This window comes from Pempheris klunzingeri, chromosome 12 (assembly GCF_042242105.1).
Source record: "Pempheris klunzingeri isolate RE-2024b chromosome 12, fPemKlu1.hap1, whole genome shotgun sequence".
Classification (NCBI taxonomy): Eukaryota; Metazoa; Chordata; class Actinopteri; order Acropomatiformes; family Pempheridae; genus Pempheris; species Pempheris klunzingeri.
This window is the reverse complement of record NC_092023.1, coordinates 12,552,297-12,618,256: the sequence shown is the minus strand read 5'-3', so window position 1 is coordinate 12,618,256 and position 65,960 is coordinate 12,552,297. Positions and strand designations below refer to the sequence as shown.

Genomic DNA, 65,960 nt, shown 5'->3' with positions numbered 1-65,960 from the left:
GCACATAGCAGGAACATACAGTATAGTCCTAAGAGACTTTGGCTGTCATTGTGTGTAATTACAGAGTCACTGACTGTAATTAGTTAGGGTGTCGTCACTAAGCTCACCAACCACTGTAATTGGCTGTGGATAGACAACCTGACTCAAAGGGGCATTTTAATAGCAGCCTGTAATAAGGCTGTTATCTGTTTTCCAGTGGTTGCATTACGAGGTGTACTGTGGCCTTATTTGAAATGTTAGCTGCACGACAGTGTACAGAAGATGATCAACAGTTAACATACACCAAAGAAAATTGCTTGGGGATTTTCACAGTTGTAACTGTACCCACATGAGCCCAAGGACACACATGTACACTTGAAACAAATACTCAGGGGCATTGCTTGTAGGATATATGTTGTCTTCTGTAGAGCTTCTCTTGACGTGCATGTCTTTCAGGTCAGATGACTCCTGGAAACACAATTACACTCAACTTCTGAGCATCCTGCTTGAAGAGTTTCCTGATTTAATTGCTAATAGTGGGTTTAATGGAGGGGGAGATGAAAAGGCAGGAGTGCACATGGAGGACCACTCTGGTGGGAATTTGGGTGCCTGTTGGAAACTCACTGGCAGCCATGTGTGATCTCTTCAAGCTTTGTTATAATAACACATGCACACAAAGAAATGTATGTAGTTTGCATCATGTGCACCACAGCTCTGTACAGCTATTCAAGGATTCTCTCTCTCTCTCACACACACACACACACCCACACACACACACACACACACACACTAACTACAACTGCTATTGAGGTAATATAACACTGATGAAACTTGTATAGATTCTTATTCTTTTAACATCTCCCATGAAAATACATAGATCAACAATGAATAGGTCCTACTAACATATCCCTGAGCCATACAGTAGACATCACTGTAGTTTATTTTTTGTGTCCTGCTGCTGTCAATACTTCCAAGAGAGTCAAATGTGCATTAATCCCACTTAGAAAATAGTCCTCAACAAATGCACTATTTACTCCTATTCGAGTAACATGTAAGAAGTTGCAAGTTATTCTTGCTTGAATTGACTTAAAATGTCCTGTAAATGTTTTTGTTTGTATTACAAGACTCGTCAATTTATATTTCACCTCAAACCTTTTACTTTTAGTAAAATCAAGTTTTGCTCCAGTTAGATATCACTTGATTTCAAAACTATTCTTTGGTGAAATATTTTTTGATTGACTCTAATTCAAGGACACAATTTTCCAACCATGCAAATGCATACTACACACACATCCAAGAGCAGAACCAAATATGCACACAAATAAATTCACTTATAGCAGTCACGCAAACACATTTAAATACATTTCAGTAATACACATACAGTAAGTGCTCAGTTTGTAAGCACACAGCCTGGAAAACATGAGCACACACAGAGACTCATGAACAACAGAACACATGAAAATAAGCCATAAAACACATGCATACCAACACACACACCCACACACTCATTCAGGTGAGGATCTAGATTTTCTACTGAAGGCATTGGGGGTCATCATTATCACCATGGTAACAAGCAACACAGTGATGCAAGCGAGCATGATGTCATTGAATAAATCTGTCATCCGAGGCCTGCGGGTGTTTTTGTAACCACGGGAATTGTGGGTTTTTTTTGTACTTTTAGCATTGAGCAAAATCTGGCACCACTCTGAAACACAGAACGAGACAAAAGGTGGATTTCTCAACGACGTTTATTGTGTCAAAATACACGAATAGAACTTCATCGAAGCATGTCTGCTATCACAGTGCATACATGTCACAACACAGGAGTGGAAATGCTTTACATGCCCTTTAGGGAGAGACAGAGGAGGTAGTCGACTGCAGTTTGGAAACCTTCATAACATTATTACACGTTTTTACATGAGCTGCAATGTCCCAATATTAACCGGATAGAGTCCAAAATCTGAAAGAGAAAAGGCTACAGAAGGAATATTAAGTATTCCAGCTGCTTAATCAATAGACATTTTAGACTTGTTTTCACATTAAAGCTCCAAATGTTTGGAAATAAGAGCTTAACACTATATTTCAGATAATCAGCTTGATCAGACTTTGATTTGTGGCTGTGGGTTCATCTGATTTGACTGACGGTGGCCTGGCAACATGAGCAAACATCCCCACAAGTGGCATCAGATTTCCATTCAAATATTGCTAAAAGTCAGATTCGTTTGCAGAAATATGTGACATCTCCTTTTTCCAAGAGTCCCACCCACTTTAGACTAAAACAACAAGGACATAAATCACACAGGTACGTCATGAGACTCTGCTCGTTGGCATTACAGGAGCAATACAGGAGTGGAAGAGTTAAGTAAGAAACAAATCAGCTTATTCTAAATCACGTCTTTAGTGGTATAACTGCAGTTCATGTAAATCTTTACACATGAGGAGTTTTGCTCCAAGGTTTTTGCTTTTGCGTGATGTTTAGTTGATAGTGAACGTAAGCGTATTCCAAAAAAATAGATACTGATCACGTTAGAACAAAAATCACCATATGACAAGCTTACACAGATTAAACAGTTTTTTTTTAGCAATTATATTCCAATTGTACAGACACACAAAAGTACACACAGTATTACAAAAATAATGTCCATACTTTCACGTAGCCTGTACCAACTCTACTAGAGATTCTCTACCATTTTAGACTTATTTTATAAAAGTATATTACTGTGTGATGGGCATCGAGTGAGGCACAGAGGTAATCTCATCTTCATCATTCTGTCAAGGTAAAAATATAATAATATGGATATTCTTACTGTTTGGCAAGATACAGTTGAGTCCATTTGTTGATTTAATCTGAACATGATAGAAAGCTGTTTGTATAAGAGCAAGAGGCTCCACTATTTCTATCAAATAAAAGCACAATGTCCCTTAAAATGTGCAACAGGAACACAGATGAATGTACAGCAGAGCAACAAGCGCAAGATTTACAGTGCGGGGAGCTCTCTCATAACATCTACCATCACACACAGCACACGGTACATACGACTTTACCATTAGACCATGACGTAATCCAGATCCTCCAGTCAGAGGGATTTACAGTCATTTAGGTTCATTATTTATCCGGCTAATGGACACATAAATTCTTCCTTGCATTACTTTAACTGGCAGCAGCTGGTAGCATCATGGCTACGAGACAGAAGGAACATTCACAACACATCTAAACACAACACATGCTGGTATATGTGTTTAGTCCTACGGCTGAACTGGGTAAAACAACTGCTATTAAAAATATTCTGATTCACTAGGCATGCGTCCAGATGAATGTAAACATTTATAAATAAATGAGATTGGCACAGCATGAGATACTGGACTGAGTCAAAGGTTCTTAATTTTAAAGAAATAGTTCGACATTTTGGAAATGTGCTATACCATTAATTGATACCTCCTCTTAGTCTACATGGCATATGTCTATTTTGTCTATATCTCTATATGTCTATTAGCTTAGCTTAGCATAAAGTGTGGAAACAGTGGGAAACAGCTAGCCTATCATCACCTGGCTGACTGATTATTACACTATATACACTATTTCTTTAATTCGTACAACAACTAAAAATTTAAATTGACAAGTTGTGGTTTTACAGGAGGGTTATGTGCTGGACTAGTTTTTTGGCCGGGACTAGTGACTTCCTGGTTGCCTGGCAACTTTGCAGTGGTGACATGACTTAAGGAAGTCACTGCACGTGACAAGAAACAGCGAGCTTTAGAGCAGCTGGGAAACTATCTGGAATACTTCCAGACAGAGCCAGGCTAGCTGTTTCCACGTTTCCAGTCTTTATGCTAAGCTGAGCTAACTGGCCGCTGGCTGTAGCCTCATATTCATGGACAGACATCAGAGTGGTGTTGATCTTCTCATCTAACTCTTGGCAAAAATGTCAGTAAGTGTATTTCTAAAATGTGGAACTTTTCCTTTAAAGGCAAAATGCAGAGAGCTTATTGATTTGATGTGTCCTGTAAGTAAAATAAATGGCCCAGATAGTCATTAATAATGAATAGCTATCTTTTTTTTTTTTACTATTTTGGTTACTTTTTAGCCTTTCTAATCCTAGCATCCATACATTAATATGTTGTTTCATGTGTGTTTATATGAATTGAAAGTGAGAAAAGGAGAAAAAAACTCACTTAATACTGGAGACATACCCCACAATCTAAGTAGGTAATGTTCCTGAGTTGTATTATTTTAAGTATCTAATAATACAAAGAGCCTAAAGAGTTATTTTGCTAAGATATTTTGACTGATTATTCCTACACAAAAATAGGGAAAATCAAGCTTCTTGACTCAAACTCAGTCCATCACTTCCCATTGGTTCTACACTGACAGAAACTCTAATCCCACAATACAATAAAACTATACAGTGCTCTAGATCTCACAATTATACCAAATTTTTTCTTCCCTTTTCCCACAGTGCAGACATCACAACACCCCAAAGGCACATCTCCGTGAATCCAAAACAGCATTATTCCTGTGTGCTTTTATTCTGTGTAATTGTTGCAGAGAGATTTATAAACAAAGTAAAAAGTATGAGCAGTTTGAAACTGTTGTGTAAAAAATAGAACATGTTTTGCGTGGATGCAGACAGCTTGAGGAGCATGACACACCTGACCTGTGAGAAGAGTCTGTCCAACAGCCTCCACTCTGTCCAGCAAAGTGGAGAGTTATCAGAAAAATGATACAGTACCAATACTTTCCCGTCACCAACATCAAACCCAACGTTTTTCCTCACACAGGACATGCAGGCACAAAACGCAAGTTATGGAGGACACCATCAACCTGAACTGAATGCGAGGACGATGCACCTCTAGACAACGGTTTGCAGCTGAGCACCTGGTAACGCACCAAGGTGAGACACGGTTACCGCTTCCTGTCACACACCAGACAGGTGCAAATCTGAACAACGACACAACAAGCGAGAAACTAGAAAAGACACTGTTGCTGTGGGAAGCCTGAATGGGTGAGATAATATGAAGCGATCAGGATTTTAAAACCTATTCTGGGTTCCCACGACACGACGCAACAACAATCCTCTGCTCAGTTCTTCTGCTTGTAAACCAGTAAAAAATAAACCTTTTTTTTTTGTGCCGACAATTTTTTCCATTTTAAATCTCTCTATTAGCATTAAGACTATGGGCAAACAGAAACAAAAAAGTGACCCTGAGTTGGCACATGGCCCGTTCTGGAAGTGAAAAGTTTCAACAAGCTGCACACAGAAGTAACACAAACTATAAGACGACACACTATCCTCAATTAACATTATCTTTTACATTGTGCACATTCTGTCTGGTGAATTTCTACGTGCAGCATTTTGAAATTTCACTTGCGCTCGAACAGACCAGAGCAACTGTTGCAGGATCAGGCAGCTGACTGGTGTGTAAGTGTGTGTGTGTGTGTGTGTGTGTTTGTGTGTGTGTGTAGTGTGTGCGTGTGTGTGTGTACTGTGTGTGAGACAGATAGTGTGGAGGAGGGAGACTGATGCATCGACTTTATCAGTCTGTTAAACCTCCTGCTCTCTGCTGCCCCAGTCCATCCATAGACAGGAGGCCCAGGTGAGTCGTTGGCTCCTGGGCCTCACCTGACGGCTCTGTCCCAACTCTGAAGGAGCTTCTCTGGGGCGAGGCTGTCACGTCCTCAGCTTTAAGATGACCGTGGCCAGGATGAGGAAGAAGGTGTTCCAGCCCAGGGTTACTACGAAGCCTCGCCACACCATCATCCGAGACAGACCCCAACCTGTTGGAAAGGCTTACGTTTATATTCACTATTTAAATACAGGAGGCCGGAGGGGTCAGCCAAGCATGTGAACAGTTAACTAACACAAATGTTAAATTTTGTTTTAAAATCAACACAACACAAGAAATTTGGCTAAATAAAAAAACTGGCTATGTCCAAAATATTAACAGGGATCTACCTGCACCTCTAAAAACCAACAATGTCCCAGCTGACATAGCATGTTTTTATTGAATGTGGTGAATGCATTCATGCAGCAAAACACGTGTCTTGGGACACTATGGTTCAACCGAATACAATCTGTGAATGTGGCAGGATGTGGCTGCAAAGAAAAAAAAGTTTCAGTTCATCCCCTAAATTGAATTCTGACACTGCCAAGCCATGTCTCGTCTTCCACTGCACCTCTACGATAAGGTTTTCAAACAGGAAAAGCCTCCTCTGACTTCCTGTGCTTGGCGTGTATCGTGTAACATGGACGGAGCTCGGGCTGTCGTCGGGTCTTATTGTTCAGAGACGGCGAGGTCACGAGAAGGAGAAAGATTGGGAGACAGACACGAAACCACTATACCTTACGTTCCAGGAAGCCGAGTTACACAGGATCCAGAGCTGATTAATGATTCAGACCACTGGCTGCCACACTGGCTACGTTTGTGTGTAGCAATCTGAGCCGCGTGCATGCAAATGATCCTAAAACACACTAACTACACACCAGAAACCAAAACATTATGAAACCGATGAGGGTTGTGCAACATGTGCACGTACATTACCTCTGTACATGATACAGCGAAGGGCTTCTGAGGCGTAGGTCTGAGGAAGAGCCAAGCTGATGTAGCGGAGGGGATAGGGGATGCACTCCACAGGCCAGATGATTCCTAAAGAACAGGACAGAGAGGATACTACGTCAGACGCCATTTACAACTGCTGTTTAAATACAGTGTGTTTCTGGACGTCATTGAGCCATAAAGCATTTAAACAATCTCTGGTTTCTCCAGTTTTCACCCTGTTGTGATGTTCCACTTGTAGCATCCAAAGCAGGGAAGGAAGTGGCAACGAAAAATAACATGTTATGAGGTTCAAAGTTTAATCTTGAAATGTGAAAACACTTGGAAAAAACTGCCTGTAAACAACACTTGGGAAAATAATTTTACCACAAGCTCCAGTTGGTAGCTGTTGTTCAGTCATGATCTTCATTTTGGCAGATGGAGTTTGTCTGTTTGCCAAGGAATTGCAGCTGCTCAAATTTCCATTTTTTACCCCCAAGCACTTAAAGCATGTTTGACATAAAGGCTGCGGTCCAAAGACAAAGATTAAATGATACGATTGAAAGTGGACAAAAGTCTTTAAAGTGCTCATAAAAATGGAAATTTGATTCCACAACAACAGCACAAACTCCATCTGCTGATGAAAATGACTTGATACCATCGACATCTCCAGAACAGCCACTAAATGAAGCTTGTGTCAGAGGAACTGATGGAGTATTTTGTGCTGAAGTCTCCCACTGACGAAGAATGTCTCTCGAGTTCATTGCTGATGCTTTTACCCACAGTGGTGACATTTTCACCACCATCGGTAGTGTTTCTATCAGCAGCCGAACAACATTTCTACCAGCAGCGATGACATTTCTACCTGCCGTTGTTGCATTGCTACTTGAGCAGATGTCACTTCTATGTCCTGAGCTGAAGTGGGAAGAAACCAATAGAGGCCATCGGTGCCATTAAAATGGTAGGTGGCGGGCATGATTACAGATGATCCCGACACAGAGGATTATTTTTCTAGTCCAGTGGTTAAATGCGTTGCCTCTCAATCTGAGGATCAACAGGGCTCAATTCCATCTAAGAGCCAAATAACTATTGTCTAAATTCTTTGTAAGATCCCAAATTTGTTCCCTAGTACCTACATACAGTGCTGTGAAAAATTATTTGCCCCCTTACAGATTTCTTCTGTTTTTGCTTTATTGTCACACTTACATGTTTCAGATCATCAAACCAATTTTAATATCAGACATAGATGACCTGAGTAAACACAAAAAGCAGTTTTTGAATGATGATTTCATTTATTAAGGGAAAAAAGCTATCCAAACCAACCTGGCCCTATGTGAAAAAGTAATTGCCCCCTCCTTGTTAAATCATGAACTAACTGTGATTAACCACATTTTTGAAAGCTGAGTTCAATTTCACTAGCCACACCCAGGCCTGATTACTGCCAGAGCTGTAGAATCAAGAAATCACTTAAATAGACAACATGAAGTAGGCTGAAAGATCTCAAAATGCAACACATCATGCCCCGATCTAAAGCAATTCAAGAACAGACAAGAAACAAAGTCATTGACATCTATCAGTCTGGAAAGGGTTACAAAGTCATTTCTAAGGCTTTGGGACTCCAGCGAACAACAGTGAGAGCCATTATCCCCGAATGGAGAAAACATGGAGCAGTGGTGAACCTTCCCAGGACTACCGGCCTACCAAAATGACTCCAAGAGCGCATCGACGACTCATCCAGGAGGTCACAAAAGAACCCCGAACAACATCTAAAGCACTGCAGGCCTCACTTGCCTCAGTTAAGGTCAGTGTCCATGATTCAACAATAAGAAAGACACTGGGCAAAAATGGCCTCCATGGGAGAGTTCCAAGGCGAAAACCACTGCTGACCAAAAAGAACACAAAGGCACATCTCACACTTGCTAAAAAACATCTTGATGATCCCCCACACTTTTGGGAAAATATTCTGTGGACTGACGAGACAAAAGTGGAACTTTTTGGAAGGTGTGCGTCCCGTTACATCTGGCGTAAAACTAACACAGTATTTCAGAGAAAGAACATCATACCGACAGTCAAACATGGTGGTGGTAGTGGGATGGTCTGGGGCTGCTTTACTGCTTCAGGACCTGGACAACTTGCCGTAATTGATGGAACCATGAATTCTGCTCTCTACCAGAAAATCCTGAAGGAGAATGTCCGGCCATCAGTTCGTGACCTTAAGCTCAAGCGCACTTGGGTTATGCAGCAGGACAATGATCCGAAGCACACCAGCAAGTCCACCTCCGAATAGCTCAAAAAAAACAAAATGAAGGTTTTGGAGTGACCTAGTCCAAGTCCGGACTTAAATCCAATTGAGATGCTGTGGCATGACCTTAAACAGGCCACTCATGCTCGAAAACCCTCCAATGTGGCTGAATTAAGACAATTCTGCAAAGAAGAGTGGGACAAAATTCCCCCACAGCGACGTGAAAGACTCATTGCCAGTTATTGCAAACGCTTGATTGCAGTTGTTGCCGCCAAGGGTGGCACAACCAGTTATTAGGTTTAGGGGGCAATTACTTTTTCACATAGGGCCAGGTTGGTTTGGATAGCTTTTGTCCCTTAATAAATGAAATCATCATTTAAAAACTGCTTTTTGTGTTTACTCAGGTTATCTTTGTCTGATATTTAAATTGGTTTGATGATCTGAAACATGTAAGTGTGACAAAAAAGCAAAAACAGAAGAAATCTGTAAGGGGGCAAATACTTTTTCACACCACTGTATATGTAGAGTTTATTATCAGTTTTCCTAATTAAATAATAAAACCCAACGAGACCCACCGCTGATGATGAGGTTGGGGTAGAAGATGCCCAGGGCGGCCTGGTTGGCACTCTGCTCGTCGTCAATTGCAGCTGAGATGACGAGACCAAACGAGATGCCGGTGATGCCCTGCAGCACGATCAGAACTATGACCAGCACCAAAGAGCCTTCATTAGGCATCTGCCAAGAGAGAGAGAGAGAGAGAGAGAGAGAGAGAGAGAGAGAGAGGGTGAAGAATGAGAAATGGGAAATGGCTAGTCAGGTTTAGGCTATTTTCATCCACAAAGTCAAACACAAAATGGCATATACAGTATTTTAGACCATAAATACAAAGCATACAATCTTACAACCAATGGTTTGGAATATTTTTTGTCAATTAGCCTTAATCTAATCATGGGTGGAAAGGTCGAATCTACATTTTTCAATACAAAGCAGCAAATTCGGTTCTCCAGCATTTATGGATGGCTCTCATCTCAAAGTCAGCTTGATTTGAGCACATTCACTTTAAATACATTTTCTTGAAATGTTCTGTATCCACTAGGAATAGATGCTCTATTTTTTCATTAAAAAAAATCCAAAAAGATAGTGGTAATGTTGTTTTAGCAGTCTTAGTATCTATAGTATCAATGAGCTGCACAGTATATGTATAAGGAGACTAGAAACAACATAAGATACCACTCTGCACCCCACTGTGTGCGCTCAGTTGGAAATGAATGTAGAGTGCAAAACGCTCTCATGTAAATCATGTAAAGTGAAACTCTGCTGATTATATATACATCAAAGTGTGTTTACAGGTGTTGGGGAGTGCTGCTGCATGTGAAAAAGTTGTGTAAAGCCTATTGTGGCTCGAGATGAACCTGCATAAAGTCTGATAAATTGTGAAAGATGATATATATCCGGTTTCGCTGCGTCGAATATGATCCTTTTTTTTAAACTGTCTGTTATGAGTCCGAGAGTGTTGTAGGAGTGCAACACTTAATCAGTGGGGTACTCTTTTAAGGAACATGAGAATAGATGAGAGGATAAGATCAAGAGAAATGGAGAGAGAGATAAAGGGAACGGAGGAGAAACCTACAGAGACAGAAAAACTCTCTGATGTTCTGCACTGATCTTCAGCCAAAAATACCACAAGAAATGAACAGAAATGAAGTGCTGTTTAAATTTAGTTGCAAATCACACAGACAGAGGGGAGAGTAAACAGAGCAGAGGCGCTGCACGAAACGTCAGACTCTTCAAAAATCAAGTTAAAACAGAGAGAAAAGTTCAAGGTGATAACTCTCTTCACTTGAGTAGAATCTGAAGGCATTTATAAGACTGGGTCTCCTGGTGTGTGTGTGTGTGTGTGTGTGTGTGTGTGTGTGTGTGTGTGTGTGTGAGTGAGTGTGTGTGTGTCTGCACTTGTCCTCAGTGTGTTAAGACACTATCCGTCTCCCCTGACAACATGCAAAAATAGACCTGCAGCGAGAGGCCACATGACTACTCGGTTGCCACAGCAATCAAGGGCTGTTGTCGTGGCGATCCCGCAGTGATCCCTGGATACGACCAACGCAGGAAATGATTTATGCAGTGGTGGTCTCTTTGGACTTCAGCACCTTAATTACCACACACATGACCGCTCACACACACACACACACTCTGACAGACAGAGACAAGAGCTCATATGCATGGAAGCATGTGCCTGCATGAAGTCAACACACACACACACACACACACACACACACACACACACACACACACACATCTATGCTGTCTTGTCTTAGTGCCTTCTCCCTGTATTGATTACAAACACATGTCTATTGGAAATCAATGATGAACAGAATCCCGTGTTCCCATTGTCTCATTGATCTCAGAGTAAACCTGACCCCGCTGACCCTCAGAGTCTGCTGCACTCACACTAGAAGTTTTACCCCATGTTTCCCCTCCTGTGCTCTGTCATGTGAACATTTTACAGAAAAATATTGAATGATCTTGAAGAATAAAGATCTGTTTGCTGGTTGATGAGACTTATTGTTGACATGATTATGGCTCTAATGTACTGTGGGTAAAATCAGGGTTTTGATGATGTAGTAAAAATGCAGATGTGCAGGGTAATAGGTCGGCTAGGTTTGTGACACAATAACCTTCAACATGTCAGAACTGGCTCATCTGTGTTCAATTCTCCACAAACCAAATCACATTAGAAAACAGTGACCTTTAATGAGCCATCCAGACTCAGAGAACTGTCTTTACTTTGGTAGTTAAATAGTACAGGAAATATAATGTGTGTCTACAGGAAGACCTCTGCCTCACTGTAACAGTAATTGACAGTGTTGTGTAATGAGGGGAAAAACAACACAGATCCATGATCTGCTTTTCCAAACAAGTATTGGCATTACAATTAAAAGCAAACGATTAGAGAAACATAGAGCGAGGTCAATGTGTACCTGTGATATTTTTAGGTGAAAAAAAAAGGTTAAAAATAATTGAAATGGTCGCCTTTGTTTATATAATCAAACAATTATCTGGGCCTTTATTTCTAGCTCTTGTTTTATTAATTATTCTATATTTTCCTTCTGTTATTTTTTTCCTTGCAGATCTTATTTTTGCTGTTGTAAAGATCCATTTCCCATTCAATAAAGTCTCATCTTATCTGAAGAGAGAGTGTGTGTGTGTGTGTGTGTGTGTGTGTGTGTGTGTGTGTGTGTGTGTGCTTCTCAGTGTAGCTTTTGCCTGCGTCAGGAGGACAAACCTTGAAGACCAGAAGTATGAAGAGGAGCAGCAGGATGATCTGAACGCTGATGACAAACAGCTGAGAGAAGAGGTGAGCCAGCATCGTCTCCAGGGAGCTCACACCTGGTCGAGAGACAAAGACACAAAGAGAGAGAGAGAGAGAGAGAGAGAGAGAGGTTCAGTCTCATGTGAATATAAATGGATTTAACAAATAATTTAAAAAGAGTCTCAATGATTACAAAATATAATATCAATTATTCATAATGAGTAAAAAGACAAAACTCCCTCAGCATGTCGCTGTGCTCGCTGCTTTGCTCTGGTCACATTACTCCCCCTAGTGGTCACATCTCAAACTACACTAAAATGATGCATCGAATCGAGTCGCATCAACAATTTATTGCCTTCAGTCAAAGCATTTAAATGAAAGTACAGATTTAGAGGAAACATCTCATGCATTACCTCCCAACAACCACCCAAACAAACCTCTCAAACTACTTGAATAAAGTTAAAAATGTCAAAATTCAAGAATCGTACAGTGTGTTTCCTGGAGTTGTCTTTTGGCATATAAAACTCTCGCCCTTCTTTGAAGTTAAAATGTGCACTTGAACAGGAAAAAGTGGCCTTGTGAAAGCAAACAGCAGCCATGACAAATAAAGTCATCTAATTTAGGGGTATTTTACTGGAAAAAAATCATGGCTCATATTCATTAGCCATACTATTCCCAATATTCCCCACTGTATCACTTGTACCACATATACATACACATATAAGGCCTATATAATGTTGCCTTACTACATACTGATTGTACATAGTATACACTATATACTAATTATCATAGGATGCTGTCTTTGCAGTGTTGTTTTGTAGTGACAGGAAGGATGATGCACTATATGCACAGATACACAATCAAACTGTAACTTTGAAATAACAAGTTAATATCAACTTGACAAAGAGACAGCTAAAAGTTTTTTACTTTCGTTTGTTTTCTTCCTGGAGCTCTTTCACCAATATCCACAATTATCTGGACTTTTTCTGCAGCTCAGTAGATCAGTAGACATTTTCCATTATTTTCGACTTTCCAAGTGTTTTTTTAATATGGATTTTTTGTTGAGTGTATCTAATTCTTTCACTCTTCAGTGTAAATGCCCTATGACCTCAAAGCATGCAAAGAATTAGTTTGTGCAGTCGCTGCAATGGAGATAGGGCACGGCTTATGTGTTTGTGTAGCATTGTAGCAGCAGTGTGAACTTTGACCTCTCACCTGCGACCCAGCATCTGTCCAAAAGCCCTTCCTTCCTCTCCAGGACAAAGGAGAGAGCTGTCAGACCCACGGCCAGGTAGAAAGTAATACTGGAGTGCCAGGGAGGAAGAGGAAGAGGAAGAAAGGGGAAGTTAAACGGCAGGTTGTCATGTGGGTAAAGAGGGCTGCCTTTCCAGGAAGTGTGGCTGGTTCAGTCCTACAGGGTTATTGAGCAAAGACACCTGATCATCACATTTTTGGTTGTTGGTCGATTACATCTGTCCAACCACACACTACAGCAAACAAGCTCACATCAGACTGACCTGAGCACAGCTCCGGGTGTCACAAACGTAGTAAAATCTGTGTTTTGGCTGCCATAAATCGGCTCTTCAAACTGCAAAAAGACATCAATAAAGGATTTAAATTGACTTTATCATACAGTATGTAACATCAGCAGACACACTAACTACACATCAACTTGCTTGTAAAGTAGTGTCTCTTTTAGGATCGTAATAGAAACATGTGTATGTTATTACACTCATTTATTTATGCTTTTATTATTCTATAGGCTAGTTTTTTTTTTTGTTTTTTACCTTTATTGGCAGCGCGACCAGGTAGGATCTAATGCCCAAGTTATTGTCCACAAAAGCCTGCAGATGGAGAGCAAAGTAACAACCTTAAGTTTAACAATACCAGTCTAATGTATTTAGTAAAAGGATGTTGCATAGCTGAGGGCCCGCTAAAGCCAGGGCGCTCAGCCATGCACATTTAGGCGACTGAACACAATAGTCACTGGTACTGACACACATGTGTCAGTTTATATTGTAACATCTTGAATGTTGACAGACGTCTTACTGGATGTGTTGAACGATTTCTGTTTGTACTCCTCTCCTTCAAAAATGACAACATCCGAACATTTGCTCCAGCTGACTAAACAAAGAGCAAAAAAAAATGTACCTGAAAGGCCTCGTGTAGTTTCTTCTGCAGCATTAAGGCAATTTGTCGATCTAGAAACAGAAACATTTAACAACTTCAGCCTCTCAGATTCCCAGTGTATGTAATGTGATGTGTAATGTAATGTGTTATTTAGTGACTATATCTCCAATAGGATTCTATATATTTTAAAATATTTTTTGAATGTTTTAGTTCATGCACAGTACAAACTAATCCTCACAATTTCATGAAAGGCACATGTGAAGAATTTCATCGAAAAACAATATGTTTGATATTTCCACAGTAATCTCACTGGAATATTACTTCAGTTAAGAACTCAACATTAGACCAAGAAGTGTATTACCATGCATTGTAACAGTAATTATTCAAAAAGACAACAAACTATAAGAAGGGTTTGCATCTTACTTGTCAGGTCCAGCCAGACGTGTACTGATCCTCCATCGACCACATCTCTAGAAACGTGCCGCTGGATCATCCTGTAAAATCAGGGACGTGGTCATAATGTGGAAAAACCTCCCTGAGTTTCCAAAACTTTTAACATTCTCCAATAATCAATAAAACTGGAATGCAAATGCTGCAAGACGATCAAAGATAAGACTGATAAGATGCTGAAGATGCAGATTTTCTGAACAAGTCATCTGCACAACACATTACAAGACAGATTACAAGATGAAACAGAGTAGAGCTACGTGATGATAAAGGAGCAAAACACCACCGTTTTCACTGGGGCTCCCTTTTTCTACATCTGAAAACATAAATCTGTCTGCAGTCACAATCTACAGCTTCACAAATGTACCTCAAAGGGTGGGTAAGAAATAACAGGCTTTTTGGCAGCATGTAGCATAAACACAGACCGTATATACAGTCTATGAGTGTAACCCACAAACTTGAAGAACTTTATTTTGAATTCATTCGTGACGCCATGACCTCTAAGCTGATTAGCACCCAGGCTAATTAGTTTACAAAGCTATGTGACTACAGGCTGGTATCACTAATCTAAATGAAACTTGGTAGTTTAGCTAGGCTCATTATTCCTCTGAGACAAATAAAGCAATGCCTGTGGTCTCAGCGAGACACAGAGGATATTATAATTTAGTTTTAAGTTTAATTTACTTTGTTTAGAGGTGAAGCCAGGCTGGAGTTTCTCCCTGCTTCAGTGGACGAGGATTTTAATTGCTTCTTGCCTTGGTCCCCTAATTTGTAACAAACCCGTAAATATCTTCGCAAGGACCGCCATGTCCTGTTCCACTGTTTGTGTTTGAGGGAAGTCCATATACAGACTGACATACTTGCAGGCAAATGATATAAATCAGTCGGGAAAGCTGTGGCTCTTTTCATTTTTTTTATGTTGAACTAATGAGAATAACCTTTAGAACAGCTCTGTAGGGCTGTTTCACGGTTTAATTATTGAATAGTCTGCTGATTATTATCTCGATAAAATGTCATAAAAATGGTGGGAATGCTACAATTACCCAAGCGCCTAAAAGGATGTCTTCAAAAAAGTCTAATAAGCAAAGTTTAGAAAAGCTGGAGATCCTCACATCTGATAAATACTTGAAAAAACACCTGTAATATTTATGTATCATAGTTCATAGAGATTGTTTTATATTCATAAATTGCTCTAAGGTGATTTTTACCTTAAGAATTACTAATTGTTAGATTTGGTTAGATTTTCCTCATTGTATGACTCCTTCATTCTCTGTCCACAATATAATTAATAGACAATGATATCACATTTGGTTAGTCAGTCAGTATATAACTCTTATTGAACAGATGAGATTATTTTCACATGATCAGGAGACGCAGGAGAAGACACCTTTTGTTTTTTTTCAGGCAGGTCTGTCACATGAACGGCACATGATTCAGTAAGAATGAGCGTTTGATTGGCTGGTGCTAAGCTGTGACCTGCTGTGTCAGGGACAGGAAGGACCAGACTGTCTACCCAGTCATCATGCACACACACACACACACACACACACACACACACACACACACACACACACACACACACACACACACACACACACAGGTATACACAAAACTGTATTCACGCCATAAAAAACAACTCGTGGCCTGTACCCTCCAGGACTGACTCATTCTCACATGATGGCAATCCTCAGGTGTGTGTTGGTGTGGTTTTGTTTCATCAGATGTGTTTATGTGTGTCAAACAAAAAGAAAGAAAGAGACAGAGAGAGAGAGCAACAGAGTATGCAAGTGACTAAAGTGTGGAAATAAATAACTTCAACATCTGCATAACAGGAAATTCAAAATATATCAAGTTCCTAGTTTTTCTTTCACTTTCAGCTTCAGTCGGCTTTAAAAGATAACTCCAGTTCTTTCATACACGGAACCTGTTTTCACATATTTTGGGTTTGAAATGACTAGTAGGTGAAAAAAGTTTTCAAATTGGTCAAGTAGATTGCCTCCATTGGCAGAAGTAAACTGACCCATCGAAGTGTATCCACTGAACACGCTTGAAGTGTCTGACAACGCTACAGAAAGGATCCCTACAGAGACCTATAAGATCCTTGTTAAACCAGAAACAGTTGATAAATTGTTTGGTTCAAAGACCACCAGACAATTTTAATGTTGTTGTCCAACAGTTTCAGAACAGAAATTTCACTCAAAACCACAAACATCAACCTCATGGATGTGCCACTGGTGAAGTCAGAGGATCACCAAAGTCAATAGGATTCATCCTCTGGTTACCATGAAAATCTGTACAAAATTTCTTTGCAAACTATCAAATAGATATTTCAGTCTGGACCAAAGTGGACTGACCCAACATTGCTGCCCTTTGGGCTGCAACAGTAGTGCGGTTAGAAATAAGCATTAAATCAATGCCGTTTTGTTGTGTAAAGCTGCATCACCCATCTTAGTTCATAATAACGTATCAACCCTTCTTTAAAATGTATGTTGCATGTTACATGTACTACATAGCTCAGTATGCAGCATGTGAAATGGTTAAAATATGTATGAAGTGAGGTTAAGAGGGCGTGTCTGTGTGTGTCGAGCATGTTCTGGTCTGCTCTGCTCTGCTCTGCTCTTATTTTGTTTGCTCTGCTTTAACTGTGGTTTTTGTGCGACTGATGAAAACCCCTTTGACGCACGCAACCACAGCCCTCTGTAATCAGCATCGCATTGCAGGTGCACAGTCAAACAATAAGCATTAGTCTGTGCCTGGACAACAGGTATAAAAAGAAAAGGTAAGTAAAATTAGGAAGGAAAAGCAAGTCTGGGAACAAAAATTGTGTTGTTTGTGTCACAAGAGGGTAGAGAGGATGAGACACAAAAGAAAGGTCAAATCATGTCAAACATGTTGAGACATGTCAAGTCAGAAACAAGTCAGACTATAACTCCCGGCACTTCATATTTGAAATATCATCATAAAGAGAGTTTTTTACATTCCACCTTATTTTGGAGTGCAGAAGTTTCGTCAAAGTTCAGTTTTTTTTAACAATGTGTAATGATTTTTAACGATGCCATCATCTTGGCATAAAACTCCACATTGTGGAACATTATCCAGACATATGTAGGGCACATTATTTATTATTCATCATACACTACTCACAAAAAGGTAGGGATATTCGGCTTTCAGGTGAAATTTCAGGATGAACCTAAAATGCATTCTAAACTTTCCAGGTGAACTTAATGTGACCTTCTCTAAACCTTTGAATGCACATGTCCAACTGTTCAGTGTTTCAGTACTTTTTGCACAAGTTGCTGTTCTCTAACAAGAAGCTTAACAGCAAAATTCACAACAGGTTTGATCCATGAATCGACCAATACATGTGGTATACCTACCACTGTTGTTAGATTTTCTTTCAATAAATTGTTTAAGATGAATAAAATTACCATTGTATACTTCTACTTAAATGCCCTACTTTCATGATATAATATCACTATAGCATTCACTTTTTACATTTTCCATATATTTCACCTGAAAGTCGAATATCCCTAACTTTTTGTGAGTAGTGTAAATGCTTTGAATGAGTTAATAGGTTGGTGTCATCGTTGCATAGCCCCTTTCTGTTTTCTACCGACATGCATACGATTGTCATAGATACTGGGGAAGTTTCTCACTATGATTTATCATCAGATAGTCTGAAATGACAATGTGCATATATATTGATTAAACTTGTTAAAAACAACTTGGGATGTCCGTTTCTCTCACCTTTTTGTCAGGTAGCTGGAGAAGTTTTTGCCGAAGCCGATGACACCCCAGTACTCTCCATTATAGATTCCATTAAAAGCATCTGTATGAGACAAGGGAACCTGTGGACATAGAAAGAACAGACATGTATATATATATATACATATATACATATATGTATATATCATACAAATATTTTGATCTTTTTAGAGTGTGTATTTGCACCCGGGTGTAAGTAGCCAGACAGCAGCTATCTGGCTATTTACAGCTGGAACAGTAACATAATATAAACATGTTTATATTATGTTACTGTTAATATAACTAGCGTTGGATGAAAGGGTCAAGCACAGGACTTTCACCCAGGAGACCAGGCTTTGACAACATTGATCTTTTTATTAGTTAACTTATTATTTTCTCTTTTTTAAATGACTGTTTTCAGTGTTTAGTCAGTCAGTTTGGTTAGGTTTAGGCAACAACACTGGTGACACGTTTAAAAAAACAACAATCTAAAGATTGTGGTTCAGGGTCACAAAGAGAAACAACCTTTCCCCTTCACTGATTTCCTAAAAATGCAAGACCTGTTCTGCTGTGAACAGAAGTTAAACTAGTTTTCTTTCAGTCAAATTAAATAAAACGACTGGACGAGAGGCCAGTTTCTTCCTTTCTAGACTGAACCACTTCAGATACCAACAATCAGCCTGAGCTCTGTGAGTAGCAAAAGTAACAATTTGTCATGCAAGAATTAATTGTGGTGTTCAATCGACAGAAAATACATCTGAATCTACTGACAGTGCAACAGCAAATGTATCTGCAACAGAGAAAAACAACCAGTGAACACAAACAGAAACTGCCTGATTCCTCTTTGCTTTGACATATAAATGGGAGAACTGAGGGTGTGATCATGCCTGATGTGTATTAATATTAGCGTCCCCTGAGCCAAATAAATACCTGTTGCACACTGGAGTTGTCCAGGAAGGAGAGCAGTGAATAGCTGAAGGCGGAGGTGGAGGTCTCGTTGTTCACCACGGCAACCTGGATCCCCTTTGGGTCTCCTCCAATACACAAACAGATCAGAGAGACCTGGATGACGGGCAGCAAGAACTGGAAACACAAGGAGCTGTGCACACGAGGGACAGGGTGACAGTCAGGAACGCTGCATCAGCTCATTTAAACTTCTGCCTCTAATCACTAGATATTGTAATTAAATACAATTAACTTCAACATACCCTGGCATTCGCTTCATGCGCACCATTGTTTTGATCATCAGGGCGGCGATGTTCCTCCACTTTGGCACCACGTGTCTGGCTCGCACCTTCCAGTCAGCTGAACATACACACACACACACACACACACACACACACACACAAACAAACAAACAAACAAATAGTAACTCTTGCTGCTTTCCCTTTAGTTATTTGAATTATTTCATTTTTTTTAAATGATTTTGAGATTTGGACTGTTGGTTAAACAGAAAAGGCAGTGTGAAGGCGTCACGTTGGGCTCCGGGTAACTGAAACAGCATGTTTCACTGTTATCAGAATGTTTTACAAACCAAATAATCAATCGATTATTGGAGAAAATAATCAGCAGATTAATCCATAATGAAAATAATCAATTTTGCAGTCTGATACAATATAGCTCAAAAAAATCTAATGATATATGTAATAATATAATAGTCACTGCAATGGGCACTTTTAATAGTATAAGTACATTGTCCTCATTATACTTGCAGATGTAAATATAATTTTGAGTGCAGGACTTTAAAGTATCACAAGATATTTTTACAGTGTGGTATTATATTAGTACTTTAACCCAAGTAGATGATCTGAAGTTTTTCCTCCACCACTGAGTAACTCAACAGCACTAACAACACTAATATATTAATCACTAAGCAAAAACAGGAAAAACTTTGTGTCAACATCTGCTTTCCACTCAGAGAATAACTGAAACAATACTGACATCCAACTGTTAATCAGCCAAACATGCTTTCTGTGAGGTGTTGCCATTTTTAAAAGGCAGGTTTCTATAACTAGCAGAGCAGAAAACGATAAAGAGACAGACAGACTTTAATCTCACATTTGAGCTGAGGTCATTGCAGTGATGTGACATGCATTTGGTATGCAGCTCTAGGCCACTGTGACACCCTCACAAACTAGCGAATGTGAAGCAGCAATATAACTGATCTGTGAAGTGAAATAAGGCTTGTGCCACACGTTTCAAAACTATTACCTGAGTATTTGGGAACTTCGTCTGCAGCTCCTGCTCCAACTGCCAGAATTGGCTGACTCTCGTCTCGCCCACTCTCGAATGATTGGCTGTTCTCCAACGGCCCACCCTGCGGACTGGACCCCCGTTTAGAGCCATTCTGGTCCGACGTCTCACACAGCTGCAGGAAGGCGTGCTCCAGGGTCTACAGAGGCAGGAAATGTTGGAGAACATAGACCAGAGTATGTCAAGATTTCAGCAACTTTTACTCACACAGGCGAGGCCTCACTGATTGGATTTCAGTGCACAAAAGATGGGGAGGCAGACCAACTTAAAATCTAAACTTAAAACTTACATGGTCAACATTGCTGATTAAGCTCCCATATTCTGCTCATCTTCTAGTTCATATTTGTATATATGGATGTCCTACTGGACAAGTTTACATGGTTTAATGTTCAAAAAACACATTTTAACACATTATATCTTTAATCTAATACTGAATATAAAACAACTTAACTTGCACTTGTTTAATGAACAACCTCCCTGCCTTGACTACCAGCACCTGCGGGCATCCATACGAGGGTTTTAATGAGTACTCACTGTTGCACTGTGCTGCTTCATGACAGCGTCTGGAGGACCTTCAGCCAGCAAACGGCCGTTCCTCATGAGTCCGACCTGCAGAAAGGATGGGAGTGTTTAGAGAGAATATTCCTTCTATAAGTGTTGTTTGCAGATGACGTTCTTGGCTTTTTAGGACATATTTCATCCTCTGTATGTAAAGAGATACAGAGTCACAAATTGAATAATAAATCATAGCATCTGCACATTAACCAAAACGTCCAATCCATATGTACCCCCTCAAAACAAGTTTAAAACACACACACAAAATGCAATCTCAGCTCTCCAGTTCCATTTCCAAAAGAAAATCTAGTACAAATAACAACTCAAAACTGAAGGAAAAAACATAGAAATTATATATTAGATTGTTACATGAAGGGTACAAACCTTTATAAGACAAAAACTGTTTTGTACATTAAAACAAACAATTCAGCATTCCTCCACCACTGGATAAATTCTCCATTGAAACCCAGACTGATGAAATTCTTTCAATGAGCAGCTCTCTAAGGCAGAGTGATACAACACCTCTAGAAAACATCATGAAACTGTAAAAATATATATAAAAACATACAAATATATATTAAAAATGATCAATTTACAAAAACATGTTTAACAGTCAAATGAATGGGCACCATCTGCAAGTTTTTCATACCTTTTATGGACTCATAAATGTGGATGTTTCTCATAAGACCAATATTAAATTCACAAGTCTTACTCTTGTATATAACCATTGACAAATAGTCCACCTGTAGATACACATGCACACAAGGCAGCAGCAGGAAGGAAGTTAGAGATCATTTGTTCACCTACAAACAAGCCTTTCTGACTTGAACAGACATGCAGGTTTTGTCTTTTACTACGTGAGATGTGGTGGCGGTTTATTGTACAAAAAAGGAAGTGAAATCTTAGCTTCTGAGATCCTCATAAGGTCATTTGTTAGATCTGTTTCACAGATGCATGTTTCATTAAACTTTTTATAAACACACATACAACAAAAGGCCACACAATCTTAAAAGAACAGTTTGACACTTGGGGAAATTCTCTTACTCGCTTTCTTGCCAAGAGTTCTATGGGAAGATCAGTACCAGTAGTAGTTCTCATGTCTTAAATGTAAAGTATGGTACTAGAACTAACTTAGCTTAGCATTAAGGTTGGAAACAGCTAGCTTGACTCTTAACAACTGATGGTTTTTACATTTCCGTTGTGGATGGATTAATAAAAGCATATTCCTCCAAAATGATGAAATGTACCTTTAAACAAAAAGCAAACAAATGTGGCTTGTGATAACTAAGCTACAGAACAAACTTATGACTGTAAAGAGCTCATAAAACGTTTTATGGACTTATGGATATACAAAGACGATTAATGGGGGAAACAATGAACTCGAGGAATGACTGGATTTATGCTGAGCCAGGCATTAGTTTGACCAGCAGTGAAGGTGACTTGGGTGTTCAATGTACTGTAGAAATGAGGGGCTGTAGGCTTACAAAGTTCAAGTCCTTTACAGTGTGAGGCCCTGTTGTTTGTGTGTGTGACCATGTACCATAAAACTAGCTGTCAGAGGTATTTTGACATGATTAAGACTGAAATCCATCACAGTATGTGCACAAAATGGCTCTCTGGTGACTGTTGACTGGCTACATTTGTGTTTCTGCATTACTTCCTGCTCTCTCTCTGTTTCCTGACACTGTCCGTGTTTGTTTGTTGGCTGGGTGGAGCTCAGACTATGCAAGGTTTTGTGCACTGATCTCAGTCACCAGCTGCAGAGGTCTAATGTCCAGACCAGTCATTTAATCTATCTCGCCATGATCAGATGATAAAAAATCATGTAGCCAATAAACGTCTTTCAGGTAATTACATTACTAACAGTTCGGTTTTATATTTTTCTGTGCACATCATGGCTTGACCACTACCTAACATACCATAACATATTCCTCTTACACAGACTGCACTTGTCACTGTCTGTGACACTTTTGTGTTTAAAAAATTAGGAGATAGTCCTTTGTTGGGGCAGAGTAATACTCATTTGGCGCTCGATTTAAGTATTTACAGCAGTAAGATGGTGTGTGTGAGACTGAGTCAAACTAAACGATAGTGCCCGTTTTCATCAAAATAAAGGAACGTGTCATCCAGTGCAACAGTCTGGCTCATTGATATGTTTTTAATCGTTTTTGGGAAACAATAGAGCTCTGTGGCGCAGAGGAGGATGATTAATCAGTCTGTAACCATAAGAAGAAGAAAAATATGGAATATCACGTTCCAAAATTAACAAATAATGAACACACTAAACAATGTCAGCAAATTCTTTTGTTTTGTCAGAAATGCAAAATGCAATGCAAAATAAAGACACAAGAGAGCCTCTATGCAAACTCTATAGGAAATATGCAATTCAGTGAGAGCTTTTGTTCCTCCTGTCAAAGTTAATAAAGAATAAACTTCATCTAACATGCCGGCACAGATGTAGATATAAATGGACTCACTGTTTCTCTGTGAAGGGGTGAAACATGGGGACTATTGTGGGTGCAGTGCGTTGTTCTATTGATTTTGCAGCAGTGCTCCCGATTGTTGTTGAGAGCGAGCATTTATGCTTAATTTGCTGGTGTGTGTTATCTATGTGTGTGTGTATGTGTGTGTGTGCCCATGCATGTGTGAGTAATCTCACCACATTGGCTTGCCTGGCCTCCTCTATGTAGTGCGTGGTGATGATGACGGAGACTTTGCCCGTCTTCACAATCTCCACGAGATGCTGCCAAATCCTAGCAAGAAACCAAATAAATTACATAACACTTGAACCGCTCGTTAATACATTTCTCCTGAAATCGTAGTCTGAAAAAGCTCAAAGCTTCACCGGCAGCAGTTTGCCTGCCAACCATCTGATCTGAAGAGGCTTTGTGGTGCTATTATACAATGAGCCTGGACCAAGACACTGGAGGAGGGCAGTATGCTCTCTAAAAGGTGTCTGACTTGCTTTTATAGAACATATGTATAAGTGTTTGTTCGTACAAACACTTTCCCACTTGTCAAGTTGCAATACTGAAGCCGTTATGTTTCCAAGTTAGAAACGCGGACACGGTCAGACAGATTTGACAGCATTATTTCCAATAAATAAAGCTTAAAAGAAATACATATAGTGACTAATAAATGTCTCTTCTGCCATGATCAAGGGTTTAAAGTCAGTATAATAAACAGTATAACAGTATAAATGGGTTTTTGTAATTGATTATTTCATTTAATGATACATTACATTACAGTTATACAATTTTTTGAACTTATTCAAGCAGTCCTGCTGTATATTTTTATTATCAGACACCATATTAAGCAGTTTACAATAAATACCATCTAACTGCACTGTCACTGCTGCAGATCTGCCTGATTACCTTGGTCCTACATCTCTGTTTCTACATTTCTGTTTCTTCCCTACTGTCGACTGTCATTGTAAGTCAAAATGTAAGTCAAATCCATGAAAGGATTATTAATACCCCAGACGTTGTCACATTAATCACTGGGAATATCGAGATTTTAATATTTTACTTTGCAAACATCAGACGCTAGAAACTGAAGATATTCAGTAAATGTGCGTAAATCTAGTGTGTTTAGTTTCCTATGTTTTCATTAGGGGGTGTGTGAAAAAACAGGGCTATACTTTTGTGAGAGGGACAAGTTGGAGAAGCCAACTGTGGGAAGAAAGAGAATTGAGTGAGAGTGTGTGTTTGTTTGTGTGTGTGTGTGTGTGTGTGTGTGTGTGTGTGTGTGTGTGTGTGTGTGTGTGTGTGACTTATGTCACATTCAGGGACACACAGTCAGCTTAAAAATAGTTGACTGGAGAACGGCTTGTTCAACTGAGGACAAAAGCCGTTTAACTAGTTGGCGAAGTGGTAATTTTGGGGTCAGTGGTTATGCTTCAGGTAGGGTTAGGGTTAATCTCCAGGAATGAATGCAAGTCTATGTAAAAACCCCAACAGCAACCTAAGTAAAGTATGTGTGTGTTACGTACTTAGCCCTGAGCACAGGGTCCACGCCGACTGTCGGTTCATCCAGGATGAGCAGTTCGGGATTCTGAAGCAGAGCCGCTCCCAGAGACACCCTGCGCTTCTGACCCCCGCTGTAACACACACAGGAAACAGGTGAGGAAACAAAGAGGAGTTGAAGGGTGACAGAGGTGAATCATCTTCCACGTTCCCAATTGTGTTGAAACTTTGCCTGTGTGCATGCCTCTCACTCCTGAGGGAGCCGAAAGTAGCAGAGACAAAACCTGCAGGACGAACCTGCCTGACAACACGGAGGGAAACAACAGACCTGAGAGAGGAATGTTAGGAGGGAAACACATTCTCACAAAATACCTTTATTTCATTAATATTATCTTAAAAAATTATTTCATGTTTTACTGCAGCACAGAGTAGCTGATCCTACGTTGCAAAATAAAGAATGACATGAAGCACAAACAGACGTTGAGTAAATGTGCCACATGGTGTGTTTATTCATACCAGGAATATCTTTCATATTATGTATTTGTGAACAGCTTAACAGGCTGCAGCGGAACAAGTGAGCTGAGGCCTGTTCATCATCAACATCATTAACACAACAGATCTTTAACGTAATGCCAACACGCAAGCTCTGAAATCTCACAAATCATGTTTACTGCGTCTCCTCTTTAAAATTGCCAGTTTTATCCAGAAGTTGCGGCTCGGTAACATGACAGGCTGTTACACCCCACATGACATAAATATTACATGACCAGCTAATGAACGCTGGCTTGAGGGGCCTCTTTGGGAACAGAGGGGTCTTTGTGACGAATCAGGGACGTGAATCAAGAGCCGAAACGAGAGATGCTAAATTATTCTTCCCCCAATAACTGCAGAATATAAAAGGGCCATTACTCTACCACTTCTATTGATCTCTATCTGTGCCTGAGAGATTGCGACAACATGGTCAACTTTCTCTCACATCTTACAGCCCCGATCAACATGAAGTCACTTTTTCCGAAGTAACTTAATGAGTAAAGCAGAGATCCAACAAAAATATACTGTGAAATGGAAAACAGTCTATTTTTAATTTGTGCTGCTTGAGCATTTCCGTTTATGGCTTGAGAACGAGGCTTTTTGGTCTTCTTACAGCATCTTCCTCTGTGGAATTGATAAAAATGTGAGCTGCTAATCGTGGAAGTTCAGCTGATCGGAAAGTTGTTGTTCCAGAGGACCAGGAGCAGCTATGAGATGCCAGAAATTTCAGCAGCAGGAAGCTGGCAGAGAACTTAACAACAAAGTCTCTGCAGACATAATTGTCAGTTCAATGGGACAATGATTGTTGCTTATTGTAAACTGAGCTGCCAGTCAGGTTCAAGGTCACACTTTCTGAGGAAACTGGAGTCCTTACATGCAAATATCAAAAGCTTTGCTTTGGTGCACAGGTTAATATCTTCTGTGCTTAAGATAAATAAAAACTTGACAGCAAAAAGAGGAACTTCTTTACACCATATAATCTGCACAGCATACAGCAACATACTGGCAACTTTACATTCCTCAAATGTAACGTTTAAAGACTCATTGGACCTTTGCCAATGAGTTGCAAACCAGTTTTGATTGCAAATCAAATGATTGCAAACCAGTTTTGTCAGAAACCAAAGTTTATTAGCCTACAAGTATGCCAAAACGTCATTACTCAAATTCAAATTATTCATCAGTTACCAATTACCAATTGAATTGGGCTACTTTTATGATGGTTAGGTGGGTTTGAAATTCTAATTGGCATCAGTCAGTGAGAATATTCAACAAAGCTTACATTACAATAAACGAGTTGCTCTCTCTTTATTGGACTTCTGCTTGTCTCCTTACCAGACAAAGTCATATAGTTTTATGAGCACTGGGTTTACAGCCTGTAAAGGGGAGAGTGATTATGTTTGTCTGAGTCTATCTGTGTAGTTTTCATTTAATTCAGGTGTCAAAGTCCACAGGCATCTGTCGACCGCTGTAAAACACACTTAGCGTATCTCATAAACTGGCTGTATCTAGGGATACACTGCACCTGGCTTCATTTCTGCACACTGACAACCACACCTGAACCTAACATCTATAAGTAATGATGTCCAACTGGCTATTGATTGACAATACTGCCCAAAGTTCACCTGCAGCAAATGATACAACTTCAGACGAGTGGTTCCTCAAACAGCGCCTGGTCTAAATGCAGCGATACGATCATTCACACACTCCGGATGCAGTATTATGTTCCCCCCAAATCTAACCTCTCTGGAGAAGTTTTGTTCTAAATCACTGCATATTGAACCCATTCTGCCACAGGTGGTTTTACCTGAGATTTCGGACCAGACTGTGCTTCTGAGGTAGATCCAGGAAGTCGATGAGAAAACCCATGCGTGCCTGGGTTTCCTTCGATGTCAGGCCATGAATTCGGCCAAAGAAGGTCAGAGTGTCACTGATGGTGAACTCGTTGTACAACGCCAGCTCCTGTGAAACACAACGACAACGTTTTAAAAGGTTGTGTGTCACAGATTTTTCAGTGAGAAAGGGAAACTGGAATAGTTGACGGCAGCATTTTTTAAAGTACGGCAGCTTTTTGATCCCCACGTGGACCTTCATCGAGTACCTGACTTTACCTCAAAAAGGTTGTGTGTGAATAGAAATGTGGCAACTGAGCAAATGAGGGAACAGGATGAGAAAAGCATTGAAGACATTGCAAACACTCTGTCTCTTCATTGATTCGTCTGTGGCTTCAAAATACAAAAATAACACTTTTGCAGATACCATACTTTGAGGAACTTGACCTAGTGTTACTCAGAAACCTAAGAAAAGAAGCCAAACTTGTCAATTATTACACGTTGTCTAAACACAAGCGGGTGTACAAGAACTTCACCTAAATAAAATACACCCTGATTTTCAGATACAGCTTTCAGTACTTGACGGTGTCGGATACTCGTAATTGCTACTGACACATTTCAATTGCTGCCAAAAAAAACCCTCTCCAAATCGATACAAAGCCATAGTCTTTTGACATCTATGCAATAATTCTGTTGCTGATAAACTGATTGATAGAAAAAACTGAATGTTTCATGTTGAACTAAATTTTCCACAACGATAATGGCAGCATGCAGAGTTGGGTCAGATTACTTTGAAATGTAGGCAGTCACTGAATACAAATTACATACAATTTTTGAATTTAGTAACATTATCCATTGTATTACAAAGAAATGTAATCTAGTGTGATTACTTTGAGATTACTTCAAAATCAAAGATGACAGAGACCTTCAAATTACACAAAAACAAATGGACACGGCCATAAAAATTTGAATTTCGCAAATATTCTTATCACTCTTTAAACATCTCAAAACATTTTCAATGCACTTTGCATGATCAGCATTTACAGTTAGTCAAATAAAATTACCATCCCCAAAACAAACTACGGGTGTAAAGCTACGGTTTGTAGCTATTCATGAGGTAATAGTAGAGGTTTTCATGAAAAAAGTAATTTCAATAATTTACAAATGTAATCAAAGTTATCCTGGACACTGTCACTATAATCTGATTGCATTAGTATGCAGTTTTAGTTTTAGTATCTATTTGAATTCATCCTGCAGATCTGTATCTTCTCGGCTGCCCTCTGAGCACCGAGGATTACTGATATCTACTCTTATTGTATCACTTTGTGTGTTATTTTATATTTATTTTATTTAGTTTCAGTCTGGAACAGGCACTACAAACATTTCATTGCACATTATATTGTGTATAACTGTGTATGTGACAAATAAAGGTCTTGAATCTCTTGAATCTCTTGAATGTTGAGAAATTATTTAAACTTTTAAGGGATTAAATAATGGTCCACATGCACTTTTCTGCAACAACATATGAATGGTATATATTATATTTTGCTAGCTTCTGTGTTTTAAGTCAAAAGCTATGGGTCACTGAAATTCTCTGCACTGCGGCATCAGTCAACACAAGCCAAGTTCAACAGTTGCACCCTGGAGAATAGATGAGGTGTCACATTTCTTCCTCTCTCGGTCACAGATCACTTCCCACGTGGGACGAATGTGATGCTGCGGGTTACACACAGGAGGACACATGCCAGTGTCTCATCAGATATCCAGGCTGACAGTAATGAGAGACACTCAGGTACAGGTCACTGACTGCAACAGGGGCTAAATTAAAGAAGCCCCTGTGCAAGGCACTTAACCCGTTATTCATGGCTGTGATGAGCAGCTCCCTGATGTGAGTGTTGGGCTGAGAACTTTATTTTGGAAACACGAGCACTGAAAAACCTTCGCTGGACAAATAAATGTAAAAATGTGGAGCTGAGTAATAATTAAAGCTAACAGAGAGATGTGGGGAATGTGACTGGGAATCTGCAGGTTTTAAAAAAAAAACTTGATACCTTTTAATCTCTATTTAAACCTGAATTGAATTTAAGATCAGTTAGGGGACCAACATTGAGATAGAAAGCTTTCTGGGTGAACAAACACATAAGAATTGTTATTCTGAAAGCCTTGAATTTCCATGAATTTGTGGTTTTTCCAAATATTTTCAGAACCTTTGGGTTCATTTATACCAGCAAGAGCCAGAAAGCTTTTCGGCTCACATGGTTAATATACATGTAAAACACACACATGTACCCAAACGTACCTCTGTGTAGACGATAGATTTTATGATGTAGTGTTTACCTGCGGCATGTATCCGACCTTCTTCCCTGGCACGTCATGACCAGGGAACGCAGGTGGCTTCCCCAACACAGAGATGCGACCCCGTGAGATTTTCAGAGTCCCCACGATGCATTTCAGAAGTGTGGTCTTCCCACATCCACTGGGCCCCAAAAGGCCGTAACTGCAACACAGAACCGAAAGCATTTCAGATAAACCTAAAGGGCTTTTTGGAACAATTCCACAACACGTGAAGTTGTGAGAGTTTATTTTTGTTGAGCATCTGTTTTTAGAGCAAACGATATGTGAATTACAAACACCGCGTCACAGCTCTAACTAACATATTCAGCGAAAACGAATGGGGATTCAAAGGAAACTGTGGCATCTGTTAACACTGAAGAGTCCTTCATACTGTATACTTAACAAAGGAAATACATATTATCTATGTAAGCATCTAAAGATAACCAGATGACTATATTAGATAAAACACAACCATGCCTGCAGGCAGCATAACAGAGCTGCACTGCATACTAGCACTTCTACAAGGTCCGTCAGCTAGACTGTGTAAGTTACTGTCAAACAACACAAAACTGCAAAAATATTTACCATGATGTGCTACATTCATGAAAAACTGTTGGTTAACAAACTATTTTCTACTTTTTGTCAGATGTTTCACCCACAGTCTGACTCAGGACGCAGGGATGATTCTAACATCTCTTATCAGCTTCCTACTGCTGTTTACGTCTTACAGATGGACTCATCATCAGTCTGTTGTTCATTGTTCAGAGCTCTAAAAACTTATTGTACACTATGTGTTCAGCACCAAACAGCACACAGACACAGTTAGTGTCTAGCTGGTGAATGTTGTGGAGCTTTTGGCAGCTAAAGGGCCAGATATCTCTCTCAGCAGGTGGTAGAGACCAAAACAGAGCTAAAAGGACGATGAATGTGATTATGAATATAGATTCATCAGATGGTATGAAACAAGACTTAAAATAATAATAATTTATGAAGTGATAACGTTGTTTACAGCTTGTGGCCAAAAAATCTATTATTACAGATTTAACTATGTAACTAGAACTGGAAAGTGATAGTTTAGCTTATCTTATCTTATCTTATCTTAACTTAGCACAACTTAGAATAAGGACAGATAGGAGGGAGAACAGCTAGCTGTTCTCTGTTCAAGGTTCAAAAATCCATTTGCCACCACCTCTTGGGCTCACTAATTCACACAAACAGGAACGTAAAAAGTTCAAGTTCGGTTTCAGAGAGAGTTATGTGGCCTTTTTCTTTAAACCTTCTAAAAAAAGAGTGTGATGTAAAATTCTTGATGAGTATTAAACAAAAAGAAAAACAAAGCAGATGACATGCACAATGCGCCTGACTAACACTGTGCTTTATCTGTGTGCATTCCAGGTGTAACACTATACCAGCTTTGTTGTTCAGCACATTTCCAACCTGTCAGAGAAGCTTGCTGTCTTTACACACTTCCCCGTAGTTTCTCTGCACAGCGTGCAGTTCACGAAAACATGTAAGTGAGCATGAATTATTTCTGACTCATGGTTTTAGTTTTTCCCCTGCCTTCCAAATCTAGTTCATCACTTGAGAAATGCAGGTATGTTTGACAAGTCATTGAAGGTTGATCTGATTGTCTTGTAGGAAATTAAGGTTTTGCAATAGATCAGTCAGCAGATACATGGCAAAAGAGAAGGAGACTGTTTCCAGCCATGCCCCGGACATTTCACTCAATTTGCATGTTGAGACAACACCTGCTGACTGGGAGAAGTACAAGTCCATTGTTTGTGCCTGTTTAGTGCTACGAGGGGAGAGATGGTGGAGGTGTAAGGCTTTAAAATACAACTAACAGCATATCTTATTAAAAGGTAGGAGCTTTTCAGTCTTTTCAATACTTCTCTTTTCATCGTTCTTTCTTCTTGTCCCCTTTTTCCCTGAGTCGCTGATCTTTTTTATATGACCACTGTAATGATGGATTTAGTTCTAACCAATAAATAAAGCGATAAATGTCTTGTCAATCACAGAAAACAGTCTGCAATCACAGCCAAAATGGCAGATTTGAGTCAGCGCGCTCCACTCACATTTGTCCCTGTGGTACAGTCAGGTTGAGGTTGCTGAGGACCTTCAGTTTGCCGTACGAACGGCACACATCCCGGCACCGGATCGCAAAATCCTCCTGTCCAGCAGGCAGAGAAGCCTCCAAGTCAGCCTTCATATTCCCCTTCTTCAGCTGGAAATGAGGACAATACTTTGTTAAACACCAAGAACAGTCTTCATGTCTGCAGACACATACTGATTATTTTTTCACCATATACACTGAGCAGATGTGACACAAAGACAAACACGACCTCAGTCTCTATCACTGCACAGGACCATGAGAATAATTCATGGGATGATGCACTTGTCCTCCATTATTTATAGCATTTGAACATATTATGATCACATATGCATTATGTGTCACACTGTATCTCGCTTTCAACACCTGAAGCTGGGCTGTTTACATATATGTCTACAGTAACAGAACGTGGATGTTTTTTGCCACTGAACATGAAATATTGCTTGCAGGAACAATTAGATGTATTTCAGTGTTGTAGCAACAAGATATCAGTTAAATAATGTTGTCTATCCTTTGCCAATATTACAGCAGTAAACAGATCAAAACGCTTTACAACTGGCTGTTTGTAATCATAATATACTGTGTGTTCAACTGACCTGCTGTGATTTATTAAATACACAAATCTAAACCAATAGTGGCTGAGGGCAGTAGGGAGATTATCTCACTGTTGCAGTTTTATGGGGCTGAACAGGAATCAAATTAACAGAATCAAATTAACGTTGTCTTTTAACTTGCTGTAGTTTGTTTTAATCACTGAAGTGGTTTCTTTGTATTACAGCCATTGCTGAAGGCCCAAATTTGCCCCGTCTCCGCCTTTGTTTTTCAAGAATTCCACAAATTTCAAAGCTGATTTTCACATTAACCTCAGCCGGAGGTTAAAAGAAGGAATTTGGGAGGAATTTCCATCCATCCATTTTCTATACCGCTTATCCGTCAGGGTCGCGGGGGGAGCTGGAGCCTATCCCAGCTGACTTTGGGCGAGAGGCAGGGTACACCCTGGACTGGTCGCCAGCCAATCGCAGGGCCACATACAGAAAGACAGACAGACAACCACTCACTCTCACACTCACACCTACGGCAATTTAGTTAACAATTAACCTAATGTGCATGTCTTTGGATTGTGGGAGGAAGCCGGAGTACCGGAGAGAACCCACGCTAGCATGGGGAGAACATGCAAACTCCACACAGAAAGACCCCGAGTTCAAACCGGGATTTGAACCCCGGACCTTCTTGATGTGAGGCAACAGTGCTAACCACAGCACTGCACTAGAGGAATTTCCATTCATCCATATTTTGTAATCCCACATAATAACAACAAACGATACATATTACTGTAACTGTCAAAATGTCAAAAGACCCTCAATAAACCAACCTCTTAGACAAGAATGTGTCTTTTTTTATAACTATTATAACATGTTGTTGTGATCTTTCCCAAAGCCACCTGAAAATAGTATTGTGTCGTACAAAATCCTACTCAACACATACAATGTATTGTGCTTTGTTGGGGTTGAGCTCAGATGATTTCTGCTGTTTTTGTTCCCACACCTGGCTGGTGTTGTTACACTGTAAAACACTCTATTAGACGTGTGTTGTGCTGCTAATAAAACGCTGTAAATTCATAATTCAAATGTTAGGTGCATTTAGGCAGCATAGCACTTTCAGAACAATGAGGAAACTGCTGCTCTGCACCGCTGAGAACAATAAAAATTGTAAAACAGTAAATCAGACTACAATTCATCAACATTTGCTTCCTGATTAAGTTTCATTCCTGTGCAGACGTTTGTAGCCGCATCAGTGCTGGCAGGTTTAAAGGCTTTACTGCAAGCAGCTGAAAGAAAATGTGAACCAGGGATTCGCCTGGATTAGTTGTTTTTTTTCAAGAATGCAAGTGGGGAGAAACTTTTAACCTTTAACCCAACAGTCCAAGATGAATATCACTTCTGGCACAACAACATACTGAAACAGCTCTCGCATACTCCGATATTCCTGATGGGTTCTCTGCATATTCTCCAGCTTGAGCAGACAAATTATTTAGGTCGTAAAACAATCCTTTTGCCCGGTAATCTCTAATAACGGCCTTCTTTCACGGGCTTCCCCCAGTCTCCAACTAACTCCCTCCTTTAATCCAGCATCTCTCGTTTGCCAGTGGGGAGATTAGGAATTGTGTAATCTGACGCATTTGGTTGGCTTCACCTCTGGCACTATAGCCTACATCTGCAAAAATATACACCAAGACAGATCTCACCCTGCTACTGTATGAATAAGCCTACGGTTATTGGACACTGGGACCATTTCAGACAACAAGCTGATTAAACCCAGTTAAGATCCATCAGCGGCATCTGAGATAAAGTCAACTCACCTACAGGAAAACACACTGACAGCAACTGTCGGTTTGATGGAGGATAAAGCAGAAGTTTTAAGTAAACACTCACCCTGAGAGAAGATGGAGGCGAAAGGGAAAAGTGGAGAAGATGAAGAGCGGCTGATGAGTGAGTCCACAGACTGAGGACAACGATTAAAGAGCATGTGAACATCAGCTGACACAAACATCTCAACTGAGTAAGAACAAAGTGGAAGAACAGGTTCAGTTCACCCGCCGGCAGGTGGAGAATGGATGCTTTCCTCTGAAGAATACCCACCTAACACACACACACACACACACTACACACACTTCTCCACAACCTGTAACAAGTGGCTTTACTAAGAATAATGTAATGTAATATTGAGTTGCAGTTAAGTTACAGACAAGAATTTCCAATGCATCAAAGTCATTGGCAATTCTTGTCTGTAACTTTGAATGAATCCAGCTGAACTGTTTCTGTTAAGGTGTGATTTTGACATTTTAAGTGCTTGATTATTTAAGCAAAATCCAGAGTTAGTAGAAGACAGCCTTTAGTTGCAGTCCTCTGGGTGATCCGGTCTGTAATTAGAGAAAACAGCACCCTGTCCCTCTGCAGGCTCCTCTGCAGGACACTCTCCCCTGATAATGACCTCAATGAGCCCAACAAAGCCTCTCTTTTCATTCATACTCGGCTCTGCTCTGTTCTGTTGATCAGGAAAAAATTCCTACCTTGCCTGCCAAGTTGTTGCCAACTTGCGTCACAGCCAAGTGGAAGAAACGGGCTCGACAGGCGCGCTCAAATCTCTCCGGATCCAGCACAAACGCGGCAGCAGCGACACGTTAACTGTTGAAGAATGGCCACTGACGGGCTATTTATAAGCTGTGCGACGGTAGCCTACATCCACCGACCGACCGACAGCTGCTGCACTCTCACTTCTCCCTTTCACATCAGCGCGTCACACAGGATGTGAGCTCTGCAGCAGCAGCAGCAGCAGCAGCAGTGCGGTGACCGGTGCTCCAGCTCTGCCCTCCTCCCCCTGCTGCCCAAACGATAAAGCTCGTCCTCCCTCCCTCTAAACCTCACTGACTAACTGAATATTGTGCGAAAACCAAATGTCACAAGTGGTGGTTGGTTGCTGCGGCGTGCGTCCTTGCAGACTTTCTCTCCATCTCGCCGCCGCAGCAGCGTGAGACAGGCCTGTCGCCAAAGGCTGTCGATGGTGACCGTTTAAGCAAAAAGAAAGGACCCAGAGGTGCCCCACAGCGTCTTACCCTCTCGTCCATCTCGGTGCAGTCCGCAGCAGCGGCCGTCGCATCATCCCGACCGGCAGCCTCCGCGGCCATGGCAGCAGGGAGAGAAGGGCGGACCGGACAGCTCTGAGAGGAGAGACAGCGAGAGGGGGAGGGAGGAGGGGGAGAGAGAGAGAGAGTGAGGGGGAAGGATGGATGGATGGATGGATGGATGTGCTCTGGGACTTTTTATTCTGAAGTCAGACCAACTGTTGTCTCTGTTTTATATAAGCTAAGGATTAGAAAATACTGGATCCTGGAGGATTTGCTGATCTGGTCTCGTGTGTAATTCATTGCCAGCTCTGCTGCTGTCGGTGTCACACATGAAGGGGAGGATGCTCCACTGCAAAAAATATCAGTTTAAACATGAGGTTTAGGGTCTTACTTTTGTAAAAACTCAAATAAATAATTGAAAATAAACTGGTGATATTTTCAATTATTTGAGAAGTCATCTGCCCTCGTCTGTTTCTCTTTGGACCTTTATGATAACACTTCTATGAGGTGAATCTGATCCAGAAACCAGTAGTGGAAAGTAACTAAGTGCTGTGCTTAAGATACAAAAGACAAAAGATTTTTTTTTAAAAAAACCTTATAAAAGCAGTGCTTTGTTGGGTTTTTGTCAAGTTACAGATGTTTCTAAGTTCCACCAAAGAGACATTTCCCCTCCAAACTTCCCACATGATTTCATTTGATTTATTGATTGAGGCCCAAATATTATACAAAAAAGGCAAATATTAAAGAAGAAAATCCCAAAACTGAAAACAGATTTGAGTGGTAGAATTTGTCTCATTAGGGGACAACAGGGCTGATTGTCTCGGGTGTTGGTTGTCACAGTGCTTATTATGGCCAAATTAGACGGTGTTATTTCATCATGTTGATATCAAACATTTGTCTGGTCATTTTGTATAAGACACACAAAACACTGAGGCTTGTACAGCACCTACAGGCATAATCAAACATTTATTAAAAAGAGGAAGGTAGTAACTTCTATTTCAGTCTGTTTTCAGTTGCTAGCTAAAGACGTGTGGTAACCTGTGTAGAGAGGTCAGGTGGGGCTGGTTGTCTCACCTGTGACATCCAGTAGATGTTACACTATAATGAGTTGATGTAAAACTATGGCTTTAATATAAACTGGAATTTTTTAAACATTGTAAATTTCTTCATCTCACTTCTCATTACAGAGAATAATTCAAACTGTACTAACTACAGGGACAACTAACCCTGTGATGGTACCCATTTCATCCCAAACCCTCAAGCTCAATATAGGAGGGACTGTTGTAAGTGTGTGTTGTTGAGCAATTCACATGAGAGCAAACAGCGTGGTAACAAAAGCCCCGGTCTCCCCCAATTATCTCACGACCCCTTAGATTTATGTGGTGACCCTTTGGAGGGGCCCACAGGACTATAGTTAATAATGATGAATAAGTATAAATGATCAAATAATATAGGATATGAAAATATATCAGTCCATTTTACTGTGGAAACAGTACTTTTCCTTGTATTTTAGGAACATGTAGCTGATAATACTGTACTATATAGTTAGTATCTAAGTACTTCTTTGACCACTGCCGCAAACGAAAGGAATTATCTTAATTTACTGTCAGCATGTGTTATACAATTCAAAAGAACGGAGATTATTGCAGTGTAAACAACCTGCCTGCAGTCATCTCATTTTGCAAAGAGCCTCCAGTATTGCATGTCTGCCGCTTGTTCGGTTGCATTTCTTTGTCACTTCCTGGAGGTATAGAGCTGTATCAGGCTGGCTCATCTCGAGAAAAGTCTCCCACCCTTCCATCCCAGGCATGTTGGACATTTCTTATCCCAACAAAACCCTGAAAAGAAGATTTCTCAACAAATAATGAGGAAATTACTTTCAAAATATGATTCGGGGTCATAGTGTAGTTCTCACAGAAACCACAAGAGGGAAGCAGAAACCAAAAGACTCATCCCTGCCTAACAGACCAGCCTGCAGGAGGCCTTCAATCACTTGTGATCAGTGGTAACAGCTGGAATGCAAAGAATTCCCTCCAGTGCTGCACTTGAATGAATGAATGAAATATATTGTAAAAAAAAAAAAAAACACTCCTTGGTTAGTTTTCCTCAGCAGGAAAAGTGAGAGGTGATATAAAAACCATTTCATGGGTGTCTGCCTTGCCGTGGGCCTTTAAGCAAGACACAGAAACTCACCTGTTTTGAGGTGCTGCTCCAAACTCCAACACCTAAATATTAATTTCACCTGTTTGAGTGCAGACTGTGATACTACGGTCGTTTATGTCCCACTGTGGACACACTTTTGTTGCCTCAAATATCAAATACTTATGTCGCCTCAAATATCAAATACTTATGTCAAACATTAAGTTAATCTGGAGGGGTAAAAGAAGATGGGACTGTGTAGAGTAGTCCGGCCAAAAAGGTCAAGGAAGGTGGCAGGCAGGCAGACTCAGACTTCTTGAGTGCAAAAGAGGTGATTTTATTTCAAAGTGCTCCATGAAGTTAAATTACAAAACAATACAAAATTTATTTACAAAGAAACAGTTTGAAAACTAAACTGTAGCTACTCAAAAAAAAAAAAAAAAGAACTATTATTACTGTGGCAGCACAGCCCTCACATCTCTGTCAATCCATCCTCTCTCCCAGGCATTGAAGTACCTACTCTTTATATAGGGCATTCAATTCCCACCTTGGCTCACTTCAGCTCTACCATTCGGTAACATGGTGACGTAGTCTGTACTGTGAATGCAAACAAATCTGCAAATAAAATCACAGCACACACTACAAACCTCTAGACATTTCTTAACCATTTCCCCACAAGCTAAACAAGTAAAAACAACAATCTATGCATTTTAATACCAACAAAACATTTGTCAAAAGGAAAAAGAAACCCTCCACTTGGTCTGACCCAATGATGTAACCGCTGACATCATCAACACCATAAATTGCGGAAGTGCTGGGCCGGCCTCCTCTCCAAACACTACTCCTGCATGGTGAGCCAGGACAAACAAAGGTAAGTATAAACAAAGGAATGAACAATTGAACCCCATTTTACCTGCTACTTAATAAAGGATAACTGAACTAAATGACTGTGTTTTAATCCTACATGCACTAGAGGTCAACTGTAACCTGATAACACAAACAAACCCGGGATAGTATGTGCCTTAATGTTCCACTGGCCTGGTTAAATTAAAGGAAAACACACAGAGGGAAAACAGAAAGTAGAATGTACCATGAACATGTCCAGGGACAAGTGGTGAGGAGAAATGAGCGCTCACCCACTTTGTCACAGACTGTGTAATGTAACTAATGTAATCCTTGATATAAATGGCTTGAAGAACTTCTAACTGACTCCTCTATGACCCATCCAGGTGAAGCTGAAATGTTGCCTCCACCTGTAATGCCTCTAAATGTCCACAGAGGGGCAGAAGGATCCAGTTAAACTACAAGAAGCACACAGTATGAGGGGGTGGGGGTAGTTTAGTGTGTGGAGGGGTGCTTGCATGCACAGGACTGGACACATAGAGGGAAAAAAAAGACAGTGAGGGAGGGGGGTGGGGGGGGTGTCCGTGTAAGAGTCAATGAACGGGAAACACTTTTAATTTCCACTTCATTCAGTGAAAAGCAATTAATGTCCCAAGCTCACAACTGCCCTACTTTTTGCTCTGTGGCCCACAGTGTTGTTGAATCATTAAAAATCATTGGATGTGCACACTTCGGCCAATTAGGCCGCAACCCCACAGTGAGACGCACGAGCGCGGCAGTCAGACGCTTAATCAACAAGCAGTTATTCAGTCTGAGTTATTTACTGGATCGTTGATCTAAACCCAGAAAGGAAAAGCCCAAAGAGCGCGTTGCCTAATTGGGTGAAGGGTTGAGGAAAATCTGTCTGATTAGCCTTCTCCAACAGACGGGGATTAAGCTTTTAGTCTGTAATTATTATAAAGCATACGTCAGCAGATATCCACCCATTTCAGACAGACAGTGCAGCGGAGGGATGTCCTGCTAGGTGGCTGCGCTCTGTGCCAGGCCCGCTCAGACGTGGAGACCCAGGAATAGGAGCAGGAACAGGAATACACTCCTGAGTCAGTGCCACGACGCTGACACACCACACGCTCCCCGGCAGGGCTGCCTCTGCTCCTATAATAAGCATCCTATGCTATTCTGCTCAAGATGGCGGTGCAGGCAGCGGAAAAGGACGGAATAGTGAGTATTCTGAAGCTGCAGGGGGAACCGGGGTTGGGATTGGATGCGTTTGGTGTTTACTTTCTGTGCGTGACGGCCTGTGGCTTTGATTAATGCACACCGTTATGTCGATTATCCGACGCTTATTGTAAAAGCGGAGCGCCGTGCGCAGCGCATTCAGAGCGCGAGGCGACTCCTTTCATGTGCGGCCGCGGAGGGAAATCGGAAATCCAACACGTTCGCGGTGAAATGTACCGGCGGCGTGTGTTTCACCTCACGGCTCTGAATGTGCGCGTTAACGCCGCAGGTGCAGCTTTTTGTGAGGCTAATTAGAAAGACGAGGAGCCCCGATGCCAGCATGACAGGTCTGCTGCCACCTCGTCATTGTTGGGAACAGCCGCATGCAAGGCCACACTGTGTGCGTTTATTGATAAACAGGCCCGCAGCCTCATGTTGGACGTTTAAGCTCAGCCAGGCCACTTTCTACCCAACGTGACAGAGCTGTAAATGACAGTTTGCATCCTGTGTCTTTTGTCGCTGCTGCTGAAGACTGTGGAAGATGACCATCTGAACGACTCGCTGGGGAACCCCGGCCTCATCTCACCTGACAAGGAGGATTTATCACGTCTCCTGGTATGAAAGATGCCTTGACTGTCTCCTGAGTGTCCTTGTTTGATGCTCGCTCCAGGCTGTGCTTAATAACTTCACTGTGCTATGCGTAGACGGTGCCATTCAGCGGGCGCATCAGGGGCGGCATGCGGCCAGGGAAGAAGATCATTGTGATGGGCATTGTCGACCTGGAGCCAGAGAGGTAAGATAACCATCAACGATGCATGCACACACTCCTTATCTCACTGGAATTAAACACATGTTTTGTCATTCACATGCATGCTGACTGATGTTAGAGATGAGTTTTTTTTGTTTCCAAGCCAGTCAGACTTGCACAGAACACTCCAGGACACACTGAGTAATGCGTGGGCAGCCAGAGAGAGAATGGTGGCTTCTTAAGTATGCAGAGACAGGGCGTTCCCCCTAAACAGCAGGGAGAAAAAAAAAAGGGGGGAGAAAAAGGAAAAAAGAAGACCCAGTGAAGCAGACTTGCTTGGGTGTGTCCCTACCCTACATGGAAACTTGTGTCAAACTTGGAAGAACCCGCCCCATGACTTAATCATGTTTAGCAGCTGCTGCTGGCACTGTTTCCATGCCAGAGTTCATGTGAATGGTCCTAGCTGACGGAGCTCTTCCAGGGCTCAAAATAGACAGCTGTCTCCCTTTGTTGCATCTCAGAGTTCAGCAAGTTTTTCTGCTGTGATCACACCTACACGCTCGCACAAAGATGCCTCTGTGGAAACGACACAGCTGCAGAGGAGGAGAGGGGGGTAAACCCAGACCTAGCAGCAGGGATTATGTGCGTAAATGATGCACAACAGGTTTGGTCTTACACAGCAGCAGCAGAATTATGCAGCTAACTTATCCCAGATTAGTTATTGGCTTCATATGGAGCCTCTCTGACCCCTCGACCCCCTATTTCCTCCCTCCCTCAGCTTCGACGTGAGCCTGACCTGTGGCCGTGACTCGGAGAAGGAGGAGCCTCCCTACGACGTGGCCCTCAAACTCACCGCCCGCTTCACTGACCGCCAGTTTCTGCGCAGCGCCCGCGTCTCTGGGAAATGGGTGGGCGAGGAGGTGTCCACTGCCTACTTTCCCTTCATCCCTGATCAGCCTTTCAGGGTAAATATGCTTTTTTTTTTTTTGTATTCAATGAGGAATCCACACACCAGACGACTATAGCTCAAGTTGTTCACAGGCAGCAGGTGCTTTTATGAGGAGTGTGGGACAACCTGACCTCAGGCCTGTTCTTTGTTATGCCCTTATTGTCATAATTTCATGGCCATTAATTGGCCTTTCACAAAGAGTCTCTAAAGCAACAGGAGTCAGACAAGGAGTTGATAGATCCCCAGTGAAACTGTTATCTCAAATGGATTATTTCAAAGTGAAAACATTTGCTCAGCAGTTTGGTGCATCGTGAAAGTGCTTGTATGTGCAACCAGTCTAGACCATATTGTTTAAAAGGCAGATGTGTTGTACAGCTGTGTCGTCACATCTCCGTTAACTATAAGATTAACATGTTAAGTAAAATGTATCATAACCACAAAGATGGACGGCCACAACTATGAAAATGAGACCCATTGATTTACATTAAGAATGGGGTTCATTTGGCGAATTCACCCTCAAATGCTTAAGGCTGAGTTATGCTTGAAAAGAACTCGCTCATACGATGAGTTCTCTGGCCACATCAGAAGGCCAAAGTGTTTTCATTGCTGTTTTGGGGCCAATCCAGTGCAAACAAGGCAGTCGATGGAGTGTAAATAAAGCAGGGTTGTGATAGTTGTTCAAATTGGGATGGCACGCACGCTTTTTTTGAAATCTTTCCTCAAAGTCTTTTATAATCATTCATTTGTCTGTGCATGCAAAAGGGGCGTAAGTGATTTGTAAAGAGTTAAAATAAATAAATAAAAGGAATGGAGAGGAAAAGTGAAAAAAACACTCACAGACCCCATGCACTGTTTTATAACACGACAACTTGAATATCTTTGGATTTTAAACTGTTCGCAGATCAAAAAAAAAAAAATTAAAATGCCAACTTGCGATTATGGATCAGTATCAAAATGAACAGGCCAAGACATGACATAACTGTTGCAATATTGTATTTTGTCCCAGTTGCTTCCTTGTAACATTGAAGTGTTTTGGGGGGGGATTTTTAATTTTAGAAGCGTCACGTCATCAAGCGAGATGATCACATGGTACAGCAGAAATGTTGCAAATGTCCTTGCAGAATAGACATTAGACACAAACAGGATGTATTTTCCATGCTATCTAGGCTGTATCCTGTCCCTGCATGAGGGGCAGCATCAGCTGTTTGTGTCAGATGTAGGGGGGGGATGGAGTGGGCAGCAGCACATATTCATGATGAGTAATTCCCATAAGACCGGAGGGCCTGTTCGCTCTGCCATATTCTGCTCTAATAATTCTGAATATGCAGATGAAGAGCACATACCACTAAAAATATATGATGACATGTTTGAATCCAGTGAACTAACCAGCCTGTGATTCACGCTCTTAGTGATGCATGAGTGCACATCAGCATTTCCTCTTAAAGAAAGAAGGTTCAGTCCTAAATTTCTTTCAAAGAAATTGTAACATACGGAAGGTGCTGAGGACGCAACCACACTATCTTTTTTGTTTATTTTTAGAGGTGATCCCTGCGTCTGGTTATGCAATGTCAGCTCCCTGATAAAGTGTCATTGTTTGTGGTCGGGGCATGACCGAGCAGGTCAGCACAGTCATGACTGTCAGAAGCTGGAGGCTGGAGATTAAGGTTGTCATGCTGATTGCTTCCAACAGACTGCCTCACGAATTCGGAGGCATGTGGGCAGACACATGATGTGCTGCGGTTTCTGTTACGGAGATCATTGAAACAATCTGCCTCAGGAAGCGCGATCCCACCTACAAATGTGTTTTCTTTGGCCCGAATGACACAGAAAGACCCTTTACACTTTTGATTGTTTGCATTGGGCTCTATGAGCGTCAGATTGTGCGGCTACAAGCGAGACAAGGTTTGTAAATTAGAGTGACTGTTTGGTACATGTTAGAACATCAACAGCTCATTAAGTGTCAATCCAGTGATTTGCACTTGTTATATAATGGACTCTACAAGCAGGATTATCAGATGGAAATCAACTGTGAACACCCTTCTCATTAATACCATGAAACTTTGTATTTAGCAATTGTTTCCTGTATTTAGTCAAAGCTGCACTAATCTGTATTTTTACATTGACGGCAAAAGAAATGTGTAATGTCCCCTCAGCTCTACAGAGAGATGGAACATTTCAGTGAAAAAGCCCAAATAATAAGCCAAATCAGTGGTGAGCATAGTGGAGCATTTAGTGGCTCCCTCTGGAGGTGGTAGAGACCAAAAACTGAGCAAAAGGAAAGTGAATATTTGAGTAGTGGCCAGAAACGGGAATCAGAATGGATAATGTCACTCAGTGCCTGCTGGATGTGCAAAGAAGCAGCTGTTGGCTATAAATGTTCCAATACCAACTTTATAAGGTAATAATGTCAATATTGTGTTTACAGCTTGTTGCGATGCCCTCAAGTGGCCAAAAAATTGCGGGGATGGAAAAGGACTAACATCAAAAGATTTAATTTACTTTAAGGACTGATTATTGGTTGTAAATGTAATTGGCTTGATCTCAGCTTGCATTATTGATGATTTGTGTCTTTTGATCTTTTCTTTTCCTCCCTTCTGTCTCTCCTGCCTCTCTCCATCTTTTCTTTCCTCTCTCCCTGCAGATTGAGATCCACTGTGAGCACCAGAGGTTCCGGATATTCGTGGACGGACACCAGCTCTTTGACTTTTATCACAAAGTAAAATCTATGCCGTCGATCGACACAGTACGGATACAAGGAGATCTACAGATCACCAAGCTCGGTTAACTTCCCACTCTTCTTCCTGCTCTGCAAGTCGTATGTGAAGCGAGGAACTTGATCACAGATGACCACGCACACGTGCGCCTGTTACATCATCATCCATACCCATCATGCAACACTGCAGCAGCAAAGCAACTGGAAAAAGGCGCCGGCGGTAGAGTTCTTCTGCTACATTCATTCACTTCTTTCCATTCCTTTGTGTTTAACCATGATCTGATGAGGATGCTTTGAGGGTGAATGTGTTTGCTCCATTTTCAGGTTTCTCTCTTTGTAGCCCCAGTTTTGTCAGATCAGGGATCTCACGACTTATTAATAGCACATTTATTTTTTACGTTGAATCCTGTAGGGATGCTGAGATAGAGGCAGGTGTGGAGTTCTTTCAAAGATGGCAAAATAACTCGGATGTTATAGAAAATAGTTACTCAGGAAAAAATATTTTAGCAGCTAATATGAAAGCAAACGCTTGCTTTATCCAAATTTGGTGACTGATGAAATGTTTGAATTCTGCGACTCCCTAGGATTATACAAATCTTCCAAAACCTTTTGGATAAACTGGAAAATGCAAGATAGAGACACTGATCATAGTTTGTCAGAAAGAATTGGACCTGAGCAGCATTTTAGATGTTCAATCTGAGCCGTCCCACGTGGACAGAAACATGATTTTCATTCCAGATGAAACTAGTTTAAAGCGAAATGTTGCAGGTTGTTTGACGCGCTCAGATTTGATTTTGCTCAGCACAGCTTGACGTGTATTTATTGCTGCAGTTAACTCCTCTGACCACAACAGAGCAAAGTATCACACCCAGTTTCCTCTGTGCTGATTTACCTCCAACTCTGTAAGCACTCCCCTGCCCTCCCTTGGGTTTATCCCAGTAGTCATGGCAACACGCTGCAGTCTCACCGACCTAAATACCCAATAATGAGGATTATATCATGACAAGATGGATCAGAAAGCGTCCCATGCTGTACACGGCGTGTGTTGGTAGTAGGCACTCATCTTAGCGATCACTGCAGCCGTTCTCCTGTAGAAAGAAACTTTACATGTGGTGAACAGGAAGTAGAATTATCACTGTTTACTCTGGAGGGCAAAGAGAGTAGAGAAATGGCTTTTAGATGAGCTTTGAAAATTGGACTATGCTCTCTGCTGTCACACTCACATTTTCCATGTGAACCTCAACTGAACTGTACACTAAACCAATATGCAACTTATTCTTCTAAAAAAAAAAAAAAGTTTCACTTCAGTGCAGATTTAGAAGAAGCTGTGCTATCAAAGTGTGTAGATGTTGGCCGAGCGCAAACTAAAGTCAAACAAAATTTCACATTCAACATTCAGTTGGCTGTTTGGAAGCAGGCTCAGATCCTGATGGTATTTTGAATGTATAGTATTCATGTTTCTATAGTAGCGTAGAAGATATAGTGATGCACAAGAGGATTACTTGATGTCGCAGTTTTTTGGTGGTATGACTGGTGCTGTTTATAGTCCTTTTTCGGTCCTACAGAGCGTCTTATGTGTTTTATGGCTTTTCAAAGTGTTTCTTGAATCATTCCACATCAGCGACTTGTCCACACGGAGGCAGATGGACACTTTAAAGCACCCTTGTTTAATGCAGCCCGCAGGTTTTTACAAGTCTAACCAGTACAGTTGAGTCTCTGTCACAGAGGCAGAAAGGAAGTTAGGATAGATACACAGTAATCACAGAGCAGATCTCTAAAGAGCGTTAAGAGTTCTGTCTTCGGGTGCTCTGTTTACACCTTCCACTGTATCAACACTCACTATGCTCTGTTTGCTGAACACATACAGTAGAACTAGGTAGGATTTTCACTGCATAGATTTCTGGGCACAGCTCTATGTAATGAAGGATTTATAAGGTGGTACTCTTGGCTTCATTAATGAGTAATAAATCATTTACTAATACATTTTTTTATAGATCAGTTATAAGCCATTGATGAGAACAACTTTTGGGTTGCCAGGTTGTGTTTCTTTTGTATTTGATAATGATGCATTTATCAATGCTGGTAAACCTGCTAATAAACCATCAGTGCTGCAGTTATAAATGTTAATAAATTATCAAGAAGGTTTCCTGACTTTTTCACTTTACAATGATGCATCAAGGCTGAAATTGTCAGTGGTTGTCTGCATGAAAGACTAAAGAGCTAAACGGACAAAGCCAGTGTTTATACTGCAGGAGAAACAGCCAAGGGATTTTTTCCTGTTAGGGGCTCATAATGATATGATCTTTAACACATTGGTAAAATATGTATTAACCATGAATAAAGTCATTATTTGCAACTTATAAAGCCCTAAAGGGTGACTTTGTTAGACGCTTCTAAAATGGATGATGACGAAACGTGGAGAAGCTTTGATCGTCTGTGCAGACAGATGTCACACTTCAAACAGAAAACTGAATGCATGATCTTAATTCTGTGTTGTGGTTCGTACCCACTTTTTGAGCAGCTGGACACAGCGAAGAAGCAAATGGAAGTTGTTGGTAGATTGTTTCATTAAGCTGCACCAAATTACCATTAGGTTTTTGGTGTTTTTCACACTTGATCTTAAGCAAGCTGAGGTTTTCCCCTGACCTTTTGCTGTTGTGATTTCAGAGTAAGCCTTGACATCTGTGCAGGACAGTTGCACTGACTTCACTGCAGGGCACTTGGTAATCTCTCTCACTAATGAACCTTCCTTTAGATTTCTGAGCAGACTTTGAGGAAACCTCGTTACTGTCTGCCGCGTGCGGCGTTCTTTGAAATACACAGACTTTGCTTTCATTCATGCATGCACTGAATATTTATTAGCCCTTCTTCATGTAGCAATAAGGTCTCTGCTCCAGGACTGACGGCCGCCGAGCAGAACTTGTTTTCTCCCGGTCGGTCAGACAGGGTCTTCCTCGTTTTTGCTCCGCAAGCGCTGGTCTATTTCAGAAGCAAACGGGAAAAGAATCCAGTTTGGTGTGAGGGGACAGTAAGAAGTGCAGTTTGAGAGGATGTGAGCCAGAGCAATGTATTACTCCAGTATTACAACCGCACAGACCTGTACAAATAAGGTGCAACTGTGTTGACGGGGTGCATTTTTTTTTTTTTTTTATATTTTTGTGTTCCTTCTATTTACTGGTGAACACCTATTTGTTACGCTACAGTTTCCTCTGAAAACGTGAATATACATCATGTAAAGAATATGATCATAACTCAGCAGTGTGTTTCATGGATTTGGAAGCAAGGTGTGTGTTTAAGTGTTACACAGGTTCATGTTTTTGGCTCCTGAGCTGTCACACATGGAGCCAAGCTGGCAGCAGAATTGTGGGGGAGGGAGATGATTGATTCAAGACTCCCTGAATTAAAGGACTTGAACGTGTGTGTGTGTGTACGTGTGCACTCAGCTTTGACAAACTGTTTTTGGGACTGTTGTGGGTTTTCAGGCTGTGTACGAGCACAGTGTGTTTTGGGTTTTCTACACAAGTGGGTGCAGTACAGGTAAATGATAAGCTGGCAGGGTACTTGAGCTTGATTATTTGGTACTGGTGCACTTTAATAAAAAAAGGTGTTGGTGTCCACTCTAGGGACTCAACTACTTAGTATTCCCGTTTAAAAAAAAACAAACAAAAAAAAACAATTTTGGTACGTGTGCTCAGAAAACCTCAACATATATTGTGTCTCTTCCTGAAGTGTTAAGTGTATGACAGGTCCCACCTCCTGATCTCCTAATGATCCCATGTCTTTTCAAGAACAGCCCTGGGACATAATTCCTGCTCTTAACTATTATTTAGATATTTCTTCAACCCTTTAAACTGAAAAACTGAATGTTCCTCATTCCTGATTGTAATCTGGTGATGGAGAGACTGCCCTCCTACCCTCAGTTAAAAAAATCAAGGGGCGTCTGATTGATGGAAGAGAGAGATTTTATGTGACCCAGGTCTGTATGTTACCCTTCTTTTGGACTTTGGATGTACATATTTACATGTGTGGCCTCACAGGCTTTGATTATACACAAGGAATACCAAGCAGCAGGAAGCATTTTGTTGTGCATGTAAGCTAGTACCTGGCATTTTGTAAACATGAAAGATTGCGGTATCATACTGCCAGTTTTTGGTCCAGTCAAGCATGCTCGTTGTTTTTTATTCTCATTTACTGTCAGGCCTGTTTTCAAGGGCAGACTTCCCCTTTGCGGTTGCATTTTATTTTCCATTCGCCTAGTATTTATGAAAATTCCAGATTGGTACCTACCAAATTGCAGTCTTTGAACACTGCTGACATTAACATTACACAAAGCAAGAAAATTGACATAAGTATATAAATCAAGCTTTTTTTCCCCCCCTGAACTTCTAACAAATAACACGACACAATACCTTTTCTAAACAGTGCTAAAATCTACCTGACTGTTGTATGAACGGCTACGTCATCATGTCCATTTACAGTATGAAGTGTCCTCTGAGTAGAAGTAGGCTGATCTGTTGCTAATGTATTGTGTGGATGTACAATCATGTTATCATTTCTATTTATTACAGTGTAACCAGCAGGGCTGTGTGTGGTAACGTAATACCTACTGTATTGGTAACGTACTATTTTAATGCTGTTTGTATGAAGACATCCTGAAAAGTTGGGGGGTTTTTTATGATGATGAAAGTGTTTCTTTGGTTCTGGGCCTTGACATGTACAAATCTTTCATATTGTACTTTCCTGTGTGGCAAGGAAATGTGTGAAGTGAGTATTGGATCAAAGATTCTTTTATTTCAACTGCAAAACAAGATTAACCCTCATTTTGACTTCAGTGTTTTCTGGGATGTACCAAGTCTGAGGATCACCAGGATGCTGTGACTTTGATCTTCTGAAGGTGTTTCATGTTACCGAGCATCATGTTGGGCCTCTCTGGTGGCTGTTTGATCTGCTGTTTTTTCAGATGAACAGCTTTCTGTGGTGAACAGAAACAGGAGCACTTGTCCTTAAAACGCGATGCAAGTTCCCAAAATATCCTGAGATGACCCTGATTTTGTGTCTCATTGAGAATGTGCACTGGACCAGTGTTTAGATGAAGACGGTACATTCCACCATTGTGTTAGACTTCTCCAAGTGTTTTTTTTTTTTTTTTTTTTTTCCTCCTCATGCTTTTGTAAAAACAGCTACTTTGCAAACCAATAAACTTCTCATCTTGCATTGTTCTTGTGCTCAGTGACTCTGTCTGAAAGTGATCAGATGATCAACACTGAATATTCACCCAGACAACAAAGAAAACAGTAGTTACCTCTAAATCAATCAGTAATGACAGGAAATCACTCTGAGGTGGCTGCTCCCATCATATCTTATTTATTTTTATAGTTAGTCAGCATATATAACTGATACTCTATGAAACGTCTTCTGCCATGGATACCTGGTAGACAGTTATGTAGGAAAATGAAATCATGCAACAACAAAAAAAATTCCTGCACCCTGTCAGAACTGAGTTCATTACAGATTAAGGTTACTGACCTTCATCAGGCATCAAATTCACCACATGAAACCAAAATCTTTATACTAGAATCACAGGGTGCAGCACCTGATCAAATGAGAGCTACACTTGAAACAACTACATATTTCCAGGACAAAGTGATTTTTATCAACAAGAACAATCCAAAAAGGGCAAACTAGACAATAACCAGTCCAAGCCTCATATCCAAACTGGGAATATCTTCATACTCTCAATGAAAAACACATCATTAAAACAAATTTCAGAGTTCAGAAGTTTAACCTTTGGAAAATATACTTTAAGCATCACAACCCAAAAGAAGAGCACATCAGAAAATGAAGAATGACTGACAGGAATGAGAGAGAGAGTACAAACATAGCATATTTCTATTCCAGAGGTGGAGTAAACCCCAAATCAGAGTCAGTACCGTATGGGTTCTTTCATGTTTAAGTGGTGCCCCTGAAGTCTCTGAAAAGTTGTTTTCTCCCTCAGCGGGGGTGGTTTCCCAATGTGGAGCAGCAGCAGAGGGGCCAATATCAATTATTCCAGCAGATCAGAGAGCGAGAAAAGGAGCTCACAGCGATGCTGGAGGCCGCTCCCTCCAACTGTGTGAAACACCTCTATAGTGAAACAGAAGGAACCGCCAGCTGTCGGGCCACTTCATTAGACTGCTCTGCTGTGGCACGTGGAAATAAAAAAAGGAAGAAGGAAGAAGAAGAGTGGAAGCTGAGCATCACCTCAGCTCATAACAGTCATGCAGCCTCCTGTCAGCCTGCTGTTGTTTGTCCACAGTATGTCAGCACAGTGAAAGCATCTGCAAACCAGGGAAAGTTTATCTGATCATTTACTATTTTACACGAGTAGAATGATTTATTTATTTATTCATAAATGTATTTTAGAAAATCCACACTATAGAAAGATTAAAAATCAACTCACAGCCTATAATATGTCTACAAGTAGGTAGTTGGCAAAAATAGTGTACTTGAAACATGAAATCATGCTTTTTGGTTTTCTAACTGCCACACCTCTAACACCTGTCATCATTGTGTTTTTTTTTCATTTCCCCCAATGAAACCCAGATAAAGTTGACATTTCGTGGGTAGATTATTGGGGGACTACTTTTTCTGTGTGCGCATGTAGACGCTGACGCGGTTTACGTTACCCGGAAGTATGTCGATATTGTTTACAAACTTCATCCACAAGAAGGAAGCACGGGGTGAGTGCCAAGCTAGAGGGCTGCCGTTATCATACACACAATGATAATAAGATGACGCAGGCTGCTGTACTATGCCTCTCTCCTGCGCTGTGAAGACGTGCAGAAATAAAGCAAAGACCGGCGCTGCTTTGTCGTTTCACCGCCTTCCAGTCAGGGAACCTGCGCGGCTCAAACTATGGCTGTTTGCCTTGGACGTCGATATAAATACTCCTCTGGCCGAGCTGAGGAGATACATCGTTTGCTCCGAGCATTTTGTCCCGGAGGACTACACGGTTAACGGACAGCAGAGGACCGACACCATGCACCGATTTCTGACGCCTACGGCTGTGCCGACTGTCAACGTGTCCGCCTGCAGCGCAGAGCAGAGCGTCTCTGAGGTGAGCGTCAATATTATAACTCTTAGTATAATATCATAGATATATTTATTATAGTAAATATCTGTTTACCTTCTAAGACACTTTACACATTATATAGATATGCACCAGCCAATATACACTATTTACTAACAACTGTAAGAAGAGAGGACATTTAGGAAATAACGTTAATCATAATGACAAATAAATTATAACAAATAATATTGACGTTAATCTGTGCTGTCAGCTGTAAATCATTTTCACACGATCTTAAAACAAGTTAGATCACCCTCTTCCACATTTCAGGTTCATCAGGTAGATCACAAATTATGACAGACTTGACAAAACACTGAATAACCTAGTTTGAACTTCTTCGCTGTGAGGATTTGTTCCCTTTGTGATCGAAAACTGAAGATCTTTTGAAGCCCTAAACTATAAGATCCACCTTTTCTGGCACTGTTTGTTATAGTAATGTGGCTAAATCACAATGAAAGTGTTCACTTTGTCTTGCCTATGCTGTATAATACACACTGATGGGAAGTTAATTTCAACAGGATTTGGAAAATGAAAGGACCAAATCGTTGGATTCTCATTCCTCTGAAGGTAAGACAGAGAGGTGGAGAATGTGTCGGTGCATTTCTTTACATGCCACAGAAATGTTTGTCGACCAGAGATAAGTGTCATGTTTATTCTTCAACTGTAAAACGTGCTGCCCACTTAATTTCTCCATCACAGTTGTTAAAAATGTTCAAGGTTTCAAGTTTCCATATCACAGTTGTGTAAGTTGACAGCAGATTTCCTCTCTGTCCTTTAGATGCCCAGATGCCTCCTTCACAGCAGCAATGTGACATTAAGCTGGAACAGATTCCCTGTCTGGAGGAAACAGAGATCCAGGAGCTCCCACAGGTCAAAGAGGAGCAGGTGGATCAGTGTATCAGTCCAGACGTGGAGGCTGATTCTTCCAACGATGCTGAAGTCAGACCTCCTAAATCAGAGCCGCTCACTAACTGTGAGCTGACCCCAGCGTCAGCTGCTGTAACTTCGAATGGAGGCGAAAGCACGAACGGCAAATGGATTGAAGGTGATGGTTCATCGCCGCCTCATCAGAGTCACAGCGTTGAAGTCTTTGTGGAACTGGAGCAGCCTCCGAGGGAAGAAAAGTCTTGCCGTTTTTGTGGTAAAAGTTTTAAGAGGGACTCGTATCTCATCAGGCACGTAGACAAGAGTCACAAGGGGCACAAAGCCTTTAAATGCCTGGAGTGTAACAAGGAGTTTGAGCAAAGATACCAGCTAGTTCTGCATACAAGGATCCACACAGGTGAGAAGCCCTTTAGTTGTGATTACTGTGACAAAACCTTTGTTCAGAACTCAAGCCGTCTTGCTCACATGAGGGTGCATACTGGGGAAAAACCGTATTTTTGTGCTAAATGTGGGAAAAGTTTCGCCACAAGCAATCATTTCAAATTTTGCAAGATGCAGAATGAGTACAAAATCACACCAAAGACGAGCAGCAAAGAGGAGAATCACAAAGAGGAGAAGGCCTTTAAATGCTTTGAATGCAACAAGGAGTTCAGTCAGAAGCACCAGCTCGTTCTGCATGTGAGAGTTCACACCGGCGAAAAACCCTTCAGTTGTGACTTCTGCGGCAAAACGTTCACTCAGAACTCTAATCGTATTGTTCACATGAGACAGCACACCGGAGAGAAACCGTATTTATGTAAGAAATGTGGCAAGAGGTTTGCCAGTAGCCACCATCTTAAATTGTGCACAGGGATGCAAAACAAAAGCACGGACAAGTCCTTTCGCTGCTCAGCATGTGGCAGGACCTTTCACACAGATTCAGACCTGGAGGTGCATATGGAGGTTCACGAGTCATGGAAGCGACACATCAGTGAGAAGCTGCAAGGACAGGAGCTGGAAGAGAAAAAACTTAAAGCGGCGTGAGACACCGTCAGAGAATATGTGACGCCAAATATTTTTTTCAATGAGAAATTCAAAAAGTGCATCCAGTATTTAGGAATGGGCTGTTTGAGCAACAATCTCTCACAAATCAATATACGTGTAATATCATTGAAATGAAACGTAGCAGAATAAGAGACTGGATTCATCTGTTTCTGTGGGTGCAATTCAATTATTGGACTCTGTCAGTTATGATTTAACAGCTTCATCTGGACATCTGGAGCCAGTGCTGTTTTTTTTTTTTAATTTATTTATTTATGACGCAGAAGTAAATAAACTTTCCCAAATGACACACACCTCCCCCCTCACTGCAACCTCCCACCACACAACTAGTGTTAACATGTAACTTGCATTCAGATGGTAAACGGATTTGCTGTAACATCCCTGCACTTACATAAAACTGTTTGTATCACACACGAGCGTAATGAACAACCGTTGAAAGGGTGTCTCTTAAGGTTTCCACTCTCCAGGCTACTTCTATTTTATTGCCTCCTGCCTTAAGGGTTTTTCATCGAAACATCAAATGTGTCACTGGGTTATACAAATATCCACATCTCCTCACAGTGCGAATAATAAACTTGGAGAGAAACCAAGCGGTGTTCTTATTGTGCTCATTCAGTGTCACAAACTTAGATGGAAAGGTGGGAATAAAAATAAGACGTACAAGTTGTCATTTCATGCTTTCTCTTTAGAATAAAAGTCAGACTAGAGGGTCCCGTTTGCTTTGTACAGTAGCTGAAACAGTCATTCACGGCAGCAGGGGGCGCTGGTCAAGATTCATCCTGTGCGTCATGACGTCAAACAGGAAGTATGAACTCACGTCGGTTTTGTGATTGTTTTGGAGCTGTGCAGCCTCGAGCTTCTGATGAATTTACACCTTAATTTGACAGTCAAGTGCTCCACCATGTCCGGGACGCAGCTGCTCAGACTGCTGGTCGGCGAGCGGCTGGCAACGGCTGCAGAGGAAATCTTTGTGCTGGTGGAAAAGACGATAGCAGAGTACCAGGAAGAAGCTGTCCGCTCCGAGAGGGAAATCCACCGGCTGAAAGGACAGCTCCAGCAGCTGACCGTGTCCAAACCTCAAGTCAAGTTATTCAGAGCAGGTTTGTGCTATCTTTAATGTTAGCCTGTAGCATTACAGCTTTGTTAGCCTGTAGCATTAGCCATTGATATTAGCAAACACAGGAGCTGGAATTGACATTTAGCCCATTCTGTAACGGTACTTTCCTTAAGTTATGTAATAAGCTTTAAAAAAGAACACAAATTAAATGAATAGCTGTAAAAAAAAAAAAAAAAAAAAAGGATCCTCCTACCTTTCAGAAAACATCTGACTGAAACACTTCTTAGTGGGTCTTGTACAAACACAGTCTTAGATAGAATTGGGTTATTTAACAGGTTTCCTCATGTGTCCTCTCTGTCCTTTAGATGCCCAGCTGCCTCCTTCACAGCAGCAATGTGACATTAAGCTGGAACAGATTCCCTGTCTGGAGGAAACAGAGATCCAGGAGCTCCCACAGGTCATAGAGGAGCAGGTGGATCAGTGTATCAGTCCAGACATGGAGGCTGATACTTCCAACGATGCTGAAGTCAGACTTCCTAAATCAGTGCCGCTCACTAACTGTGAGCTGACCCCAGCGTCAGCTGCTGTAACTGAGAGTTTAGACCAAAGCACAAACGGCAAATGGATTGAAGGTGATGGTTCATCGCCGCCTCATCAGAGTCAGAGCGTTGAAGTCTTTGTGGAACTGGAGCAGCCTCAGAGGGAAGAAAAGTCTTGCCGTATTTGTGGTAAAAGTTTTACGAGGGACTCGTATCTCATCAGGCACGTAGACAAGAGTCACAAGGGGCACAAAGCCTTTAAATGCCTGGAGTGTAACAAGGAGTTCGAGCAAAGATACCAGCTAGTTCTGCATACAAGGATCCACACAGGTGAGAAGCCCTTTAGTTGTGATTACTGTGACAAAACCTTTGTTCAGAACTCAAGCCGTCTTGTGGCCAAGGCCACCAAATGTTAGATAACAATAATAATGATAATAATAAAGTACTTGAATCCAGTATTTAGGAGTTTCCTTTTCAGACTGAAGAGCAAATGGTATGTTTTTGTTTTTCATTTATGGTGCACATCTGAATAAAATGACAAAACTGTGTTTCAAATGTTATATGTGAATCTAATGTATTTTTCCTCACAAAAACCAAGTGAGTATCATCCTTCAGGTTTATTTTATATGCTTGGATTACATGTTCAAAGTGGCTCAACATAAGCCAGTCAATATGTGAGAGGTTTGTTGGGCCATAGGCACTGAAACGCTAAGTAGGAAGTTCATCAATGTGGTCAGGGAAGCATTTGTGTTCATATTACACTACATTTATGAGTATCATGATTCGAGCCTTGGATTTTTGCTTGTTATATTGAACATGGAACATGCATACATAAAGTTTAAAGTTTGTTTTTCATTTTAGGTCTTAGGTCTCTGGGTGGCCCGTTGAAATGTGTTACTGAGTTATACAAACAATCACATTTGTGCTCATTCTGTGTTTGCAGTTTCACACTTTGTTCATAAAACAACAGTCTGCTATTGTAAAGGTGGAGAAATTAAACATGCGAGTTGTTTTTTCATGCTTTGTCTTTACAAAATAAGGATTTTACACTGTATCTAAACATGATATTTTCTCAATATGTGTAATGCATACGGCTCAGTCACTGGAGGGAATCATGCAACTTCCTGACCGTGAATGAAACTGTAAAGATAAAGTTGGTTCTTCCACCTAAAACACTTGTTTGATATTACAGGGGTATTTTAACAGGTTACATCACCTTTTATGTCTTTTAGACACCTGGACGCTCTCAGAGGAGGTTTTGCCCTCACAGCAGCCAGACCAGCTTTCCATTGTGGAGGAAAATAAGACGCATGACGCTCAGCTGGTCAGAGAGGAGCAGGTGGGTTTCTGCGTCATGAGGACGTCTAAATCAGACCCACTGAATCAGAAGAAACTATATTGTAGTGCAATATTTTTATTCAGAACGTCACTCGCACAATATACTTATTTTAAACAAAGTTTTCTTTCCCCGTGTATAATGGCCCTATTGCTAAACTTCATCTCGTTTAAATTGTACATACTTTTCTATGTGTATATCTTTGTCCACTAGTTTATTCTTTATTGTTTTATCGAAGATCTATTTCTGCTGTTCTTTTTCTTACATGCTTACATCTTATCTCATCTCATCTTATCTTATCTTGCCAGCTGTTCCCAACTTTCAGCACTGCAAGTATGATACTGGATGTTGATGAATGCAGTGGGAGTGACGTGTCATCCTCTCGTGCTCTGAGTCACAGCGAACAAGCCCAGAAGGAGAAAAGGGCTTGCCGGTTCTGTGGCAGACTGTTTAACAGGGACTCTGACCTGATCAGACACGTGGATGAGACCCACATGGGAGAGAGGGCCTTCAAATGCCCAGAATGTGACAAGAGGTTTGCTCGTAGGGACCACCTGGGTGTGCATTTAAGGATCCACACAGGTGAAAAGCCACACCAGTGTCCCTTCTGTCGAAAGTTGTTTGCTCAAAGTTCAAACCTCAAAGTTCACTTGAGGGTGCACACGGGGGAAAAGCCCTATTTTTGCAAATCGTGTGGCAAAATGGTTGCACACAGCTATCATCTCAAAACATGTGGTCTGACGGACGCCAAAGGGGAGAGGTTGTTTCACTGTGTGGTTTGTGGAAAAAAATTTCACACAGCTTCAAATCTGTGGGCTCATGAGAAGGTCCATCAGGCCAGGAAACCCTACGCTGTTGTGTAGCCTGTTGTGTAGCCATGACATTTGTTTCACTTCATTCAATACTGCAACATGTTCATGTTTGGTGTTTTAAGGGAGTGTGTGCCTCTTTTATTTCATGTTATCACTCATGGATCAATAATATAAAAATAGTTTTTGTAAAGACTTTTTGTAAACCTCTAACAATGAACCATGTGTACCATGGACATTAGAAGCCAAAATTCACTTTAGAACTGAAGAAGCCTCTTGGATGGGAGGTGAAACATCTACAAGTACCTTCAACAAGTCCAGTTGATTTTTGCTCAACTCCTAAGGAATAACTATGACCTGGATGACTGAGAATCTTCACAGACAAAATTCACTTTACTTTTAGCAAATGAATCGTCGACCGCTCGCTTACCTGCTTTAGACTGTTGTTTCTAAGCAGCACCAAATACTCTGCTTGGTTTTCTCTGCACCACAAACAGGGTCCATATGAAATTGGGGATATATTCCACTATCATAGCAGACAACAGGCGGCCAAACTAATTTCTCATCTACATTTTAACCCTGAAATGAACCACAGATCTTATCTTTCACTGGAACTTATAGCAGCAGAGAGACAGTAGCACACTGCACAACTACTCATATAAGTAGGTAGGGTCATGGTTATGATTTTTCTCAGTAATGATTATTAGAAAACACAAATAAAATCAAGAATAGCCTGGACACGTGGAAAAAGTTGAATTTAACTCTTATTGCACCACAATTCAATTATCTATCAATGATGCTCCCACTTTCAATACCCAGAGAATATTTTATTCAGTATAATCAAATGGTTAAAGATGATCTGTGGAATGGCAAAAAACCAAGGATAAAATTGCAGAAGCTGTATATAACAAAAAGGGATGGTGGGCTTGCACTGCCAAATGTAGAGCTGTACAACATGGCCTTTGAGATGAGTAAACTTGTAAATCACTTCAAAGGGGAGGGTGCTGATTTAGGATGGGTGGCCATTGAACAAGAAAACACTGCTCCATTTAGTCCATTTGACGTTCTATCACAAAGAATTCCATTTAGAGGCCGTGAGCTTAACCCAATTATTCAGCATTCTAAAGAGCTCTGGACTAAATTTCATAAACTCTTAAGGATTTCACCATATAAACAATTATATTCTTCACTTTGGAATAATCCGGCAATGAAAGTGGGAGGAAAAGTTATTTGTTGGCGTTCCTGGATCTCAAGGGGCATTAAGAGTTAAGCAGATCTTGTTGATGATAAAATATTTGAATCATACCAAGACCTGAAAGCACAATTTAACTTGGTAAGTAAATCAGAATTTTGGAAATATCTACAATTAAGAAGTGGTTTGAGTGAGGTAATTAAGCAATTATCTGAACAGGACAATGTTGTACAGACATTTTAAACTGCCTCATAAGTGTCAATCAGCCTCAGTGTTTTATAAAATGGCATCTAGGACCATGTATGACAATAGTGAGGGTCTGAGACTTGTTTGGCAGAGAGATTTGAATGTGGACATAGATAAGGATTCATGGCTTAAAATAATTTCCTCTATGGGATGGTTCACAAGAGAAGCACGAGGGAAGCTCACTCATTATAAGATACTCCACCGGTTTTATTTTACTCCTGCACGACTTTTCAAAATGGGTATTCTCCAGAATAATCTATGTTGGAAATGTAACAGTCATGTAGGTACATTTATTCATGCCATGTGGGCTTGCCCAGTTGTCCAACCATTTTGGAGGAAAATAATTCAAACAATACAGGAATGGTTAGGCACACATGTGCCTGTCTCTGCTCAATTGTGCCTATTGGGAGACAGTTCCTGTTTACCTAATGTTTCTAAAAGTGCATTTGCTTTGGTCCTAACAGGCTTTATTTTAGCTGCGAGAGTAATTCTTAGCAAATGGAAGAATCCTGATGGCCCTGTTTATAAGGACTGGGTTAAGTCCATGACAGATGTGACTTCCTATGAGCTACTGGTAGCTAAGGTACAGAATTGGAGGGAAACTTACTTACAAATCTGGGATGGGTTTTTGTCTTACTTAAGGGGTCAGACACATTAGAGTCCAAAATGTACTTTATGTTTTGTTTCAATGTGGTGGAATTTTGCTGTAATGTTTCAGTCTGTGCTGTTTTGTTGTTTTTGTAATTTTGAAAAACTTCAAAAAAAATTAAATGAAAAAAAAAAGAAAACCCAAATAAAGCAGAATAAAGTGTATAAAAGAGAGGTGTAGAGCCGAGTCTCTCCAGTAGGAGGAATCTTTGGACACCATCAAAGATCGTCTATTTTGCAGAGGCGCCGTCTTTACACACAGTCAATATTGGTGGCGAGTAATCAGAGTCAGAGTGAGAGCTCTTCACTTTTTACACATCCTGTTGAATAGTTAGGGAGGCTGACAGAGGATGGATGGAGAGAAAGGCTGCGGCACTGACAGACGAGAAGAGACGAGAAGGGAGAGAGTTGGTAAATAAGAAAAAAAAAAGAAGCTGTCACTCTGTTTTCCAAGCTAGCCGTTAGCTCCATCTAAACAGCATGGCAGCGTGTGCTTTAGCTAGCCTTAAGCTAGGCACTAGCTAACACTAGCTAGCAAGACTGGTGGCATGTAGGCTAATCAGTGGCTGTGTTGTAACAAGAGAGCGAAATGCTGTTTGACATTAAACCTTACGTACAATTAATTATCCACAAATGGCTAGCTTTACATAAATCGGTTATATTTCACTAACAACTTGTGCTTATTTCACATTCAGCTGTTTTCATGGCAGGACACCTGTCTGTCCAGGTATGAGAGCCTGGAGAAAATGGCAGGACGTCAGTGGTGCTTTCCTGACTATTCACAAAACCAAATAATTATGCTAATGTTTAGTGTAAAAATAGCTATGAAGGAGCAGTTCTTGTGTGTTAACGCTGAAGGTTTAATAGGACACTAATCTAAGCTCCTGGGGTGGCTGCTGTGGGCGCAGGACTTGGTCTGAATTGTTCATCTAAGTAGCACAAAGCTGCGGATAATGTTTCCTGTATCAGTTTACTGACTGCAGCCAATACTGGACACTTTTTCCACTCCAGGATCCGCACCGGGAGGACAGTCACAGAGCTGGTAAAGTCTTGATTAGATGCAGAGAGTTGACAAATGAGGATAAAAAGAGGATATGAGAACAGATTGTGCAATAGATTTATAAAGTCAAGATGTTTTCAGATTGTGCTAGGCGGAACAAATGTGTGCAGGTTCCTCTATTTTTGACACAGTCTGTTAAATGTTTGAACTGAACCCAAACCGGTAGTGTCCCATCTATAAACAAGGAAATTATCACTTGCGTGCTTGCTTTCTGGCGAAATTTAATGTTTGATGTCTACATATTGCACTTCTGTCTCTGGTGCATGGGGTTTATTACTTTGATTTATGGTCATTAACTTTGTAAAGCAGCTATTAAAACCGACATTATAAAGTGCCTGGAATTCAAACAAATCACAACATTTAAGATGAGTGTATAAAACAAAAATCAAGAAAGCAGACTGACATTCAATTACCATGATCAACGCACTGAATCTGTTTCTCTTATTCCCAAAATGTAGTTGTTCATGGTGCTCCTTTTCCTTTCACTTTTCTCTCCCAGGTGCATGAGGCCTTCAGGTCCTGCTAGGAGAACCCATGGAGCCAGACGTCATTCCCTTGCACTCCTCCTCCCCCCCTCCACTGGATGATGATGGCGATGGGGAGACAGGGTCGGAGGAGGACGAGTTTGGGGACTTTGGGGGATTCGCTGTCGGGATGTCCTGCTCGCCTACTGGCTTTGCTAACTCCACTGATTCGCCACCCAGCCTCAGATATCCTTCTCCCACCACAAAGCCAGCCACCCATCAACCCAAGTGCAGCTTTAATCACCCAGTAGAAGAATCCCAAACCACATCCGCTGTGAACTCTGAGTCTAGCAGGGGCCAGATATACGTGGAAGGGCAGGATTGTAATGCTGAATCACATGTGCACTTCATAAATGGGTACTCTGAAAGAGATGCCAACTCTAGGACCCCGACAGCCTCTGCAGTTGGTGCATGCCCTCCTAGGGAAGAAACAGGGTTCGCTGATTTCACTGTGTTTACGGAGCAGGCTGCACATCCTTGGTGCTGTGGCTTCACTCCCTTGGACAGCACAGAGCAATGGGACGACAGAGTGAATGGGACAAACTCTTCCAACGGCTTGGGTGAACGAATCTCTGATCCTGGACAGGAGGTTATTATGGACTCTGAGCCCAGATCTCATTGTGCATATAAAGCAAAAGAAAATCTCTGCACCATCGAGCACTGTGAGAAAAGAGATGCAGCACTTGTGCAACCATCTCAGGACCACCATCGGCCTCAGGAAGCTCCAGCAGCTTTGGATTTTCCATCTGAAGAGGAGGAGGAGAAGGAGTTTGGCAAGCCTGGGGACAGTCAGAAGGAGAGGAGGCTTAGTTGTAATTCTTTACAAAACACAGAGATGCAGGAGGATGGAGAGGCAGAGGAAGACAGAGAAGATCGAGAGGAGAGCATTTCTACTCTTCCCCAAACACTCAGTGTGTATGAGTCTGTTTCAGAGGACTTGGCATCCCAGTGTGATGATCTGTCATTTGAGGGCCCGTCTGCCGACTTGGAACCAAACGTTTCATCTCTTGCTTCACAAGACGACAAGGCTGACTGGGACCAGACTGATGATGAGGATGAAGAAGTGGGACGCCACATGCATTCGGACTCGTTTGTCAACACCAGCACGGCAAATCTCAGACAGTCTAAGGCAGAGAAAGGTTTTCATTATTGCGACCAATCTGCGACTCAGGAAACTTCTGCTACCTCCAACCAGTCACAATCTGGAACACACACAGAGGACACGTTCGCAGACTTCAGAGACTGTCATTTTGAGCCTCGCAGCGGTCAAGGACATACAGCTGATGCAGGGAGTTCAGGAAACCTCCCACCGAGTGACAGCTTTGCTGATTTCTGCTCGGCGCCCACACGGGAGGATGGAGAGGAGTCGTGGGCGGAGTTCAAGGACCAGAGGGCTCAGGAGGAAGGAAGAGCTTGGACACAGTTCAGAGAGCAAGTCAGCAGCCTGCAGACTGACGGGAGCACTGAGGAGGAGCAGGACAGGGCAGGGCAACACGGGGTTTCCCGGAGGTACAGCTGTCAGGTGGGAGACATTTGGCGAGATGATAATTAGCTACCACAATTCTCACTAGCTCATTTTCAGAAAAAATATTTTAAAGAGCTTGTCGTGAATTCCCTTTTATGTTTTACAAAATGAACCCGCTCCTTTTTTTTTTCCTGGCTAGGTGTCACTCTCCTGCCGTGTCCAGCAGCTTCTCATGGCCAGTTTTCCAGAGGTGGAAGTCCCAGCTGTGGAAGGGGAGGAGGAGGTGCTCAGCCTCTGTGCTCTACTTCATGCTCGACGCCTCCCTGAGAGTGAGGAGGAGGAGGAGGAGATACCAGAACAGTGTCCCAGATCTTACTGGTGAGGATGATGGTGGATATACTAACAAAGAAATCTCCTTTATAGCTCTGTTTCAAATGATTAACACTAATAGTGATTTAAGATAATTTCCAGCACATCATTTTTTCATTTGGTTTTAAAAATTCCTCATATCTGGAAGGGCTTTCCTGGAAAAAGAACTAGCTGCCACAATACAAAAGTGGTGCATTTCCAGGAGGAAGCAACAGCAGTATGATTTGAATAAATAGAGAGAGAACTGGGTAGTAAGTTGAAGCAGTGTTTGGCCATATGACTGAATCTCTTGAGTGACACAGTATGTCAGTCTGAATGTTTCCGATCCTAGCATGACAGGTTTACAGCAGTCATTCTAAACTAGCAGTTTCCCCTGTGTCCGTTTTATTAATAATGTCTATAAATACACCAAAATACAGCTTTCTCGCCATTTCCCAGGATTCAGCAGGAGATGTGGTGGCCACACCAGGACCTCCACGGTGCAGTTGGCCTCCAGTTTCAGTGGGGAGGTTCCCATACAAACAGGACTCTGCTCAGGTGCCTTGGTGTGGACGCAAGGAACATTGTGAGTTGACTTGCAGGATATTCTGATTTAAAATAGAAATCAAAAATCCTGTAATGGCAGAATCACCAGCTGTTACACTCCTCTTGGTTGTTTGGTTGCTCTTTATACTGTTGGACTACATGTAAGCTGCTTTAGATTAACGTCTGGTTTATATTAAGCCTGTTTTCATTTTGTGTGTCTTCGCCTTTTGACAGGTGTTCATTGGCGTGAAGAAGCAGCCAGTGGCCGTGCCTGCTTTTGCATTGAGCCTGGTGAGTCAACTGGAGGAAACTAAATGAACTAACTAAATGAATTTGGGATCATTGGGAAGAAGAAACATCGTAATGGTGTTGCATGAGTGGTTTCAGTTTCAGTGTCATTCTTGCTGTTACCATTGACGGCCCATATTCCATCTTTGTTTTCTTGTATTTCCATCCAATTTTCCCATTCACCAGGGAATGCTAGAGCCCACCAAAGACTCTGTGCCAGCTGTCTGTTCTCCAGGACACACGGTGGTCGCAGCACAAGCACCTCCAGGGCCCCGGGACACACCGCACCCCTCAACAGATTCAGTGCAGGTAAATTGGCCTTTTTGATTTGACTTATTAGAGCTGTATTAGATTTAAAAATAAGAGACTAGAGGAAAACGCATGCAGCTATTATGTAGGAAACAGACATTTTACAGATCACACCATTAAGCTCACTCCACCGTTGCTTTCTGATAGGTGTCGGTTTTAAAATGCTGTTCACTTTTCTCTGTGTAGGAGGCGCTCCCTTCCAGCCAGCTGGACTGGAGCAGCCGTGGCCTTAGCAACTCTCAGGACGGTACGTCCCCTCGCCGAGCCCCTCACTTCTGGGGCCGGAAGTAGACTACAGTATCAGCCATCCCCTATGTGGCTTCTTCTCATAAGCCAAAACCTTTGAGAGTGTACATCTCTGGACTCCTCCTCACTTCCTCCAGGGCATGTTCCGCTTCTTTTAATTTACGCTGTGTTTCCCCTCTATCCACTCAGCAGTAGTGGGCAACCACAACACGTTTGTGATTTGAATGATTTAATTTCCTCTCAGTGTTCAGAAATCATGTTGCTGTCCTTGTGATTTGTCCAAACAAGAAACCTCTCAGAGACATAACTTCCAACAGACTCACAACTCAAAGCAAGACAGATGTGCAACCAAACAGGAAAATGACAACAGAGTTGTTCCAGAATAATTGTAGGGGAAACACTGTACCAGCTTCCCTTCCCTCGTACAGCTACTCTAGTGTCTCATCTTTACCTGCTGCCACCTTTCTCTCAGTATTTAGCAGTTCCAGTGGTTATGAGGAAACATTATGGTGTCCATCTTGAAGTGGTAACACCTGATAGGGATTAAGTCTAAAGAAAACTATTGTGAAGGCTTCTGAAAGTTTGAGTACAACACAAAGAAATCTGAGGGGAATGCTAAATAAATAGCTAATTTGCAAAGCACTGATCAAGTCCACTTAACATCAGTCGACTCATGAACATGGTCGCAATGTGTCCCATGTTGATTTAAAGCAAGACTATGTAACTTTTGATGAGCAGCAGCAACAGCAGCCTCTAACCGTGATGAAAAAGCCACCATTCTCCCTATTACAAGTCAGTGTACCATCAGACTTTGCCTGTAAATCTGACAGCATCATCACATTTTTGGCTTTATATGACATTAAAGTGTCTTAACATTTTAATGGAAACTGTTATTTGTTCATATCTGCTTGCCAAGAGTTTCATGAGCCCCTCAGTTATGCTAGACACTTTTTTTCAAAAATCAAAAAAGTCATTTTTAAGAGAAAATAACACAGATAATCAGTCATTCTCCGCTCAGGAAAAATGTACTAATTTGATTTGATAACAATCAGATTTAGTACAGCTGTGTTTAGTATATTCAGTTCAGTAGTAGATCAGCATTTGCACAGAGAGGATTTGTTTCTAGTTCATCTTAAAACTTGAATTCCTAAAAGGATGATTACAATCATGAGTGACATTAACGCATTTGGAATGGGTTCTTTGGTAAATTAAATATAATTTGTGGAGGTGATAAAGCTTCATGTATGGATTTGTCAGTTAATGATGAAGGGCCAGGAGCCTAAGTAGATCTAACAAATCAAACAATCACTAAAGAAGGAATACAAGAAAAAAGCATTAATAAGACATTAGTCCTCTAAAAGTAACTTTTTGCTATTGACTATAGGAACTGTGCCTGACTGTCGGCTCCACTGTTGATTCATCAGCATGCTGACATGAGTGATTTTAACTCTGGTTTGTATGCAAGCTGACACGTTCATTGTTATTGGGCAGAGATGAGCAGGTGATAAACCTGCTTCAGTAACTCAACCAGTATTGTAAGTGATTCAACAGAAGCACCATTCTGGATTCGCTTTCGGCGAGATCATTTATGTTTAGTCCTTAACTTAGGTTTTTTAAACTATTCACACGAACAATCCAAACTAGACAAAAGTTGAGTGATCAGACACCTTCAGTCAGTAAATACTTAGCACTGACAGAACAGTGTTGTAATAGTACACAATGCCCAGCAGAGGGCAGTGTATTCTCTGTGAGGGGGAGCAGAGTGCAGCAAACAGGTCAAAACACATTTACTGTATTTATGGTAGGAACGAATAATACTAAAGGATATGCACTTCATGTATTTAAAGTTACTGTTATATTTATTTGTTTTCTTTTATATGGCTTGTTATATTAATCTGTCTCTGGGGGTTTGATTTATTATTTATTGATTTATTAGGTTAACATGTTTGGGGGATTATGCCCATAAAATAAAGAAATAATACATCTCAGACATGAATTCATAATTAAAACAGGAGAAACATTTTTTGACAGAGCCAAACGTAAGGCTGCAGACGTGATTACTGCTGCTTTTATTGTTTTTCTTGTTTTACTCCCTGTGCACTGATGCATATACTG

The 65,960-nt window shown here is 41.2% G+C and overlaps 5 protein-coding genes across 6 annotated transcripts in view; 4 read left to right on the top strand and 1 right to left on the bottom strand.

Moving 5' to 3' along the window:
• Positions 1 to 5,470: 5,470 nt before the first annotated feature.
• On the bottom strand, positions 5,471 to 35,123 carry abch1 (ATP-binding cassette, sub-family H, member 1). Its single transcript, XM_070841155.1, has 20 exons — positions 35,034 to 35,123; positions 31,929 to 32,077; positions 29,857 to 30,016; positions 27,495 to 27,649; positions 25,186 to 25,293; positions 23,854 to 23,947; positions 21,174 to 21,248; positions 20,598 to 20,778; positions 19,595 to 19,691; positions 19,317 to 19,485; positions 18,390 to 18,490; positions 14,619 to 14,689; positions 14,217 to 14,266; positions 13,853 to 13,909; positions 13,583 to 13,653; positions 13,281 to 13,369; positions 12,039 to 12,142; positions 9,331 to 9,490; positions 6,520 to 6,624; positions 5,471 to 5,755 (listed from the first exon to the last, which is right to left on the bottom strand). The coding sequence occupies exons 2-20, from the start codon at positions 32,060 to 32,062 to the stop codon at positions 5,649 to 5,651; spliced, it is 2,088 nt and encodes a 695-aa protein (XP_070697256.1). The 5' UTR covers positions 32,063 to 32,077; positions 35,034 to 35,123; the 3' UTR covers positions 5,471 to 5,648.
• Positions 35,124 to 39,601: 4,478 nt separating this feature from the next.
• LOC139211149 (galectin-related protein-like) lies at positions 39,602 to 46,748 on the top strand. Of its 2 annotated transcripts, XM_070841422.1 has the most exons (5): positions 39,602 to 39,791; positions 40,320 to 40,403; positions 40,493 to 40,581; positions 41,315 to 41,501; positions 44,127 to 46,748. In XM_070841422.1, the coding sequence occupies exons 1-5, from the start codon at positions 39,759 to 39,761 to the stop codon at positions 44,268 to 44,270; spliced, it is 537 nt and encodes a 178-aa protein (XP_070697523.1). In that variant the 5' UTR covers positions 39,602 to 39,758; the 3' UTR covers positions 44,271 to 46,748. The 2 variants fall into 2 exon arrangements, with proteins under 2 accessions (XP_070697523.1, XP_070697522.1); XM_070841421.1 differs by lacking the exon at positions 39,602 to 39,791 and having other exon boundaries at positions 40,278 to 40,403.
• A 4,467-nt stretch (positions 46,749 to 51,215) lies between these two features.
• On the top strand, positions 51,216 to 53,804 carry LOC139211072 (oocyte zinc finger protein XlCOF20-like). The gene is made up of 3 exons (XM_070841325.1): positions 51,216 to 51,294; positions 51,825 to 51,873; positions 52,085 to 53,804. Exons 1-3 carry the CDS (start codon positions 51,217 to 51,219, stop codon positions 53,212 to 53,214), a joined length of 1,257 nt encoding a protein of 418 aa, XP_070697426.1. The 5' UTR covers position 51,216; the 3' UTR covers positions 53,215 to 53,804.
• A 260-nt stretch (positions 53,805 to 54,064) lies between these two features.
• LOC139211156 (zinc finger protein OZF-like) lies at positions 54,065 to 57,088 on the top strand. Its single transcript, XM_070841428.1, has 4 exons — positions 54,065 to 54,332; positions 54,655 to 55,158; positions 56,061 to 56,167; positions 56,473 to 57,088. The coding sequence occupies exons 1-4, from the start codon at positions 54,095 to 54,097 to the stop codon at positions 57,025 to 57,027; spliced, it is 1,404 nt and encodes a 467-aa protein (XP_070697529.1). The 5' UTR covers positions 54,065 to 54,094; the 3' UTR covers positions 57,028 to 57,088.
• A 2,295-nt stretch (positions 57,089 to 59,383) lies between these two features.
• Positions 59,384 to 65,960, top strand: part of aftphb (aftiphilin b) — an 8,303-nt gene continuing 1,726 nt past the window's right edge. Inside the window, exons 1-7 of the mRNA XM_070841302.1 lie at positions 59,384 to 59,470; positions 60,619 to 62,165; positions 62,308 to 62,486; positions 62,916 to 63,042; positions 63,237 to 63,293; positions 63,477 to 63,599; positions 63,786 to 63,846. Of these exons, the coding sequence (XP_070697403.1) occupies positions 60,654 to 62,165; positions 62,308 to 62,486; positions 62,916 to 63,042; positions 63,237 to 63,293; positions 63,477 to 63,599; positions 63,786 to 63,846 (2,059 nt within the window). The 5' untranslated portion in view covers positions 59,384 to 59,470; positions 60,619 to 60,653. The remainder of the gene's footprint in view (positions 59,471 to 60,618; positions 62,166 to 62,307; positions 62,487 to 62,915; positions 63,043 to 63,236; positions 63,294 to 63,476; positions 63,600 to 63,785; positions 63,847 to 65,960) is intronic.

Excerpts from the sequence above, each read along its gene's own strand:
- LOC139211156 (XM_070841428.1), top strand. The coding sequence starts at position 54,095 with ATGAATTTACACCTTAATTTGACAGTCAAGTGCTCCACCATGTCCGGG. Across the intron at positions 54,333-54,654 it reads AGTCAAGTTATTCAGAGCAG|ATGCCCAGCTGCCTCCTTCA; the intron begins GTTTGTGCTATC and ends TCTGTCCTTTAG. Across the intron at positions 56,168-56,472 it reads AGCTGGTCAGAGAGGAGCAG|CTGTTCCCAACTTTCAGCAC; the intron begins GTGGGTTTCTGC and ends TTATCTTGCCAG.
- abch1 (XM_070841155.1), bottom strand. The coding sequence starts at position 32,062 with ATGAAGGCTGACTTGGAGGCTTCTCTGCCTGCTGGACAGGAGGATTTT. Across the intron at positions 23,948-25,185 it reads GACCCTGTGCTCAGGGCTAA|GATTTGGCAGCATCTCGTGG; the intron begins GTACGTAACACA and ends GTTTCTTGCTAG. Across the intron at positions 9,491-12,038 it reads TCATACTTCTGGTCTTCAAG|ATGCCTAATGAAGGCTCTTT; the intron begins GTTTGTCCTCCT and ends CTCTCTTGGCAG.
- LOC139211072 (XM_070841325.1), top strand. The coding sequence starts at position 51,217 with ATGCACCGATTTCTGACGCCTACGGCTGTGCCGACTGTCAACGTGTCC. Across the intron at positions 51,295-51,824 it reads CAGAGCAGAGCGTCTCTGAG|GATTTGGAAAATGAAAGGAC; the intron begins GTGAGCGTCAAT and ends TAATTTCAACAG. Across the intron at positions 51,874-52,084 it reads GGATTCTCATTCCTCTGAAG|ATGCCCAGATGCCTCCTTCA; the intron begins GTAAGACAGAGA and ends TCTGTCCTTTAG.
- LOC139211149 (XM_070841421.1), top strand. The coding sequence starts at position 40,278 with ATGACAGTTTGCATCCTGTGTCTTTTGTCGCTGCTGCTGAAGACTGTG. Across the intron at positions 40,404-40,492 it reads AGGATTTATCACGTCTCCTG|ACGGTGCCATTCAGCGGGCG; the intron begins GTATGAAAGATG and ends TGCTATGCGTAG. Across the intron at positions 40,582-41,314 it reads GTCGACCTGGAGCCAGAGAG|CTTCGACGTGAGCCTGACCT; the intron begins GTAAGATAACCA and ends TCCCTCCCTCAG.